Source organism: Pogonomyrmex barbatus, unplaced genomic scaffold, assembly GCF_055798465.1.
Source record: "Pogonomyrmex barbatus isolate J1 unplaced genomic scaffold, ASM5579846v1 scaffold1, whole genome shotgun sequence".
NCBI classification, from domain to species: Eukaryota; Metazoa; Arthropoda; class Insecta; order Hymenoptera; family Formicidae; genus Pogonomyrmex; species Pogonomyrmex barbatus.
Window position 1 is genome coordinate 8,962,478 of NW_028297098.1, and position 72,089 is coordinate 9,034,566.

The following is a 72,089-nucleotide window of genomic DNA, read 5'->3' on the forward strand; positions in this document are numbered from 1 at the left end:
TTTAGTCGTTGATGTAGAGTTTGTAAATAGTCGTTAGACCATTTTCGCCAAAAGACGGATTGCAATCGCTGAATCAATTGCCATCGAGATAGGAGTCTTCTCATCAAGAAGCATTGGAGACGGTGCCGATCAGAAAATGAATAGGCGTTAAAGCAGAATAATCTTGATAATTGTCCGAAAACAGAGCAAGAGGACGCGAATTTAAGCAGGTTTCTATTTTGCAAAGCAACGTGGTCATTTCTTCGAAAGTGAGCGTGTAATTTCCTACAATCCGTTTTAAATGAAATTTGACGCTACGCACTCCAGCTTCCCATAGTCCTCCGAAAGGAGGAGCTGACGGGGGAATAAACTTCCATTGTATCAAAAGCTAATTTGTTAAGTACGCAAGGATCGGATTGAGTGGCCTTCCACATGCTCCGAAGTTCCTGATCGACTCCTCGAAAATTTTTCGCATTATCTGAATATAGGCATGACGGAATGCCTCGGCGAGCGCAGAATCGACTATATGCGGCTAAGAACGTATCTGTAGAATATCGCTGACGAGTTCTAAATGAATAGCTCGGACAGTTATACATATAAACAGCGCAATGTTCGATTTTCGGGCTTTATATCCTTGTCCCGCGGAGGGACGAACGAGAATGAATCTGGCATAATCCACTCCGCAATGCAGGAATGTACGAGCACTCTTCCGACCGCGCATATCGAGCAGATTTCCCATGAGTTCATGCGACTTATCTATCCTCTCGCGCGCACATCTTACGCACCCGTGTATGATAGATTTAACCGTTTGACGAGCGCGGAGAATCCAAAATTCATCGCGAAGTACGCGGAGAGTGATTTGCGTACCTGCATGAAGAGTTCGGAGATGAATGAGAAGTGAGAATAGAGAATGTTGCCCGAGAATAATTGAATGTTTCGCCTCATCCGGGAGCTTTGAGTGACGAAGTCATCCTCCTCCGAATCAAACCGTCTTGGTCGAGAAAGAGATTAAAATTTAACAGCTTATTAGCGACTCGACCTTTCGCCTTTAGTTCTTGGAAATAGATAAGCAAAGGGGCAAGACCTAATCTCCACGGGGCGGAAAGGGTGGTGAGGGGGGAGGGGAGTCGTAGAATCCCCAGGGAGTTCGTATCCGGAGGAGTATCCTCCTGGATCGGTAAGGATGGTTTTCTTTTCCCAGGGAGTTTGTAACCGGGGGGGGAGGAGAAAGTAGATCCCTCTGACGGTCGTCGGGGTAGGCTTATCCTCCTCGGTCGGTAAGGCGGTCGCGGGATTTCCCCAGGTCGGTTTCCCCTAGGCGTTGTCTACGGGAGGGGATGCGACATGTGTGTCCTCCCCGTCTTCGACGTCTTCGACGCCGCCCTAGCGTTTTCCGCGGAGTCTAGCGCCTCCCGCGTAACCCCGGGCGCATTTTCGACGCTGCCTTAGCGTTCGTTTTCGATGCCGCCCTAGTGTTTTCCGCGGGGTCTAGCGCGTCCTGTTTTGCAGGATGCTGCGGTTTGTTACGTCGCCTTAGCGTTTTTCGCGGGGTCTAGCGCTTCCCGCATCTGGGCGTTTTCCGCGAAGTCTAGCGCGTCCTGTTTTGCAGGATGCTGCGGTTTGTTACGTCGCCTTAGGCGTGTTCTGTGTCTAAGCGTTTTCCGCGGGGTTTAGCGCGTCTTGTTTTCACGTCGACGGGAAGGCGCGCGTTCTGATTATGTAGAATACCGCGCATTTTGTCATTTCAGTATGTCGCGGTTGTCGCGATTTGACGCGTTTTCGACACTGCCTCGGAGCATATATCTAGTCGTGAGAGGCATTTTTTTTCCATTTTTAAGAACATGGTATATGGAAAAAATCGCGCTTAACGGCAGCTCGTCTTCGAGTGAGAGCGACGATCCGCTTTTATGCGCATTCGATCGTAATGTGACGCATCGCGATCTCGATGACGATCGTTGCGAGTTGATTATCGAGAGTGACGATAGTTTAGAGTGTCACGAGACTGGCAACGATGAGGAGTGGATCGTGGTGAGAGAAGACTCTGGAACGTGGCCACGTATCACTTGCGACGAGAAATCGATACAGAGAGCCCGCGAGAGAAACTGTGAATCGAAACGTTGCTCGCTCTGAGCGGTGATCTACGAGAGAACAGCGAGAGAGAAAAAATTGTGAAACGTTAAATTTGTCGTTCCTACGGACGGTTGGTTAACACTGTGTGGGAAGTTGCGACATGGAGAAGAGTCGCGATTTTCTCGAACGCGCGGCGGGAGTTGAAGGGGTGTGCGCCTATCGTATTTGGGAACAGGAGTGTATCGAGTGTCTCGAAGTCTTGAGAGAAAGATGTGAGAATAGAGTCGATCCTACGGTTACCGGAACGATAAATTCTTTAATCGAATAGCGCAGTTGGAGAGTGCGAAATTCGCTTTGAGTCGACGTTTTAGTTACTTGGGTGCAGGATACGGTTCGAAGGGATTCGAATGGGTGGATATCGAGACGGCTTTCGCGAATTGCGTACGAACGGGTGCTGTGGTAAACATCGAACCTCGACGGTTTCTTGAGGACACGAGAGCCACGGTGCTCGAGCGAGTGCGAGTCGATCTTGATATGCACGCGTGTTTAAAGGTCAACACCGTGTTTCATGGGGAGTTCGTCGCGAATAATAAGAGCGCTGTTAAGAGCATTCTCACGAGGAATCGTCAGCTATTCGTTATGTCTGATCTATGAGAATGGTACGACGGAGATGAATGTTGTTCTGACGTCGCTGGAAGAATTTCAGGAACGTGACAGCGGTTGGGCGTTACTTCGGATATCAAATTTGATGATCAATGTGAACAAGTGTAATCCTATGCACGCTGGATGTTGGATGGCACTTCCTCTGAAGATAAGATATAAGAGAGAGAGAGTGATTACGTACGTTCATTAATGTACGTTCAAACGACAACGCGTGTTTCGCGTGGGGCGGTAATGGTCGCTCTATATCCCTTTGATCTATACTCGGACAGACCGTCCTCATTATTCGTTGGTGCTGAATTTCGATGGTATCGACTTTCCTATGACGCTACGAAACATCGTTAGGCTCGAACATCTTAACGATGTGTCTATCAACGTATTTGCCATTTGAGAGAAAAGGGAGAGAAACGGTATCATGATCGTTTCCTTGTTGCTCACGGGGAACAAGAAGTCTACGCACGTAAATTTGCTCTACCTGTCAAACGAGCGGCGCGATGATAACGTCGGTCACTTCATATGGATAAAGCACCTGTCTCGACTGTTAACGTCGCAAATAAACAAGCATAAAGAAAAAAAATACATATGTAACCGGTAAGCGTAAGAGAGAGACTATGCTCGTCGCGAGATAAATTTTGTATTAATTATAAATTATGTATTTTTCAGATGTCTACATTATTTTTACTCGAACGAGAAATTGGTCGCGCATAGTGTCGAGTGTGGAAGAGCGATTGCGCCGTTATTCTTCCAAACGAGGACGACAAGTTGCTCTCCTTTCACAATCACGACAAAAAGAAGAAACTACGATTCGTCGTGTATGATGATCTGGAGTGCGTTTTAGAAAAGGGAGATCAACGGTTCACTGGGAATCTCGATGATAGATTCGCCTATCAACACTACAAAGCGTTCAGCGTGGGATATTATTTGCGTAGCACTGTTGTACCCCGGATGGGCTACAACGTTAATATTAGGGATAGTCGGGTTCGTTAAGCCTAAGGAGTTGGGACTCCGAGCAGGATCAAAAGAATGTAGGGATCTTCTTGAACTTATTTACACACACTTTCTTTATTTTAATTGATTTATTCTCACAAGTGCACAGATGCTTGATATATTAACGATTATATTTTACACACGGTTAAACGTCGTCGAGTGACTCGGTGCGTATCGCGTTACTCTGGCAGCCGACGAGCGAATATGTCACCTGAGATGCTGATAGTACGGCTCGCGGGAACTTCGCTACGAAATTCGGTAATATCTCGTGCGATTATTATAAGTCCGATTCCGGACGACACGTAGTATTTCTCTTTTCTCTCTCGACTCTGCCTTATATGATCGATTATATAGACTGGTCGATGCCCGATCAGCATTCTGATCGGTTGCGTCGATTGATCGCGTGATATTGCTTGCTCAATATCACGCCCGGTTCGATCAGCAAATTGAGGAATTTGCTGATAGACTTTTCGCAATATTCTCGCGCGATGCATTTCTGCGGTCTTTCGAAAGATTGATCGCAATTTTGGCAATCACGCATTTGTGTCGTCTTACGAAAGACTTTTTCCGAATTTCATGCGGACTAATTTTGTTGCCATGCGGACTACTTTTATTATTAGTTGTAGATCTGACTACAACAGCACATACAACGGAATCATATCCGCGTATAGATCTCGCCGAGGCGATGACTGCGTCTGGTGGTTCGTCGAGAAGCTGCGCGCTCTCGCGTGTCGCGTGAGGAAGGTTCTGTGTGCGAGCGTACCGATGTCGGAGCTCACCCCGAACAAACGGAGCGCTTTTCAAAAGGCGACAAATTGTTACGTGTGCGAAAGGAGTTTTAGGTCATACGATATTCGCGTGCGCGATCACCGTCATCTTACCGGATGGTACAGAGGACCCGCGCACGCGAGCTGCAATTTGAACTATTAGAACGCGTTCATTATTCCCGTTTTTTTCATAATCTATCCGGTTACGACGCGCATTTCATTATCAAAGATGTAGCGAACGCTTTCGAGGGTAGAGTCGATCTGTTACCATTAACTAAGGAGAATTACATCGCGTTTTCGAAAATCGTCAACGATTCGGCATACGGAAAATAGAAAAATTGTGTTAAGCTACGTTTCGTGGATTCGTTTAAGTTTCTCAATACCAGTTTAGAAAAAGTAACTTCTATCTAGATCGAGAAAAATTGAGGATCACGCGATTCGAATTTTCCGATCTCGTTGCGGAGAATTTCGAGTTTACGCTCACGCGTAAGGGCGTATTTCTGTACAAGTACATCGATAGCATTGATAAACATTTAGAGACTGAGTTACCGCCGATTGAAGCCTATTACAGTTTTTTAACTGGCGAAACTGTGAGCGTTAGCGATTACGAATACGCGCGAAGAGTATAGGAGTGTTTTTCGCGTGAGAACTCTCGGCGAGTACAGCGATTTATATTTGAAAACGGTTGTGCTTCTCTTGGTAGATATTTTCGAAAATTTTCGGGATACCTGTATGGAAATTACGATTTGGATCCAGCATTATTTCACATTACCGGGATACACGTGGGACGCTATGTTGAAATACACGAACGTTCGATTCGATTTGCTTATCGATATCGATATGGTGATGTTCCTAGAGCGCGATATACGCGGCAGTTTGAGCCAATGCTCGAACAGATACGCGCGAGCTAACAACTAATATGAATCGTCATACGACTCATCTCAACCGTCGTTATATCTCATGTACGATGTGAACTACGATGTGAACAATCTCTACTGCTGGGCCATGTGCGAACTCTTACCGTATGCAGAATTTCGATGAGTCGAGGATGTCGAGAGTTTTGATATTATGTCCGTGCCACCTGACTCCGATATCGGTTATATTCTAGAAATCGATCTCGAGTATTCGCGATATTTTCACGACGACCACGCGGATCTTTCGTTCTGCCCGACGCGCAAGAGATCGCCGGAAAATCGAAACAAAAAACTACTCGCCACGCTCTACAACAAGTCGCGTTACGTGACGCACTATCGCAATCTTTAGCAGTGCGTGCGACAGCGGTTTACGCGTGACGAAGGTCTATCGCGCGTTGTGGTTCGCGCAATCTTTTTGGCTACACGTGTACATCGAGCTCAATACGGAACGGAGAACTCGCACGAGCAACGAGTTCGAGAGGAATCTGTATAAGCTGATGAACAACGCGGTTTTCGGCAAGACAATGGAGAACGTGCGCGATTACGTAGACGTAAGGCTCGTGACGTGTTGGGACGGAAGATATGGCACGGAGGCGCTGATCGCGAAACCGAATTTTCACAGTAGTAGCGTTTTCGACGAGAATCTCATGGCTGTCGAGTTGCGCAAACTCGAGGTTCAATTTAACACCAATTTACGTTGGTATGTTCATTTCAGAGATATCCAAGATGCGATTGTATGATTTTCATTATGATTATATGCCGCTTTATCGCTCTAAATGCAAAATCACGCGCGTATCTGTTCGAGCATTGGCTCAAACCGCCGCGTATATCGCGCTCTAGGAACATCACCATATCGATATCGATAAGCAAATCGAATCGAACGTTCGTGTATTTCAACATAGCGTCCCACGTGTATCCCGGTAATGTGAAATAATGCTGGATCCAAATCGTAATTTCCATACAGGTATCCCGAAAATTTTCGAAAATATCTACCAAGAGAAGCACAACCGTTTTCAAATATAAATCATGTACACGGACACCGATAGCTTGATATATTTTCTGGAATGCCGGAACGTTTACGAGAATATGAAGCGAGATTCGACATCAATGATTATTCCGACGACAATACGTATGATATACCGCGCGCGAACAAGAAGGTTTTCGGTTTGATAAAAGACGAGAACAACGGAGCGGTCATGATGAAATTTATAGGACTCAGGGCGAAGATGTACGCTCTGAGAATTTTGGGAAAGAGCGATACAAAGAGAATAAAGGGCGTCAAGAGGAGTACCGTCGCGAAAACGATAACGTTCGAGGATTTCGCGCATAGCTTGAACGAATCATCGCAGCATCGAGACGTCAGGCGTGCGTACGCTCGATGCTACACGAGGTTTACACCGTGTCCGAACTAAAGCTAGCTTTGAGTCCTCACGATGACAAGCGATACTTAATACCTTCCACCGATACATTGCCATGCAATCATTATAAGATACTGTTATTAGATACTAATGTAGTATAAAACTTTTACCAATGTAGAATAAGTAATTGTACACTCTTTATTCATTACAATACAGCCGTTTTATGAATCCAAGAGTTGTGTGTATTGTCGATTCCTAACCATTTGACGAAAACTCTAACGTTCTTTCTAGCACTTTCTCTACGAGATAGATATCGGAATTGGAAACTCGCGTTTGTAAAATCCTCCAGCTATTGGCTCTTTACGATAATCTTTCAGCAGATACGTAGGGGATTCATGCGTTGCACCTTAGCGATTCGAAAAATCTCGGTCGTCTAGTTAGGCGTATATCCCTTCTCGAAAATCGTTTTGAACTTGCTGATGCCAGATCGTTCACCTTGAATCTTGTGGGGGCTGCGATCTTCAAGTGACTGTATACCGTGGAGAGGAGTCTCTTGGCAATGGCGGGAGTTACGTCCGCCGGTCGCATTCCGGTTTCGATGCGCGCGGTTGTTATACTCCGAGATTAAACGCGGTAGAGCGTCGAGCCATCTGTACGATCCCTTTAGCGTTTAAGAGTTTCCACATGTTGTTCTTGAGCGTGCGATTAAATCGCTCCACAACCGCTTTCATCACCGAGTCGAGTAGTGACGTATATCGTACTATCAGTAACCGCTTTTACAAAAGCGTTGTAGAACTTCTTGCCCTTGTCCGTTTGTAGATTTTGCGGATGTCAAGCGTCGTCGCGAAATATCTTGGACAACGCTACTTCGCTTCCGCTCTTGCTCTTCAGCGGCACAGCCCACGCGTATTTGCTCAACACGTCGATGACCGTCATCACGTAATTGTAGCCTTTGTTTTGTCGCGCGTACGGACGCATCTCGGCCTGCCACAGATCGTCATAACCGCGCACCATGACTCGATGACGCGGAAAGTTTCTTCGGGGCGTGAAGCTCCTCGACGAGTCTTCTCTTCTCGACGCTCATCGCTGATTTACGAGGAGGCGCGATTGGTTTTATTTGTGCTCGTCGCTTCGCGCATTCGCTCCTGTTCCTCGTTCCAAACGTTAATCGCGTGTTTCATGGTATTTGGAAATCCATTTTTAGTGCGACTAGTAATTCGTTTATCGTTTCTCTAATCACTATTTTATCCAAAGGCCAACATTTTGCCCAGCGTCTCTCTCGTTATCGCTTTGTCCGTTAGTTCTCTTGTGATCTTCTGTCACGCTACGTGCGAGATTCTCCACGTCGATATTCTCTCACGGCTCGTCGACGACGCGTCGAGCTCGTTTTACAGGGATTTCTCTAGATTTCGCAGTGATTCCTCTAGGATCTGCGTTTGTTTCTCTTGAGCGTCGCCGAGCGTCTTTCGGATCTCGCTCGAATCTCTAGCTCGCAGTTTGTCCTATTTTTCCCCCGTTTGTCCTAGCGCACGTTGAAACATAGACAGATCTTTAATTCTAATAATAGTTGGTTGTTTAACGAGTTTGTTCCGTTTCCCTTATTTGTTTATCGAGATCGACGAGCGAGACCTCCCTCCTCTCCTCGATCTGTCGCAGTGATTCCTCTAGATTTCGCGTTCGTTTCTCCTAAGCGTCATCGAGCGTCTCGATGACCCTTCGAATCTCGCTCAGATCTTTCTCTCGCGATTCGTCCCGTTTCTCGAACTCTTGTTCCATCTCTCATCTCCTCTATTCGTTTGTCGTGATCGACAAGCGAGGCCTCTCTCTTCTTCTCAAAGTATCGCAGAACGTCCACTTCGATTTTTACGTCGTAATACTGTAGGAGAATATTCCGAATTCGCTTGTTCATATCTTCCAGCTGTTTTTGTAACTCGTTCGTTAGAACTTTCAACTCCTCGTTCCTTACGTGAAGCGCGTCGTCGACATAACCCTTGGTCGTCGCGTCGGCATCGTCGATCGGCGTATCCAAATGGCATATCTTGCGTCTGTTGACGTCGTAGTCGTCCGGATTCAGGCAGAGCGCACTGCGACGCCCACAGGGATGCGATCAAATGATCGTCAATGCCGCGCTGCCTCTCTAGAGACTTTCCGAATTTGTTCGCAGACATCATGCCCTCGTGGTTGACGAATCTGCTTGTAATCTTGGCGATCTGCGTATCGTATTTGAGAAACAATCTGGTTATGCGCGCCATAGATTCCTCCAATTCGCCGATCTGACCGCTCTCGTTCATCTCCGACAGCAACGTTCGAGTGCTCGTCGAGAGTTCGCTCGTCTCTTTGATTCTCGTTTCCGCGTCTCGAAACGCGCTGTCCACGTAGCTTTTCTTCGGTATCAGTTCTAGGTGCGGCTAAACGCCGTATGGTTCTGTCTCTCGCGTCGTAGTAATCGTCACTTAGACAGAGCGCGTTGTTACGCACATACGCAGGGAATCGATCGACAGTCGCGAGCGTGCCCTGTCGCTTCCGCCGAACGACTCCAATGGTCTTCCGAACTTGTTCACCAACATAACGGGAATACCTCGGGCCGCGAGCGCGCGTGTTTTATTCAATCGCGTCGATCTCGCGAAGCTCCTCGAGTATCGATACAATCTCGTTGTCATTGTGAGCGTCGCCAGCTCGTCGAGAGGCATCGAGCAATCGAAGACGATCGACTAGCTCGTTGGGATCGTCCCAGTAAACGTACTCGATTCCTTTATCTCTCACCCGCATAACGGATGGAACAGAATCGATCCCTTTTTTTCTCGCTTTACCAGTACCAGCGCCACTTTTGTCTCTATCGAGCTCGATATGCTCAATATGCTTGTATTTGTAACCTTTGTTTCCTAGACTGGGCAGTAAGCGCGTTGTGACCGATGGGCATTCGTAGTCAGCACTATACTCTTGTACGTTTGCTTGTCGCTTTCCGTGTATACGGCGTCGTCGGGAAGTCTCTTGAAGATCAATTCGTATAAGCCCGAGGTACCCGGATATCGCGTGTCGCTCACGATCACGCTGTCGTTGGCGGCCACGTCGAATCGCCTGTCGCTAAGCATCGAGCCATCCAAGTCGAAGTACACCTCGTAAACGTGATCGATCTCACTCTGTCCCCGCTTAGAAGCGCGCCCATATATTTGCGACCTAACGGTCCCCATTGCGCGTTCGAGATCAATTCCTCCAATTCGTTTCTATAAAAATTCTCGTATGACATATCCATATTCACGTGCTCGTTGTAAACATGCTATAGGTTAGTGCCATCCTGCTTAAACAGAATCAAGAGATTCGCGTTGTCGCGTATCAGGTGTTTCGGAATTTTAGCATATGTCTAACAAAGAACATAGAAATAATCGATGTTCGAGTGTCGACCCATGGCGAAATATTCCCTAATCGCGTTCTGCTTGTCACAGGCCACATCGTCGAACACGAATATCGAGTTGGGAAGCGCCTCGCTCGGTGGCACGACGTCGCTATTGTTTAAGAACGCGCGATAGCCGATCTCGTCTATCGACTCGAGCAGCTCCACCAGGTATCGATACTTCGGTTGTTGCAGGGATTTTGAGTAAACGTACACGTTCTCGAAGCGCGCGCCGTGCGGACTTTCGAGCATGCTTATCAACACGTTCGTTTTACCGCAGTTGGAGGGGCCGCAAATGATGCAACGTATCGTGTTCGGTAGTAGAGGGCCGTGTCTGCGCACCCTCCCGACCGCGTCCCTCGAGATTCGTCGAGTCTTACGGTCGAGATTGGGCACTCCTATAGCCGGCGACCGTCGAACAAATCGCATTTACGCGCGCTCGTTTCGAGGAGACGCGACCGATAATCGCTTCACTTATACTCGACGGCGATTCGATCGCGCACAATGATCGATATGTTTCTCCTATTGACGGATAACGAGATATTCTCACTCTATCCGTCGAACAGTTGCGACTTGTCCCGGAGATCGTTCTCGTGCGCAATTTCGACAGATACGTGGAACAGACTACCCAATCATCTGAGAGCGAATCCCGAGGAGCAACGTTGTTGCATGTGTCTGGAGCATTATAATCGTCTGTGGCAACGATCAATCGCATATAGACGGTCCTGCGTCTCTTATCAAGAATTGTAACGAATGCTTAGCGGCGCAGAATTACTCGATACGGCGATAAACATGCTTCCCTTCGAACTACATATTTCTGAGTATCAATTTTGCGGGCCCGGCACCCATCTCGCGAAGCGATTGGCGCGCGACGATCGAGGCGTAAACCCGTGGGACGCGGCGTTCCGCGAGCACGACATCGCCTATTCGCGAAATAAGAAACTCGCCGATCGCCACGACGCTGACTGAGCTCTCGCCGAGAAGGCGCGCGAACGTATAACGGCCAGAGATTCCACTTTCGGCGAGAGAGCCGCCGCGACCGTATGAATTATTATGAAAGCAAAAACAAAGCTAGGCATGGATTTGAGAAAGAAGAAGAGGAAGACGAGGAGGAGGATACTTCCAATGATGAAACGCAGAGGCTTACCCATTTTTCCGATATTAGGCGCGCTCGGTTCTTTGATCGGTGGCGCGGCGGGCGTCGCGAAAGCGGTGAACGCCGGTAAAACCGCACGGCGTCAACTGGAGGAATTGCAACGTCACAATCGGGCGATGGAAGGTCACGGATTGTACCTAGCGCCTTACAAACGTGGCAGCGATGTGACGAGAAAAACGAAAAAAAAAATTGTGGAAGGAAACGTTAGGATCGCTCGAGTTACCGCTCTCCGGCATTACGACAAACGAACAGCTGAACCGCTCGGCGTGTCGTCTGCGAGTGCTCTTTTTCAGAGGAGTGTTTATGTGTGACGCATTACCATCGAAGGCGCGACGCAACGAGAGCAGCCGTGAATCTCGACGACTCGATGGGTTCGGATAGTCATTGGGTCGCCTATGTGAAGAGGGGAAACAACGCAATTTACTTCGTCGGTTTCGGCAATCTTCGACCGCCGAAGGAACTCGAGAGATGTCTCGGCGGCGGCGTAAATATAACGTACAATCGCAGATCGTATCAGACATCGAGCGTCTGCAGTCAGTTGTGTCTGCAATTTCTTTCGAGGATCGGTCGCGATGTCACTGAGCCTTTCGTTCACCAGTAAAAGTAGCGTCCTCACGGCATACTATTTTCCTGCCTTAGATTTGAGCGACGACGATTACGAGTTAGGTCTCACGAATTTCGAGACGTAAAACGCTATACCGAATTCCGCAAATAATAAGTTCTATTACAACGACAAAACGATCGTGATTCCCGAGGGTTTGTACGAATTGAGCGCGATAGACAGATATCCGAACGCTATCTCTAAAAAGCGAAGGATCGACGAAAGCAAGAGGACGAGCGACGATGACGAGAGCGACGACATCGTCTACGACGAGAGCGACGAGGGCGAGAGGGGCGCGCGGTCTCTGATCATTCGCACCAACGAGAACACCATGAGAAGATCAAGTGCGAGCATCAAATCGATTTCGCGAAACCGAACAACATCGGTTCGCTCCTGGGATTCTCGTCGTCGCGTGTGCTACGACCGAACAAATGGCACACGTCCGACGGATCCGTGAATATTATGGGCGTGAATATCATTCGGGTGGAGTGCAATATCACCGCGGGCGCGTACAGCAACAACGAGCCGGTTCACACGATACACGAGTTTTCGCTGAACGTTCCTCCGGAGTATAAACTGTCGAACGCTCCGACATCGATTATTTACTTTCCGATCATCACGCGAAACGTTACCGATATCACGCTTCGAGTCGTGGATCAAGACGGGCGACCGATCGATTTTCGCGGAGAGGAGATAACGACGCGACTTCATGTGCGACGACGAAGGCATTAGAGAGAAATGCGCAAGAACGAAAGATGCTCGTTCTGAACGAATGGTACACAAAAGGAGGAGACGCAAATGCTACATCCGCGATCCTACCGCAAAACGACGCGACGAGGAAGGCACGCGAGGGAAGAGCGAACGAGCTGAACGCCGCGAACGTTGCGTTCTTAAGATCTTTTTTCATCGTAAAAAATCGACATGGCGAGCGACATTTTAAGTATCAGAAGTACCCCGATCTTTGACGATCGTATTGTGAGAATAGAAACCCACACTTACAATCCGTATGCTAACACCACGTTCGGATACAGCGACGAGATACGAATACCTATACAGCAACAAAATCTGTATACGTTGCCGTGCGAAAGTTTTCTATATATCGAGGGAAAATTCGCGACGAGAGAGAGCGCGAAGGAAGGCACAGCGAAGGTAGTTACGAGAGCGAAACTAGTCAACAACTGCGTCGCGTTTATGTTCGATACGAGATTCGATACGAGCTCAATGGCGTGGAGATAAGAGCAGAAACGTCAGCATAACGACCTTGATGAAAAACTACGCATCGTTGAGTTACGAGAGAGATAGAGCTTTATAAAACACCGGATGGGAAATACCGCCTATAGTGTTGGACGATTTCAACTTTTGCGTGCCTCTCAACGTACTTCTCGGTTTCTGCGAGGATTATAAACGCATAGTGATAAACGCGCGACACGAATTCATTCTGATACGCGCTCGCAACGATAACAATTGCGTCGTGGCGCATTCAGATCAGAGACCGAAGATCACCTTGTTAAGAATACAGTGGCGAATGCCACACGTGATACTTAATAACGTTAACAAACTGTCACTTCTGCGAACGTTGGACAGTGAACGATATCTGAGCATGGGCTTTTGTTCGTGGGATCTGTACGAATTTCCATTGTTGCAAAGTATGACCAAGCATTTCTGGGCGGTAAAAGCGGCGACGCAATTGGAGAAACCGCGATACGTGATCTTCGCGCTATAAACCGGAAGGAAAAACATACCGTCGGAAGACGTTTCTAAATTCGACGATTGCAAAGCTGACTAATGTAAAACTCTATTTAAATTCCGAGTTCTATCCCTACGACGATATAAATCTAGATTTCGAGCATAACAAGTTCGCAGTGCTGTACGATATGTATCTGAAATTTCGAAAAACGTATTACGGGTGCGAGACCTACGAACCGTTCATGACTGTCACTAGATTTCTGCAATACGGTCCGCTAGTGGTCATCGATTGCTCCCACCAGAACGAATCGATCAAGAGCGCCACCGTCGACGTTCGCGTAGAATTCGAATGCAAAGAGAACGTTCCGGCTAACACAACGGCTTATTGTCTCATCATTCACGATAGAGTTGTAGAGTATAACCCACTGACGAACGTCGTACGTAAACTCACGTAAAAAAACAGGAAATCGCGGTTTTCCTTATGATTCCCGATAGCGATAACGAACGTATAAAGAAGAGCGAAACGCAAAGATATCGAATTCTCGTGACGATGTCGAACGTACCGATCTTCGTCGATCTGCAAGGTTTTATCGTTCGGGAGAAATTTATGATTAAAGAAGTGGCGATATTAAAAAATAGAAAAGAGCTGACTCATCGAATATTTCGAGAAGCGATTCCCTGGAATTTTCTTACAAAGACGGAAAAATCTAAAGCGTGCTAGATAACCTCCAATCATTACGGCCTGCAATGGAGCGATGGCGACGTCGCATACAGATTCTCGAAGCACGTGATTCGAAGCGGCGTTTGCGATCAATCGCGAGACGCGCCTAAACGAATGTATGTCAAATGCTTGGAGAAAAAGAAGGTTAGAGGAGATTCTCGGCTGCGACGCGGATCACGACGTGATCGTCGAGATTATCGACGTGGATTTCGAGGATATAGGGCGCCTAAGCACCCTGGATGATGTCTAAACATTCCACTGCGAGCGTCACGCGAAGCATTGCGCTATGGAGAACGTGTGCAAACTGTACGATTGGTGGTCGAAACGACAGGAATGTATCACCGAACCGTAATATCGCGTTAACGTATCATTATTAACTTATCATATATCAGATTGTTTTTAATTATTGTGTCATATATTAGATTGTTTTACACTATTATATATCAGATTTATTGCTTATATATTATAATCAGATTCATTGCTTATACTATAATCGGATTCTTTTATCACTCACTACACTTATATATGCTTGGGGAAATACAAATAACAAAAAAAAACATTTTTTTACACTATATATCTCACTTTATTTCATCTTAATCTTACATCCCAAAGTATAGAGCAACGAGTTCGCAATCGATAATATTACAATCGAAGGCATCGCTATCGCGTATGACTCTCGAGATTCTCCGTATCCTTAGCGATGAACGCGATATCCTTGAAACGCGCCAATTTCGCATCGATTTTTCCTAATATCTTGGTCAACGAGATAACAAGTCGGCTGATGCAATGCTCGAGCTCGAACATGTTATTCACTGTTTCCTTCGACATGGCCAAGCGAGCCGCGGAAGTTTCCAGGCATAATATCGTCAAGTTATTGATTTTTCCGAAACGCACGATCATATTTCCAATATGCGACGAGGCTGGAAAGGATTCTCCGTACTCTGCAGATACTTCGAGAGAATGTGTCGTTGCTCAACAAGCTGCCTCCACGTATCGGGCGACATCGAGACCTCCTTGCCATGACTATCTATCTCCCAGGATAATATTCACGCGAGAAGAATGTTCAAGAGTGACACATACATTGAGAAACTTGTATCCCGTCTTAGTCAAGGAATATTTTCGTTCTAGAATTCTAACAGGATTATTCGTACAACCAGCGTTGTTATGACTCGACGCAATCGGCTTGTCATCGTCGAGCGTCTTCTTCCTCCTCCTCGCGTCGTCGCTCTCGTCGACTCGACGCGTCTCGAAATCCTGCGAGTATTCGATATTGTACATCTTTACAATCGGAGAGATCGCGCGATACTGTTCGTAAACGTTTCATATCCTTCGCTCTATAGACTATACGACAACTTCCGTGCCTCTTCCTCCTCCCTCTCCTCTTCTAAATCGTCCTCGCTCGAAAATACGTTCCTCATCTGAGCGAGTCTTTTCAAAAGAGCGCGCAATTGTTCTAACAGTCCGTTCCTTGGACACACGATATCAAAAATCTCCGGATCGAATTTACCAGCCATAGTTACACTTCTGGTAAATTCGTTGTACTTGAAGAACTGTCATTTAACGAGACAGTACAGATTACCGTCGATGTATCGAACGACGGACGTTACAGCGGGTGGACTCCCCGGAAATATCGCGTGCAATGAGTTATGTCTGACGGCTATCATCGAGCAGTCGTCGATCTTGGCCACGATCTCGTCATTATAAATCGCGTTGTAAACGTTCGTCCCGCGTTAGTATTAACTACAGCGTTGATTTTTGCGTTAGGAGAAAGATTCATATCCTTCAGTTTCCTCGGCCAACCCGGTACTAACTCGAAACTCGGAAATTCTACTATGTAAACCGTATCGTCTACGAACAATACGAGTTGGCCCGAGGGTCGTCGATACGCGCCCGTTAAACGTAAAATTATTGTAAAATTATTGTAAAATTATTAGGAAGGAAACGCAGATAGTCCGTCAGTAACAACGATCTATCATAAGATTTTCCGTTTAGGTCGACCGACCATAAGTGGCGTCGATACATTCTATTTTCTAACACCAACATCCTATCGACGCGTCGCGACGCGCACAGATTCGCGGAATCCCCCATGTTGCGCGTCGCGATTGTGGTCGTCGCTACGGTCGTCGTCGCTGGTCTCAAGACTTCGCTCTTATTTCTTAAACTGTATAAATTCTGAATGGCGAGAAAATCCGCCTCGCTCAATCGCACGGGAAAGGATAGAAGTCTTAGAAGGGATACATTATCGCATTTTTCTGAGGACTGTGATGTAATCCTAACGCGTGGCCGATCTCGTGCGTCAACGTATGTAGCAGATGAATCGTATCGTCAGGCTTAGCGGTCAGCTCGATGTGCACCTCCGACACTCGGACGGACATATTCGGCTACCTTGATGTCGAGGATCTACGAACGTGTGAAAACCCTTCCGAAACGATAGCACGATATCGGGATTCATCAAATCGTGCTCGAACGTCAGTGACGAATTCACCGCCCACATCTCGAACGCGACCTCGGTGACTCGTAAAACGCTCTCGCTCGCCAAGTGAAAATTCCAAGCGAGATGCGTCTTCGCCCAATTCTTCAGAGACTTATTCAAGTCACTCGATATATCTTTGACGCCGCATCGCGGTTTACGCATCTGTTCCAATATAGCTTTGTTAAGAACGCCATCACCAGGTATACGGTAATACTCCTGAAAAACCGCAATCGCGTGTTTCAAAGCCAACGTCGCGTTATCTGATATCGTTTGCACGTTATCGCCGTCCAGGTATTCGTAGGTTTGTAAAAACCGAATCACTTCCTCGTCGCTATCGGCGGAGTCGCGAATCGCCGCGATAACGGCTATCGCGCATGCGATCACGACGATCCCGCGCGCGGGCGTCATCGCGCGAGACGGGAATCGAATCGACTGCGCATCGCTGACCGAAATACGCGCGAACACTCGATCGATGTTACCATCGGTCGCGAGAGGGCGGGGACCAACGCAATGAATCGATCTGAGTCGCGATTCGGAAATTTCAACCGCTTAATTTCTATTCTCTATTGTGCGATAGCGAGATTATTCTCGTCGAACGAGCCCAAATATAAGCTTTCTCGTAGCGCGATTACACGCCAACGAATGACGATCTCGCTAAAGATCTCATACGCAATACCATTAAAAAACATAATAGAGAACAAAAAGTAAAAACATAACAACGATAAAATAGCGATAGAATAGAAACAAGTAGAACGATGAAATAAACGATAGACAAATCTTTTATCGCCGTTGCAGACTTCCTGTAGTCAGACTTCCTGTAGTCACGCGTAACGAGCGCGAAAATGATGCATCGCACAATCATCTAGATATCCTTTTTTTCTCATCACTTTTTACTTCTCTTTTTACATTCCAATAAAATATTCTCTCGTTATTATTAACACTCCTACGACGATTCCTCCTCGCGTGACTCCCACCTCTCGCCTCTCTCATACGTTCCCGATAACCGTCACCCGCGGTAACGCAAATTGAAGACTTCCGACGCGTCGCCGATCCACCTCTCGTTTCCGCGATGTGCAAACGAACGAGGAAAAAAAAATTCCATCTCTCGCGGTTAGTTTTAATCTCATACATATTCATATATACAATCCATAGTTATATTACGATTATAGTACATAATTATATGCACGCACACTTAGTTGTGCTAATTGATGCCAACGCGCTCTCTTCTTTTTCTCTCCTCCTCGTACGCGGCTGACGAAATGGTACCGCTTTTCCTCCAATACTTGCGATGAGCGCAAAAAGACATTTCGTCGTCATCGTTATCGTTAAATACGTCGTAATAGCTGCTTTCATAAAAGTTCATCATGTACTCCTGTCGTCTGCTAATCTCGATCGGTTTCTTCTTTTCGTAGAGTACCTCCAGTAAAAGATTATTATATGCCATCCCTCAATAGTGATGACATATACACGCCTCTATTACCTTTTTGGTGAAATCTCACGCTGAGGCAGAAATTGACAACTGCGTCTCTTTAACTTATTAAAAATCGGAGTGTATTGTCCTCTCACGACGTACTCAGTCACATTGACCGATGGATACGCCGTTACGTTTCGCAATGAGGAGAAGATGTTAGATCATCCAGCGAATAGCACCAACACATCTTATTGTCATCGATCATTCGTGTCTCGTACAGCTGATACCGATTCGCTACTTTGACGGTTCTCGCCATCGTAAACACGACGACAAGTATCACTCAAAAGAATCACTTCGACGACGCGTCAAACCGCAACGTTCTACAAAACAGGACGAGCGGCACGCATTATATCCTCATAGACTACGCCTAGACACAGAACATCGCCTAAAGCGACGTAACAAAAACAGGACACGTTAGACCGCGCGGAAAACGCTAGGGCGGCGTCGAAGACGGGGAGGACACACACGTCGCATCCCCGTAGACAACGCCTAGGAGAAATCGACCCGAGGAAACCCCGCGACTGCCTTACCGACTGAGGAGGATAAACCTACCCTGACGACCGCCAGAGGGATCCACCTTTTCCCTCCCGGTTACGAACCCTCTGGGGAAAGAAAACCATCCTTACCGACCTAAGAGGATACTCCTCCGGATACAAACCCTCTCCTCCCTCACCCCCCCTTTCCGTGGAGGTTAGGACCCCCCTTGCTTATCTACTCTTGGATGTCGCGAGGAAATGTGCGAGATTGCATGTATCGACACCAAAAACGTTTGGCGTTAGTCACTTCGGATTGATCTAATACTGTTGGAGTCGGAGTGATAGTAGATCCGGAGAAGAGACGGAATGCTTAATCCTTATCTTAAGCATGTTGACAAAACGAAAAATATACTATGTGACGCGAATTAATTTTGGCCACGATGAGAATCGTTGAGCGAGATCCCATCTTGAGTGTCAATTCCAAGACTGATAACATGAGACTTGGCTTCGAGTGAAGAGTTCAAAAGAAGAGTAACATCAGTTTGAGGCCATTGAGCACTTGGTAATTTAAGCCATTCTGTACCCTTCCACCAGTCGGGCTTATTGAGCAGACTTTGTACGGGAATTCCTCGCGACGCGCAGTCAACTGGATTCTCTTGAGTTGGCACGTAATGCCATTGAGAGTTCGGAATCTTAGATTGTATTTCGTCGACTTGATTCGCTACGAATATTTTCCATTTGGATAGATCTTATCCAAGCTAGAGCGACAGTGGAATCTGTCCAACAATGACATGGAATGTCGATTAAGTCAAGAGATTCTCAAACATAAAAAATCATACAAGCCAAGAGAACGGCAGCCATTAATTCCAACCGAGGGATACTCAGATTTTTCAAGGGAGCGACTCGAAATTTCGCCATTAATAAAGAAACTTGGTGATCACCTAGAGACGAGTCAACCTTGAAATAGATCACGGCTGCACAAGCAGATGTGGAGGCGTCCGAAAAACCGTTCACAGTGTTGTGTGTCATGACCTGTTCCGGTCCAGCGAGGAATTTCGAGCGAATTGAGAAGTTCGAGAGAACAATAATATGCAGTCTAGTCATGAAGGATATTAGGAGAAATTGCACCATCCCAAAGAACCTTTGCATGTCATAAGCGCTGCATTAGAATCTTTGCCATGATTATGATGGGAGTAAGCCATTGGATCAAATAATTTCGAGATAGCTGAGAGAATTGTGCGTTTGGTTGATGGCAGCGAGTTAGACAAGATTACATTGAATTGAAAGACATCATGCGGTGGATGCCACTTGAGTTTTAAGACTTGGAACTGATCGTCGGACTCCAAAGATTTACTTTGAGATAGGCCATGGTCATGCGGATCGATATCTTGGAGAAGATCGAGATGGATGCTTACACGCGGTACTTGAATGAAGAGATCGAAATGATTCGTCGCCAGTCATGTATAAGATCCAAGTTACACCAAGTATATATGGTGTCTGAGTCGAAAATTGCTCTGAGTCCGACAACCGATACATGAAAAATGATACATCGTACCGGATTCGATGGAAACGTTACCGTGGAGACATTGGCGAATACCTTTGTAATATACATGTATATATTTTTTTATATATAATTTTATATATATGTACGTATGCACGTATTTCTTGTAGTTTATACGTATATATAAATACATATGTACGTATGCACGTATATACGTATGTACATACATATGTATATATGTATATATGCATATACGAGAGTAGTCTGAAAAGTTTTAAGCCTTAACATGAAGATAACGTTACTCGTCAAAACCATTCTAGTACAATAGTATATGCTTTGAAAGACTTTTGTGAAAATTGCAGCCATTTTGGATGCTCAGTTATTGTTTGACAATCATTTATGTCAGTCGATGTCAGTGTTTTTGTAAAAATGGAAAAAATTAAATATCGTGCTGTGAATAAATTCTTACATTTGAAAGGCAATACGCCTGCGCAAATTAAAATCGAGTTGAACACTGTTTATGGGGACTCTGCCCCATCATTTGTCACCGTAAAAAGATGGGCAGCTGAATTTAAACGTGATCGTACCAGCTTGGCTGATGATGAGCGTTCGGGACGGTCAAAAACTGCGACCACCGCTGATAACATCGAAAATATTCACCAAATGGTACTGAACGACGAATCAAGGTTAGAGAGATAGCAGAGGCTGGGCATCTCGAAAGAATGCGTTTGTCATATATTGACTGAAGAATTGGATATGCGCAAGCTATCCGCGCGTTGGGTGCCGCGCTTGCTCACTTTGGACCAAAAACGAATTCGAATGAACATTTCCAAGGCCCTGTTGGAACGATTCAAGCGAGTCAGATTTTTTGTGTCGATTCATAACTGTAGATGAAACTTGGATCCACCACTACACTCCAGAGACAAAAGAATAGTCAAAACAGTGGACTGCAAAGAGAGTGAACCTGCTCCGAAAAAGATGAAGACGGTTCCATCAGCTGGGAAGATAATGGCGACTGTTTTTTGAGATAGTGACGGAATTGTGTGTATTGACTATCTTGAAAAAAGTAAAACAATAACGGGAGCGTATTACGCATCATTACTTGATAAGCTGAAGGCAGAAATTGCAAAAAAAATGGCCGCATTTGAAGAAGAAGAAAGTGCTGTTCCATCAAGACAACGCACCTGCTCACATTTCGACGGTCGCCATGGTCAAAATTCACGAACTGCACTTCGAATTGGTTGACTACCCACCGTATTCACCAGATCTGGCCTCCAGCGACTTTGTCCTATTTCCTAAGCTTAAAGTTTCGCTTGGAGGACAAAGATTTTCATCTAACGAGGAGGTCATCACATACATAAACGCCTATTTTGCGGAGCAAGACGCCAACTACTATTTGGAGGGGTTAAAGAGGTTAGAGTATCGATGGGAAAAGTGTATCGACTTAAAAGCAGATTATGTTGAAAAATAAAATTATATTTGACCGAAAAAATACTTGTTTCTATGTTAGGCTCAAAACTTTTCAGACTACCCTCGTATATTTGTACGTATGTATATACATGTATATACGTATGTATATATTTCTTATAATTTATTGTTTATGTACTGTAGTATACTTGTAGTTTATATACATGTATGTACATATGTACATATTTCCCGTAGTTTTATACATTTAATATATTATCATCCTTAAGTTTCATCATATTATCATCATGTATAGTTTCTTTACGAAGATATAATGGAAGAAAAAAATAAGACTTATTGTATATATTGTATATATTTTTTTATAAATTTTAAATATTTTTTTATTTATTTTTACATGAATTTAAAATTTTTGTATATATTTATATAAATATTTTTATATTTGTTTACAATAAATGAATTAAATCACATTGTGTTTGTGTATCCAAGAATTATGTGACTCATCGAATTCCAGCCACTTGACGTACCTTGTCTCGTTTCCTACGCAATACTTTCGCCATGAGATACACGTCCGGATGAGTCGCGCGATGCAACTCGTGCTCGTAGAACGTTCCAGCGACGAATTCTCCGCGATAGTCTTCGACTAGATAGGTTACGGGATTAGTACGCTGTACTTTAATGATCTTAAATCCTGGGTGGACCAATTTGGCGTGTAACCTTTTTCGAAAGCTGTCTTATATTTGCTCACGCGTACCGAATCACCTACTTTAAATTTTGCCGGACCTGCGATCTTTATTGCGCTGTACACCGTGCTCAAAACTTTTTTAACGATCGCGGGAGTTACGTCAATGGGTCGCATACCAATAGTGCGATGTTTGTGCGCGTTGTAATCTGACACGAGACACGGTAGCCCGTTGACCCATTTGTAAGTACCATTAGTAGTTAGGAAGTGTAAACATCTTCCACATGTCGTTTTAAGTGCGATTGAGTCGTTTTTAAGTGCGATTGAATTTCAACGATGCCTTCAATATCGAATACGTGGAATAATGATTAACGCTATGTTTTTTCAAGAGTTTCTGCACATCGGCGTTGTAAACTCCTTCTCCATATCCGTTTGCAAGTTTTTCGGGCATCTTCCGTTCTCTCGAATTCTCGATAGCGTTAGCCATTTCGCTTCCGATCTTGCTCTTGAGCGATACGGCCCAGGCATACTTGCTCAACGCATCGATGACGGTGAGTATGTAGTGATGATCTCTGTTGAAACTCGAATATGGGTGCATCTCGATGATATCAGCTTGCCACAGATCGTCGTATTCCCGAATTATGACACGTCTTCGTGGAAAATTTTTTCTGGCTGAAGCGTACAATTCCTCGACAAGTCGTAGCCTTACGAAGTTAATTTTTTTCACGTCCATCTGATTTTGATGATCTCATGTTTTGACGATGTTTGATATTAATGTGTGTATATAAACTATATTACAATTAAAGTTTTTTTCCTCACTGACGTCAATCGATTGACTCGTTTCGTCGACACGCGATTTAATTTATAATAATGCCGGCTTCACGAAATTCCTCGATGATCGACAGCATCTTGTTATCGTGAGGGTGACCAGCTCAGTGCGAAGCGTCGAGCAGTCGGAGTCGATCTACTACTTCGTTGGGATCGTCCCAATGCACGTAATCAATCTTGTTGTCATTTAATTTCATAGTGGATAGTATATTATCATGCCTGCACTCTTTTTATTGTTTCTTTTATATGTAAATACGAGCGGAGCGATGATGTTAATGTATTTGTATCTCTTGTTGCCCATGATGAGACTATAGGCACTGTGATCACATCTGTGAGCATTCGTTGTTAACAGTATACTTTTATACGTTTGTTTGTCATCTTCGGTAAATATAGCCTCATCGGGAAATCTTTTGAAGATCAATTCTTATAATCCTGGTGTACCATTGTATCTCACATTGTCTATGATCATTTTTGTTAACGTCGAACTTTTTGTCACCGAACATTGTACCACTTTTGTCGAAATAAATACCGTACACATTATCGATTACTTTATCTATGTCGTCACCGAGAAAAAGGCCCACATATTTTCGTCCCAATGATCCTGACCCAATGATCCTGACCATGAAGCTGACCATGAAGCGTCTCATGACTTCCATGCGTTTGCAGACTCTGTTTGATGGTTGTTTCGAGTGACAGTTCACTAATGTCTTTTGTTTCAATAATATTTTTATTTTGCACGAATAACGGTATTCTCGGTGGTTCTTTAAATAGTTTTTGCAGTAGTTCTTTCGATAGTTCTATCGATGTAGAATCGAACGTAAATAAATCTGATGCAGTATTCAATTGTTTTGTACGCTTTTTAGGTTGCAGCGATAATTTCAATCATCCAACACCCGTCTAATACGAATCCCTGTTAGTAGTAATAGTATCGTCATCGTCATCGTCATCATCACTGTTTTCACGTATCTTTTTTTTCTTAATACTGATATCCTTTGCAACATTGGCTTCTTTTTTAATTGGATGTGTTTCCTCGACAATCTGTTTTACAGATTTGACGATGGGTTTGAAGCGTCTCTCCAACGCTACATCTTCATCTATTTTACTAGTTTTCAAAGCGCGATATTTTTTGCGAATCGAATTGCTCGTTTTCGCAATCTGTTTTGCTATTTTCTCGCGATCTTTGATGTTATTCATGTTGCCTAATTGACGTATCGACATCGACTAACCACATTATGGTATCGCGAACGTGTTAAATTTTTCTGTACCGCCCGTTGACAAGCGGACTGTCTTTGTCTATCACTAGGAATCCGTACTCGCGTCACCAACAATCGCGATATAACGCATAGAATTCATCATACGACATGTCAGTATTCACATGATCGTTGTAAACATGTTTGAAGTTGGTACCATCCTGTTTAAATACAATCAGCAAGTTCGCATTGTTGCAGGTATTTAGGTTTGTATCAGGTATTTAGATATCTTCGCATACGTCTGATAGAGATAGAAGCAATCGACATTTAGTAGCGACCCATTGAGAAATACTCTCTCATCACATCTTGCTTATCACATGCAATGTCGTCGAAGACGAAGATCGAATTGGGATGTGCCTCGCTCGGTGGAATGACGTCACTGTTGTTGGAAAACATAAAATAGCCGATTTCGTCGATCGATGCTAACAAAGTTTCGAGATATCGATATTTTGGTTGTTGCAACGACTTCGAATACATGTACACGTTCTCGAAACGTACACCGTGCGGACTCTCGAGCAAACTTATGAGAACGTTAGTTTTACCGCAATTCGATGGACCGCAAATAATCGCACGTATAATACTCGATAGTATTTCATTATGCTTGCGCTTCTTCGCGATGTCTCCCATCATTTGCACTTTCTCGTCATAGTTCATGACGTGTATCGTCTGCGGGTGCCACACGAATTTCATGTTCACATTGCGTTATCTAGGCTTCGATTAAACGCATATTTATAGGCACGCGAAACCGCGATTCGCTCAGTAGCAAAATATATCTCGCGCTATCGTATCTATTTGATATTTGGGATTTGCGCGCTGAACAGTTGCAATATATACCGAAGATTATATTGTTACGCATGTGTGGCGATTATATCGACCACGTGTGGGACAAGCTTCCGGAGCATATAAAAGCGGATTTGGAGGTTCAAATCTATCGTCGTTGCGTCGAGCATTATAACCAATCGTAGCAACGCACGCATATAGACGGTCCCGCATCGAAGATAAAGTAACATATGTCAGCAGCAACGAACAAAGGTTGCGTTGGAAGTCTGCTCAATCGAACGATAATCGCGCTTCCTTTTGAGTTACATATTCCCGGCTATTAGTTTTGCGGTCCGGGTACTCGACTGAAAAAGCGACTAGTCAGAGGTGAAACGGGCATATATCCATCGGACGCGGCGTAGCGTGAACACGACATTGCGTATTCTCGGAGCAACGATCTCACGATAGACACGCGGCAGATAAGATATTCGCCGAAAAAGCCCTAGGACGCGTCATTGCGAGAGATTCGAATTTGGGCGAAAAAGCTGCCGTTACAGCTGTTTGGGCAGCAATGAAAGCCAAGACCAAGATCAGCATGAGTATGAAAGCGAAGACAAGGAAAAAAACCAACAAAAAAAAAACGAATACTTTCGACGGCGAAACGAGGCGGCATATTACCGATTCTGCCAATGTTGGGCGTGCTCGGTTGGCGGAACGGCGAAAGTGGTAAACGACAAGAAAGCCATGCAACGTCAGCTCGAAGAACTACGTCACAATCGCGCAATGGAAACGTGCGGACAGGGACTGTATTTCGCTTCGTACAAATACGGACGAGGACTATATCTCGCTCCGTACAAAGACGAACAAAGTGTAACAGCGAAAAAAGAAAAAAAGAAAAAAAACGTCAAAGAGACAATAAAAATACCTACGAGTGTAACTACTAACGTACAATTTGATCAGCTGGCGAAGCATATGCCATATCTTACCATACTTTAGAGGCGTTTTCATGCGTGACGCATTACCGATTAGCAGCACGCGTCGAAAAGAAAGCGGTATCGTAAATCTGGATGACACGATGGGTTCCGGCACTCATTGAATAGCGTACGCAAAGAGAAACGATCGTGTCATATATTTCGACAGTTTCGGTAATCTTCGATCGCCCAGGAACTGGTACGATATTTCGGAGACAGTATTATGATAGAGTACAATCGAATGTCCTATCAGACGTACGATCAGAGCGTCTGCGAACAGCTGTGTCTGTGGTTTCTTCAAACAGTCGACGCGCGTGAATTTATAAAGTCCGACAAAATGCCGCAAATGATGTCTCAATATTTATTGAACGCTTTTTCCATCATGTCACTGACGCTTACGCTAAGCGGGAAGAGCAAACTATTTTCTAGCTATAGATTTGAACAAATGACTACGAACTTGGTCTAACAATTTTGGAGACTTATCACACGATACCAAATGTAAACGTTTCGAACAACAAATTTTATTTTGACAAAGACGACACAGAAATTACGATTCCCGAGGGGTCATATGAACTGCAAGCCATAAATGAATTTTTGAAACGTGAGATTTTATGGAAATGTCCGCGACGCGACACGTCCGATGGTAACGCCGATAACACCGCGCACGGCGATGACGAGATTGGGGAATACCCGATAGTGCTCCGCGCAAATTACAACACGATGAGGTGTGAGATTAAATATGACTACAGAATAAACTTTAACAAGCCCAATACCATTGGATCGCCGCTTGGTTTCTCGTCGAAACATATTGCAACCGCGAAGGTGGCATAAATTGGACATGTCAATCAACATAATGAACATAAACATTATCCGTATAGAGTGCAACGTAACCGCAAGCGCGTACAGTAACGACAAAAGTGTGCACACGATACATGAATTTTCGCCGATCGTGCCGCCAGGATAAAATATCAGAAAGGCCGATGCAAATCATTTACTTGCCAGTTATCGTACGGAGCATTACGGAGCTAACGATACGCATTGTTGATCAGAACGGATGATTACGATTTCAGAGGAGAAAAGATTACTGTCAGATTGCACGTACGACAGCGGCAGCGATAACGCGAGCGCGACATTTGGATGCTCGTGAACGAAGCGAAGCACGCGCAAAGAGATATCGCATTTTTTTGTAAAGAAAACACCGATCGATACTTACTCATCCGGCTGCATCAAGAAGAAGAAGAAACTCAACGCGTTATTTAACTCGAACGTTAAATTTTTATAAGCTTTAGGATTCGCGGTGCGCAACTTGTGAGATGACTGACACCCTAAACATCGAAGACGAGCTAATCTTCGACGATCGCATACATACAACGAGACTTATATGTACAATCCGTTCGTCAATACAACGTTCGGATACAGCGATGAGATAAGAATATCCATACAGCAACAGGATTTGTATACATTGCCGTACGAAAGCTTTCTATATGTCGAGGGAAAACTGAATGAAGAACAAAGTTGTCGAAGGATCTGATGTGGTGTTGGGAAATAATTTTGTCGCGTTCATATTCGATGAGATTCGATACGAGCTCGATGCTGGAGATTGATCGTAACAGAAATGTGGGCATAAGCGCGCTCAAATACTACATAACGATGTCATTCGAGAGAAGCGTGATTCTAAGGAATGCTGGCTGGGAGGCGCGTACTAACGCGGATGGATGTTTTAACTTTTGTGTACCTTTCTACGCACTGTTGGAATTCTGCGAGTATTACAGACGTGATAATCAACGCTCGTCACGAATTAATCTTAATACGATGTGTAACGACAACAATTGCTTTGGGAAATTCGGCGTTGCATCCTGTGATCGACTTATTCAAGATACAATGGCGAATGCCGCACGTGTTATTGAACAAGATAACAAAACTATCGATGCTGCGCACTTTGGAGAGCGGACGATACTTGAGCATGGCTTTTCGCTCGTGGGATCTGTACCAGTTTCGCTGTTACAGCGTACAACCAAGCATTCGTGGGCCATCATGACCGCCACTCAGCTAGAGAAGCCATGATATGTCATCTTCGCTTTGCAACAGGTCGAAAGAATGTCATGGCCGAAGACACGAACCAATTCGATGACTGCAATTTGATCAACATGAAACTTTATCTGAACTCAGAATGTTATCCGTACGACGATATGAATTTCGACAAAAACAGATGGTCTGTGTTGTACGAAACATACGTACGTTTCTGCATGGACTACTACGGATACGAGTATCTCGAGCCAAGTCTTACCCTCACATCTTTTCTACGTAACGGTCCATTCGTAATCATCGATTTCTCGACAAACGAATCGGTCAAGAGTGCAATCGTGGAGATTGGACGTGAGATTGGAATTTGAGACTAAAAAGAACGTACCGATGAATATCACCGCGTATTATCTCGTTATACATGATCGCGTGATTCAGTACAACCCGTTGACCAATGTTGTACGCAAGATCATCTAAGAGCATCGCTGGTATATGAGATAGAGAAATAATAAAATCTACGATAATACATCGAAATTGACTGCAGTCTTCTTCTCGACAACAGTCATGTTTGTGCCAACGTTCATAGATCTGCAAGATTTCCTCGTTGAAGAATAGTTTGTCGTAAAAGAGTTTGCTACTCTCAAAGAATGGACCGTTCTCTCTCATTACATTTTCGCAAACCCTATACCGTGGCATTTCCTGGCAAGTGCCGATGTTACATCCCGAGTGGCGGTTAATGTTTGAGTTTGAGAAAAGGAACTCTGGCGAGTTCCTACTTTTATGGTAAATACTAAATATGGTTATATTTGGATTAGAGTTCGCGAAATTACAATTTAAGGTTATTTGGTTCGCAATAAAGATAATTTCCTAGATCAATGTAAACATAAACAAAAATATCAATAAAGAGTTATGTAAAAACAATATTAACAAAGTGGTAATAATAATAATAATAATAATAATAATAATAATAATAATAATAATAATAATAATAATAATGTCAATGGAAAATATATTATGACTCATAATGGTGAATAAACAACATTGTGATATAGACCTAATTATATGCGGTGTAGAAAAACAAATCAGACAATATCAAATAAGAATGGGAATGATGGCTAGAAAACATAGTATAAGAGTTTTAAAGGTATATAACAAAAATTATTATTATTATGTATAAATGGATAAAAATATGCACTGTATATAATTTGACTTAGGTTTAATACTAATACGTAGGTTTAATACTAATAATATATTAATTAATCAATAAAAAGGAGATGTCAAATAGTAATAATAATAATAACAATAATATAATGTAAATTAAAAATATAATATAATATTTAAGTGTCACTATAAAGAGCTACACAAAAAGGTGATATAAATTTAACGTGATATGAATTTAATTTATAAAGAAACCAACCAATCAAATAATAGTAATAATAATAGTAATAATAATAATCTAAATAATAATAATAATAGAAATAATTACCTTAAGTGGTTCAAAGTAAATGGTTAAAAGTTTAAAATTCTAGCAAATTCTCTTTCTTTTCTTTTTTTTTCCTTAATAGTTAAGATAGTTTTCGTCCTTAATAGTAAAAGATTCGGTGATTTGATTCAGTGGAATGAATGTGACGACTACACTCTCTGGAGGTTAATGACTGCCGTAACGTCTGCATCCAAGCCGTATCTCTAGGGCCCGATGCAAAGGGGAGGGGCAAACAAAGCACTCCTCGACTGAGCATTTTATTTCGTGCTATGGTTATTTACGCGAAAATAGGAAAAGATAAATGGAAAAGAAAGAAAGAAAAATGAAGCTAAGACCTAATATTTTTTTGGAGATATCGTTAATGCTTAATAATAAATCTTATTATTGCAAAACGAGAATTTATTTAATTCGTTTTCGTCAGTTAAATTTTCGTTGCGCAACGAAAGACTCTCCGAGTAGCCTTTCGTTGGAAAGTTTATATTAGGAATATTTTGAGTGCGATAAGCCTCCCCTTTAGTATAAACTAAGATCGTCGAACACTCCTTTGTCTCTTCTACAGTTGCAGCATCGAGAACCGAAGAAGAGGTGAGTCGAGAAAAAGAAAATTACGTTATAAAATTATATTTCCCAAACGAAAACAATAATAGTAATAAAATACAATTATATCTTATCGCGAGACGAAAGAAAATGAGTTTTCGCTTTATTATTAATTATCTTAATAATAAAAGTTATATATAAAAGAAAGAATATATATATATAAAATGATAAAACTGTAAAATGATAAAAGTTATATGTCTTAATATTTAAAATCGCGCATGTGTTAACCTAAGGTACCGCTCGACTGCATTATTTCAGATGAACATCCGCAAGTTTTAATTTTCTGCAAACGTTACACCGAGAAGTCTCACGCGTTGGGTGATACGTCATCACTATAGACGATGGAGCGACGGAACGATTCTGTACAGCGAAACTAAAAATTTGATTACGAAAGCTGTACATAATAAATAATTACGAGTTTTCACGACTGGTTCGTGGTCGGACCCCGCCGTGACGCACACTCTCCCTTCTTATTTGTGCATGGTACGAAAGAAGATGACGATGACGACAACGATGACGAGGCTGTCATATATGTCAAGGGACACGAAAAACGAAAATGGTTGCGGAACTTATTTCTGGACGATGAAGAGCGCGTGTACATCGAGGATGCGGATTACGAAGATGTAGATTCTTTGAACAATCTAGACGCTGATAATTCTATACGATGTAGATATGTCATTATACTAATTGCAGAATGTATTTAAATTGTTTAATTGGTGGGCAGGTAACCTTAAATAAACATATATAACATATATATAATATATTTTCTTTTATTCCTTTTCCCCGCTATTACATTGATGATTACTTAATATTTGAACGATTCTCATTTTTTTCAATGTAATGTTCGATCGATTTATCGATGACAAAGAAATTGCGTTATGATTTAAGGGTGAAACTTTTTATTCACATTTTTTTTGGCACTTTACATATTTTTTATAGGTGATTAGATGAAAATCTGATTAGGTTTTTTCTTGAAATAAAAATTTTACAATTAATTGATAATGACGCAATCCTTTGTTTTTTTTCTGTTTATGATCATTATAACAAAAAAACTCGTTCTCGATATGCTATCTGCAATTGTATGATCCTTTGTCTTTTTCTTGGCCACTATAACACGCCTGTTCACAAAATACTATCATAATAGAGTATTGCCGTTCAGCGGGTTCAGGCGTTGGATTTTTTGTCCACTCCATCTTTCAAAAGAGGGGAGAATTAACTCTGTGTCAAAATTTACACGGGTGTGATCAGTCCTCCATCATTCATTTGTACGAACGATCCACACGCAATATACTCCGCCAAAGGAAACAGCGCACTATACAATGGTGAAACGAAGAAGGAACGTAAGTTCGACATTTTTTTTTTATCTTTTTACAACATTACGCAATATTATGTATTTAATTTCTGTTACACAGCATTTCAATGGAGCCTCGCGCGGTACGCTTACTGAACAAATGTTACACACTGACGGCTACGGGCTTCAAGTTTCTGGAAATTGAAATCAATGTCGGTCCACCGAGCTACGTGGAGATCGCCCTAGGAGATCATCGAGGACAGGAGCTGATACTGTCTCTCAAAATATGAAAAGGACTCCATGAGCAGCAATAGAATATTTACAAATTGTTACGAAATAATTACAAAGACAATTTTATAAGCGTCGGCCCGTTAACAGTTCCGAGTTTACATGATGAACGATGTTACACTCGTACGTTTTGAATCTTCAAACGTACGCATTATGATGGTCGAATCGATGCTACGCCATATGTTTAATCTCGCCGAATGTATTGATGTAACGTTCAATCAACTAGACAGACTCGTCGATACGATCGATGAAAAGTATATACGATTCTCCAACATTGCGTCTATTATAACAAATCCCGAGGAGATACGACACGTGATACGCAATAGCGATATCTTCGATAAGCATCAACTCGTCGATTGCGAACTGTTAGCTTTAATTTTTAATATGAAAAAAAGACGATGTAACAAAAATGTGAATAAAAACGTTTTCACGCTTAAAAATATAATTTCAATCAAAACAAATTTATTTCCTATCTTAATAAAATAATATTCCGGTATAGGATATTATTTATTGATATAATATCAATAAAAAAAAGGGTAATATCTCTTTCTTTTCTTATTGAATTCATTTAATTTTCTATAGTTCATTTTTCATAGTTTTCCATTTTCCACGTCGCCGCCAAAATTTATTGCTTTCTACGTGAGAACTTGGATTTGGCCAAATAGAAATGAGCACATTTCAATATTTATTAAAAAAACAAGAAAAAAAATTACGAGAGGAGAAGTGACCATTTACCGACTAATACATTATTTTATTGAATAACGGATTTTTCGAGATTGTTCGAAATTATCATGTTGCGACACGTACATTTGTTTATTGCAGCCGGAGTATCGGCGCTTCTCTTACCATGCTGTGACACGTACAGTCGTCAATGCTATTTTTTCTAAATTGGGACATCATTATAAATCTTCCGAATCGCAATTTGTTTAGGTACATTATTTTCATCGAATAATGGATTTTTCGAAATTGTTCGAAATTAACACGTTGCGACACGTACATTTGTTTATTGCAGCCGGAGTATCGGCGCTTTTTTTTTTCTTTTCTTTTCCTACATCAATTTCTACAAAAAATATCTTTTCTAGCAGCTCTTCCTAGACAAAAAAAGACCCCCTCCCTTTCCCCTCAAAAGTACAAGTTCCAAAGGACCATCGACAAAGCATTTCCCCTTCCCCCCCCGTGCCTACCAGTTATCTCCTCTCCTTTACTCCCGCGTCACCGAGTTACCCCGCACACCCGCATCCCGTTCGGAGCCCCTGGGTTAGAATCGGCCTAGTATATTTACTAACATATGGCATTATTTAAATATTTGTGGCCGAATGAGTGGTCGGCGGATTAAATAACTGACGCCACGAAAGCGGCTATTCCAGTACGCAGCCTCCCATAAAGGAAAACTGATTCCTACTCTGACGATTTATGATTTTCCGTCGTCGCCAGTGCATTAAGGGTTTCTTTGCATTCGACATATAGTATCAAGTGTTATTTTAGCTTAGTTGCAATTCAATCGGATTTTATAATTTATTTGTTAGTTCGAAAAGCGAGCCTTCAACAGTCTGAGGTTTATGTGTTCGGCAGATTAGCGTCCACGGAGCTAGAACTCGTAAAAATTATCTTAGTTTACAGGATGATTTTTTTGTGCTGTATCGGAGTTCGCCCATTCGTTCCAAAAAGAGAGAAGAATCGTGAAATCCGCCGAACGTACCAGAAGTAACAATTAGATAAAAGATCTGTGTCACTTTGCTTATTTAGGCCATGAGATTGTTTTTTAATATGAATCATTTCCGAAACTATTTTTTTCCAGGACGGTTCTTTATCCAAAATTTTAACATTATCCCAATTAAACTCATGAAGCGATTCTCTTCTATGCATTGAAATGACCGAAGGAGAACTGTTGCTTTTGTTAATATCTCGGAAATGCTCATTAATTCTTGTTTTAAGTAGTCTTTTAGGCCAATATAAGTCGCATCGCAATCTTTGCAACTAATTTCATATACCACTTCAGAGCATGCCATCGAATCTAGTGTGTCTTTGTCTGTTTTGATAAATGTGCTGAGGAAATTAGTTATTGAATAAGCTAATTTAAGATTGAATCTATTGGTTATTGTTGAAAATTTCTCAGATACGTTTTTGACGTAAGGAATTGAGAAAAATGGTTTGCGAGGAGTGTAATTTTCGAAACTGTCAATGGTATCTGCACCGGAATCAACGTTTGAACTTTGCAATTTTCTATGTGATAAATGTTTAATTCGATTGTTTATCGTTGTGAAAATAAATTGCAGAAGGTAAGAGTTGTTCAGAAGAATATTAATGGAATTTACCAGATTCTTGGTGTGGAATTCAAAATGGGAAAAAAAACTGTTCTATCGACCATTCCGAAAACAACACCTCTTTTGTGAGCTAGCGGGTGGTGAGAGTGAAAATTGAGGTATCTACCTGAATTGGTTGGTTTTTTTGTACTTTTTTGTACTTTTACAAGTAGAAAATAATCTTTCCATCTTTAATTATTAGCAAGGTATCAAGGAAACTGATACGGCCATCATTCCCGATCTCCATAGTGAATTGTAATCTGTTACGATACGAATTAAAATTGTGTAAAATATCCTCAAGAAGGTTAGGCGAGGCTAATAGAATGTCGTCAACATATCTGATGTAGAACGGGAGATCAATAGGAATTTTGGCAATCGCAGCCTCCTCAATCTTGCATTACAATATCCGCAATCATAGGTGATAAAGGCGAGCTATGGAACTATCAAAGATCTGTTTGTAAAACAAATTGTTGAATGTAAAAAAAGTTGAATCTAAAATAAGGGAGACAACACGAAGAAATTCATGTGATAAATGTTTAATTCGAAATTCATTTTGTGGGATATTGGTATGATTAGATATGTAATTCCATCTCTTCTTAATGCTTTGTAACGCAAGGTCTGTTGGGATGTTGATAAAAAACGAAATCACATCCAGTTCGATTTTTTAATTGTGACATCACATGATGTTCAAGCATGGTATCTTTACTTGGAAATTCGGCACGATACACTCACATATATGCTCCAACGCAGTATCGATTTCAACAACTTATTGGACCGTGAGGTAAAGATTTGTTTCTGACTTTTCACCATTGATGATTCCGCCATATGCTGCGTAACTTTTGTCTTTATACAATTTTAACATACCATGTTTCTCAACTTCTTTTTATATAATTTTTACTTATGGAATATTATTTAGTTAGATAATTGATGTGTGAAGCTTTTTCCCCCTTTTTTTTACGCGTATCGTTAGGATTATTATGATTTTAAGTTTTGTTTTTCGACCAATTTCAATTTTTATCACACTGAGGATGACTTAATATAAGGTCGAAACGACGTTTGTTCATTAAATTCGTTTATTAACGTTGTTTATTAGATTTTTATTTAACTTATGTATTTATTTTCATTAATTATATACGAATGTTTTGACACATATTGATTTTCGTTTCTATGCTCCTGATCTTTTATTTATTAAAAGTTTATCTTGGTAATCAGCGCGATAATAAACAAGTTGAAAATTATGTATATAAATTATGTATATAAAGAAATATATGCATGATTTCTTTTTTCTAAATTTTTAGGTAAAGAAGAAAATATATTTTGATGTATATAAAATTATATGAAAAAAACAAAAAATACGATGTCAGAGAAGAAATGGCGCGCGCGAAGCGCGCGCTTTGTATTATCCTAGTATATATAAATACTGAATTAATTATATGATTATAAAAACAGTTACAGAGAAAGCCAAGTTGAAACACTTATGTAAAATGATAATATTAATATTCTTTGTTATTCAATTAATATTTATAAATTTTTATAAAAATCATGGAATAAGTACTAAAATTAGTTAATTAGTTGAAAAAAATTTGAAGTTGAAGAAAATTTGAAGAAATTGAAATGTTCATGTAATAAAATATTAACGTTTATATATTTTTATACTGATATATATTATAATAAAATATATAATAATTAGCAATCCTGTTGCATCTAAATAGATAAGCACAGGGGGTCCTAAGCCTCCCGGAGACAGTGGGGGGGTGAGGGGAGGAAGGGGGTCATAGAATCCCCAGGGAGTTCGTATCCAATCCTCCTAAGTTGGTAAGAATGGTTTTCTTTCCTCAGGGGATTCGTATCCGGGGAGAGAAGGTGGATCCCTCTGGCGGTTGTCGAGACAGGTTTATTCTTCTCGGTCAGTAAGGCGGTCGCGGGGTTTCCCCTGGTCGGTTTCTCCCGTCCTCGACGCCGCCCTAGCGTTTTCCGCGGGGGATCTAGCGCGTCCTGTTTCGCGGGATGCCGCGATTTGTTACGTCGCCTTAGCGTCTTCCACGGGGTGTGGCGCGTCCTGTTTCAGGGGATGCCGCGGTTTGTTACGTCGCCTTAGGCGTGTCCGTGTCTAGACGTTGTTTGCATATTGCGGTTTGTTACCGCAACCGTTTATCGCCTTAGGCATGTCTGTTTTCATAATGTCGCGATTTGGCGCGTCGTCGAGGCGATTCGCGTTTGAGCGTTTTCCGCGGGGTCTAGCGCGTCCGGTTTGTGGTTTGATGTGTTTTTTTACGCCGCTTTAGAGAGTATTTAACTAGGAGTATCGATGATATATTATTAGTTTGCGAGATGGAGAGTCAGTTTAATGTTCTGGAGAGTCAATTGAAGGATCCGGAGATAATATCGCTCTTAGACGATTCGCTCGAGCTCTCGAGAGAGATGGAACGCGAGAGAGTGGAACGGGCGATGACGATGGAACGTGAGAAACGGCCTACGATCGAGCGGGAAGAGGAAGACGAAATATCGGCGGAAGTCGAGAGCGACGCGGTCGACTCGCTCGAGTTGATGCGCGCGATGTGGATGTCTATACATTCGACAGCGTGTAATTTGCGGCTGATGATGGCGTTTCTGTCTAAACATCTGGCGCTTCATCGAGGAACGGAGCCGATCGCGCGTATACGCGAGGCCGAGCGTATGAGGAACGCTATACGTATCGTCACTGATGGAATCGATCTGGAATCGAAAGGGTCCGTGGAACTCGTACTGTTCTAGGGACAGTATGGTTCGCTTGGTCGAGAGTTCCGCGACGCCGGACGAGCGTGCGTCGCTTATGGAGATCGAGATAACGAGGGAAGCTTCCTCGAGTTGGATACGAGATTACTGGGAGTATCTGGCGCGTTTGAAAATGACGAAGAAGAATCTCGACGATGAGTACGAGAAGCATCTTGCGCGTCTGAGTACTACGAGAGCGACGAGAGTTATGGCAGTGGTTTAGACGCGTTGTTCGCGTCTCTATCTGGAGACAAGGAGGAGGCTGATCGATTCGTTCAGTACGTGACGAAGTTGAAAGGTGGACGACAGCTCGAGGCGAGATCTCCGGGCGAGAAAGGGACCGATTGCGAATTGGTTCGAATGTACGTGTATAACATCAAGGATATAATTAAGAAGAAGAGATGCAACTGGTAGAAATACGCGAAATTGAGAGTTCAATTTTTGAACTCCGTGTCGGATCGGAAAAAGGAGTTGATGCGACAGTTAATCGAGTCGCCGATGATCTGGGGAGAGTGCTCGGAGTGCGCGGGGAAGCGAGAAGCGTTGAGTGCGACAGCGAGTAGGGATGTATCGCTGACGTTCGCGCGAATTATCGTCAGGGGTATCGATTGTGGCGAAGAGCGCAAATTTGCGCGAGTATATGTCTATGTAAAAGAGAATGTACTAATATATCTATGTAAAAGAGTATATACTAATATATATACTAATTACTAATATGAATATATGTATAAGAGTGTGTGTACAAATATGATGCCGAGTAATAAAAACAACGAATATATGTACGAGATATGTTGAAATAAAGAAAAAAAAAAACAATGCGAATCGTCATTAATACGCATCGTTGTTGCGACGATTAACCGACCGCGAGAGATAGAGTTTTTTTTCCTCGTTCAGGGAACTTATGAGAGAGAGAGAGACAAGAGTGGGAGTCGCGCGAGAAGGAAATTGTCGTAGGAGTATTAATAACGAGGGAATATTTCATTAGGAATGTAAATGTTGTGCGATGCGTCATTTTCGCGTTCGCTACGCGTGACTACAGGAAGTCTGACCGCAACGGCGATAGAAGATTAGTCTATCGTTTATTTCGTCGTTCTTTATTTTATTTCTATTCTATCGCTATTCTATTGTTGTCATGCTTTTACTTTTGTTCTCTATTATACTTTAATGTACTTTTTAATGATATTGCGTATGAGATCTTTAGCGAGATCGTCATTCGTTGGCGTGTACTCGCGCTACGTATATTTGGGCTCGTTCGACGAGAATAATCTCGCGCGATAGAAAATAGAAATTAAAGCGGTTGAAATTTCCGATTCGCGACTCGGATCGATTCATCGCGTCGGTTTCCACCCTCTCGCGACCGATGGTAACATTGATCGAGCGGTTCGCGCGTTTCGGTCGGCGACGCGCAGTGTCGATTCGACTCCCGTCTCGCGCGATGACGCCCGCGCGCGGGATGTCGTGATCGCGTGCGCGATAGCTGTTATCGCGGCGGCTCGCGACTCCGCCGCCGATAGCGACTCCGCCGCCGACAGCGACGAGGAGGCGATTCGGTTTTTGCAAACCTACGGATACTTGGACGGCGATAACGTGCAAACGATATCAGATAACGCGACGTTGGCTCTGAGACACGCGATTGTGCTTTTCCAGGAGTATTACCGTATACCTGGTGATGGTGTTCTTAATAAAGCTACATTGGAACAGATGCGTAAACCGCGATGCGCGTCAAAGATATATCGAGTGACTTGGACAAGTCTCCGAGAAAATGGGCGAAGACGCATCTCACTTGGAACTTTCACCTGGCGAGCGAAAGCGTTCTACGAGTCACCGAAGTCGCGTTCGAGATGTGGACTGCGAATTCGTCGCTGACGTTCGAGCGCGATTCGATGAATCTCGATATCGTTTCAGAAAGGTTTTCACACGTTCGTAGATCCTCGACATCGAGGTAGCCGAATATGTCCGTCGTTGCTGGACGGACCAGGAAACGTGCTAGCTCATGCTTTTTTACCATCATCCGAAGTGTCGAAGGTGCACGTGGATAACGCGGAGAAGTGGCACATCGAGCTGACCGCTGATCCTGACGATATGATTCATCTGCTGCATACGTTAACGCACGAGATCGGTCACGCATTAGGATACATCACAGTCCTCTGAAAAATGTGATAATGTACACTTTTGTTTCCTCTAAGACCTTTCCCGTGCGATTGAGCGAGGCGGATTTTCTCGCCATTCAGAATTTATACGGTTTAAGAAATAAGAGCGAAATTGCGAGACCAGTTACGACGACCGTAGCGACGACCACGATCGCGACGCGCTACACGGGGGATTCCGCGGATCTGTGCGCGTTGCGACGCGTCGATGCGGTGTTGGTGTTAGAAAATAGAATGTACGTGGCGTATCGACGCCACTTATGGTCGGTCGACCTAAACGGTCGGAAAATCTTATGATAAGTCGTTGTTACTGACGGACTATTTGCGTTTTCTTCCCGATAATTTTACGCGTTTGGTGGGCGCGTATCGATGATCCTCGGGCCAACTCGTATTGTTTGTTGACGATACGATTTACATGATAGAATATCCGAATTTCGAGCTAGTATCGGATTGGCCGAGGAAATTAAGGGATATGAATCTTCCTCCCTGCGAAAATCAACGCTGTGGTTAATACTAACGCGGGGCGAACGTTCGCGATTTACAACGACGAGATCGTGGCCGAGATCGATGATTGCTCGATGATAGCCGTCAGACATAATTCGTTGCACGCGATATTTCCGGGGATTCCACCCGCTGTAACGTCCGCCGTTCGATACATCGACGATAATCTGTACTTTCTCGTTAAACGACAGTTTTTCAAGTACAACGAATTTACCAGAAGTGTAACTATGGCCGGTAAATTTGATTCAGAGATTTTTGGTATCGTGTGTCCAATGGACGGACTGTTAGAGCAACTGCGCGCTCTTTTGAAAAGACTCGCTCAGATGAGGAACGTATTTTCGAGCGAGGACAATTTAGAAGAAGAGAGGGAGGAGGAAGAGGCACGGAAGTTTTCGTATAGTGTATAGAGCGAAGGATACGAAACGTTTACGAACAGTATCGCGCGATCTCTTCGATTGTAAAGATGTACGATATCGAGCACTCGCAGGATTCCGAGACGCGCCGAGTCGACGAGAACGACGACGCGAGAAGGAGGAAGAGGACGCTCGACGATGACAGGCCGATCGCGTCGAGTCAACGCCGGTTGTACGAATCCAATTAGAATTCTAAGAACGAAAATATTCTTTGACTAAGAGAGGATACAAGTTTTTTAATGTATGTGTCACTCTTGAACGCTCCTCGCGCGTGAATATTATTCTGGGAGATAGTCATGGCAAAGAGTTCTCGATGTCGCCCGATACGTAGAGGCAGCTTGTCGAGCAACGACACGTTCTCTCGAAATATCTGCAGAGTACCAACGGAGAACCGTCCTTTCCAGCCCCGTCGCATATTGGAAATATGACCGTGCGTTTCGGAAAAATCAATAACTTGACGATATTACGCCTGGAAACATTCGCGGCTCGCTTGGCCATGTCGAAGGAAACAGTGAATAATATGTTCGAGCTTGAGCATTGCGTCAGCCGACTCATTATCTCGTTATCTCGTCGACCAAGATATTAGGAAAAATCAATGAAATTGGCGCGTTTCAAGGATATCGCGTTCACCGCTAAGGATACGGAAAATATCTCGAGAGTCATACGCGATAGAGATGCCTTCGATCGTAACGACATTATCGATTGCGAACTCGTTGCTGTGTACTTTGGGATGTAAGATTGAGATGAAATAAAGTGAGATATATTGTGTGACGCGGTCACCTTGCTCGACGCTCGGATCGGCTCGTCGGTGTCCGAGTTCGAGAGGAGGGGAGATTCAAGCATACGTGAATACAAGTGGCGGCGAAAAGATCACTTATTGGTGGAAAGGTAGATATAGAGTAGTGCAGAGCCGGATGATGTCGCAGTGTCGCTGGTAGCAAAGCGGAGACGCAACCAGTTGGCGTAAGGCGATGAGATGCGCAGGACGGGTGCGGCGTGCGGTCGACAACGGTCTATTTACACGGCGCGGTTACCACTAGAGATCTTAGGATTACTGACTTATAACTAGCAGCCTTAATCTCTATCGCATGCACTTACGAGCTAATGTCAGGCGGGACGGTTAGGTATTGCGGGCAGGGCTCGAGTGCCACGTCGAGCCCTGCCTTCGCAACGGAAACCGGCGAAACCCGGTAGAGCTGAGCGAAACCTCAGTCCGAGGAGCGGTGACAGGAGTCGGCGAAACCTGACAGAGCTGAGTGAAACCTCAGCCCGTGGAGCGGTGACAGGAGTCGGCGAAACCCGACAGAGCTGAGTGAAACCTCAGCCCGTGGAGCGGTGACAGGAGTCGACGAAACCCGACAGAGCTGAGTGAAACCTCAGCCCGTGGAGCGGTGGCAGGAGTCGGCGAAACCCGACAGAGCTGAGTGAAACCTCAGCCCGTAGGTAGAGAAAGCCGGTGAAACCCGGCAGAGCCAAGTGAAACCTTGGCCCCGAGAGGTAGTAGGTACTGGTTAGGTCGGTATCGGGAGTCGGATCGCAGGATAGGATCTGGTCTCGATGTCTCGGCCGGCCGGCTTATATACAAGGCCAGCGTTCCCCACTGCGCGCCGTCGGTCCGGTGGCAGGGAGTCGGTATCGCACCACGAGCGAGATAGCGTGAGCGAGATGGCGCGTGCGACCTATAGGCAAGCGAGCGACTGCGATAGCGCAAGTGGAGTACGTGCAAGCGGAATGGATAGTGCAGGGTAGTAAGCTAAGCGTTTCTATATATGTATATATTTATGTATATGTATGGATATATATATATATATGTATGTAGGTTCCCTGCCGTTACAATTGTAAAAAATATTTTTGTATTTCCTCAAGCATGTATATAAGTATAGCGATAAAAGAATTCGATTATAGTATAAGCAATGAATCTAATTATAATATATAAGCACTTAATCTAATATATGATACAATAATTGAAAACCAATCTGACATATGATATAAGTCGTTAACGCGATATTATAATTCGGTGATACATTCCCGTCGTTTCGACCACCATTCGTATAGTTTGCACACGTTCTCCATAGCGCAATGTTTCGCGTGACGCTCGCAGTGAAATGCTCGAACGTCGTCCAGAGTGTTTAGGCGCCCTATATCCTCGAAATCCGCGTCGATAGTCTCGATGATCACGTCATGGTCCGCGATGACATCGCAGCCGAGAATCTCCTCTAACCACTTCTTTTTCTCCAAGCCTTTGATGTACACTCGTTTAGGCGCATCTCGCGATTGATCGCACACGCCGTTTCGAATCACGTGCTTCGAGAGTCTGTACGCGACGTCGCTCCACTGCAGGCCATGATGATTGGAGGTTATCCACCACGCTTTAGATTTTTTCGTCTTTGTAAGAAGATTCCAGGGTATCGCTTCTCGAAATATTCGATGAGTCAGCTCTATTCCATTTTTTAATATCGCCACCTCTTTAACCATAAATTTCTCTCGAACGGTAAAACCTTGCAGATCAACGAAGATCGATACGTTCTCGTAGGAAAACCGTGATTACGTGAGTTTACGTACGACGTTCGTCAGTGGGTTATACTCTATAACTCTATCGTGAATGATGAGACAATAAGCCGTTGTGTAAGTCGAAACGTTCTCTTTGCATTCGAATTCTACGCGAACGTCGACGGTGGCGCTCCTGATCTCTTCGTTTTGGCGGGAGTAATCGATGACCACTAGCGGACCGTATTGCAGAAATCTAGTGACAGTCATGAACGGTTCGCAGGTCTCGCATCCGTAATACGTCTTTCGAAATTTCACATACATATCGTACAGCACTGTGAACTTGTTACGCTCGAAATCTAGATTCATATCGTCGTAGGGATAGAACTCGGAATTCAAATAAAGTTTTACATTAGTCAGCTTGTAATCGTCGAATTTAGAAACGTCTTTCAACGGTACGTTTTTCTTTCCGGTCTGTAACGCGAAGATCACGTATCGTGGTTTCTCCAATTGCGTCGACGCTTTTACCGCCCAGGAATGCTTGGTCGTACTTTGCAACAGCGGAAATTCGTACAGATCCCACGAACGAAAGCTCAGATATCGTCCACTGTCCAACGTTCGCAGAAGCGACAGTTTGTTAATGTCATTGAGTATCACATGTGGCATTCGCCACTGTATTCTCAACAAGGTGATCTTCGGCCTCTGATCTGAATGCGCCACGACGCAATTGTTATCGTAGCGAGCGCGTATCAAAATGAGTTCGTGTCGCGCGTTTATCACTATGCGTTTTTAATCCTCGCAGAAACCGAGGAGTACGTTGAGAGGCACGCAAAAGTTGAAACCGTCCAACGCTATAGGCGGTATTTCCCATCTGGTGTTCTGTAAAGCTCTATCTCTCTCGTAGCTCAATGATGTGTAGTTTTTTATCAAGGTCGTTATGCCGACGTTTCTGCTCTTATCGATCTCCACGCCATTGAGCTCGTATCAAATCTCGTCGAACATAAACGTGACGCAGTTGTTGACTAGCTGCGCTCTCGTAACTTCCTTCGCCGTGAGTAGGATAACAAAGGGGGTCTGATGGCCCACAGGTGTGTGGGGGGTGAGGGAGAGAGGGGGGTCGTAGAATCCTCAGAGACCATCGGACTCCCCTTGAGTCGGTAAAATGATTTTCTTTCCTCAGAGGTTCATATCCGGGGAGAGAGAAGGTGGATCCCTCTGGCGGTCGTCGAGACAGGTTTATCCCTCTCGGTCGGTAAGGCGGTCGCGGGGTTTCCCCGAGTCGGTTCCCCCGTTCTCGACGCCGCCCTAGCGTTTTTTTTTCGGGCGCGTTCTCAACGCCGTCCTAGCGTTTTTTTCGGGCGCGTCCTAGCGTTTCCCGCTAGGTAACCCTGAGCACGTCATCGACGCCGCCCTAGCGTTTTCCGCGCGGTCTAGCGCTTTTCGTGTAGCTTTGGGCGCTTATCGACGCCGCCCTAGCGTTTTCCGCGCGGTCTAGCGCTTTTCGCGTAGCCTTAGGCGCGAACGTTGTGATTAGTCGCGTCGTCGAGACGACTCGCGTTGTTGACAGGATGTTGCGGTTTGTCGCGTCGCCTTAGTCGTGTCTGTTTTCCATAACGTCGCGATTAGGCGCGTTTCGCACGTCGCGATTAGGCGCTCGCTTCCGAGCGTTTTCCGCGTGGCCTAGCGCGTCCTGTTTCGCGGGATGTCGCGGTTTGTTACATCGCCTTAGGCGTATTTCATGTCTAGATGACTATGAGGATATAGCGCATGCCGCTTGTCCTGTTTTGTAGAACGTTGTGGTTTGACGCGTCGTCGAGGCGATTTTTGAGCGATACTTGTCGCCGTTGTGTTTACGATGACGAGAACCGTTAAATTGGCGAATCGGCTAGATATGTGAGACACGAATGATCGACGACGATGAGATGTGTTGGTGCTATTCGCTGGATGATCTAACATCCTCTCCATTGCGAAATGTGACGGCGTATCCATCGGTCAATGTGACGGAATATGTCGTGAGAGGACAATACGCACCGATTTCCAATCAATTAAAGAGGCGCGGTTGTCGAGTTCCGCCTCAGTGTGAGATTTCGCCTAAAAAGATAATAGAGGCGTGCGTATGTCATCATTATCGAGGGATGGCATATAATCTTTTATTGGAGGTACTCTACGAAAAGAAGAAGCCGATCGAGATTAGCAGGCAACAGGAGTACATGGTGAATTTTCACGAAAGTGGTCATTACGATATATTTAATGATAACGATGACGACGAGATGTTTTTTTGCGCTCATCGCAAGTATTGGAGGAAAAGCGGTGTCGTTTCGTCAGCCGCGTACGAGGAGGAGAGAAAAAGAAGAGAGCGCGTTGGCAACAATTGGCGCAACTAAGTGTGCGCGCATGTAAGCATGTATTATAATCGTAATATAACTATGGATTGTACATATGAATATGTATGAGAGAATAAAATTAACCGCGAGAGAGAAACGGAGTTCTTCCTCGTTCGTTTGCGGCGCATCGCGGGGACGAGAGGCGGATGCGTCGGGAATCTTCAATTAGTGATACCGAGGATGACGTTATATTATTGGGAACGTATGAGTAACGAGAAGTGGAGACCACGCGAGGGGGAAATCGTCGCACAAGTGTTAATAATGAGAGATTTAATGTGGAATATCAAGGACAAGGTATTGGGAATGTATGAGAGATGGAGGTCGTGCGAGGAGGGGGAATTGTCATAGGAGTATTGATGATGAGAGAATTTTATTACCCTATTGTTATTATTTTATTACTCTATTGTTATTATTTTATTAATCTATTGTTATTATTTTATTACTCTATTGTTGTATTATTTTATCAGGCATATAAAAACAGGAAAGAGCTATTTGTAGGATGTTGCGGTTAGGCGCGTTCTGTGTCTAGACGGTTTCCGCGGGGATCTAGCGCATCCTGTTTTCGTTGCAACGGGAAGACGCGCGTTTTGATTATGTAAGATGTCACGTGTTTTGTCATTTCGGAATGTCGCGATTGTCGCGTTTTCGACGCTGTCTCGGGGTATATATCTAGTTGTGAGAGGCATTTTCTCTCATTATTAGGAACGTATATGGAAACAGTCGCGCCTAACGATGGTTCGTCTTCGAGCGAGAGCGACGATTCGTTTTTACGCGCGTCCGATCGTAATGTGACGTATCGCGATCTCGACGACGATCGTTGCGAGTTGCTTATTGAGAATGACGATAGTTTAGAGTGTCACGAGACTATTGCGCCCGGTAACGACAAGGAGTGGATCGTGACGAGAGAAAATGTTCGCTGGAATGTGGCCACGTATTACTTGCGGGGGATCGGTACGGAGAGTCCGCGAGAAAAACTGTGGATCGAAACGTTGCTCACTCTGAGCGATAGAGCGGTAATTTACGAGAGAACAGCGAGAGAGAAAAAAGTTCGAGACGTTAAATTCGTCGTTCCTACGGACAATTGGGGTAACATAGTGTGGAAAATTGCGACATGGAGAAGAGTCGCGATCTTCTCGAACGCGCGGCGGGAGTTGAAGGGGTGTGCGCCTATCGTATTTGGAAACAGGAGTGTATCGAGTGTCTCGAAGTCTTGAGAGAAAGATGTGAGAATAGAGTCGATCCTACGGTTATCGGAACGATAAATTCTTTAATCGAATAGCGCAGTTGGAGGGTGCGAGATTCGCTTTGAGTCGACGTTTTAGTTACTTGGGTGCAGGATACGGTTCGAAGGGATTCGAATGGGTGGATATCGAGACGGTTTTCGCGAATCGCGTACGAACAGGTGCTGTGGTAAACATCGAACCTCGACGGTTTCTTGAGGACGCGAGGGCCACGGTGCTTGAGCGAGTGCGAGTCGATCTTGATATGCACGCGTGTTTAAAGGTCAACACCGTGTTTCACGGGGAGTTCGTCGCGAATGATAAAAGCGCCGTTAAGAGCATTCGCACGAAGAATTGTCAGCTATTCGGTATGTCCGATCTACGAGAATGGTACGACGGGAACGTTATGAATGTTATTCTGACGTCGCTGGAGGAATTTCAGGAACGCGATAGCGGTTGGCCGTTATTTCGGATGTTAAATTTAATAATTAATGTAAATAAGTGTAATCCTATGCACGCTGGATGTTGGATGTTACTTTCTCCGAAGATAAGATATAAGAGAGCCGTGATTAATGTACGTTCACACGACAATGCGTGTTTCGCGTGGGCGGTAATGGCCGCTCTATATCCCGTTGATATACACTCGGATAGATCGTCGTCGTATCCTCACTATTCGTTGGTGCTGAATTTCGATAGTATTGATTTTCCTATGACACTACGAAACATCGCTAGATTCGAACGTCTCAATGATTTGTCTATTAACGTATTTGCTATTCGAGAGAAAACGGGGAGAAACGATATCATGATCGTTTCTTTGTCGCTTACGGGAAACAAAAAGTCTACGCACGTAAATTTGCTCTATCTGTCGAACGAACGGCGTGGCAATAATGTCGGTCATTTCGTGTGGATAAAGCACTTATCTCGACTGTTAACGTCGCAAATAAATAAGCATAAGGAAAAAAAATACATATGCGATCGGTAAGCGTAAGAGCGATTATTCTCGTTGCGAGATAAATTTTGTATTAATTATAAATTGTATTTTTCAGATGTCTACATTATTTTTATTCAAATGAGAAATTGGTCGCGCATAGCGTCGAGTGCGGAAGAGCGAACGACTGCGTTGTTATTCTTCCGAGCGAGGATGACAAGTTGCTCTCTTTTCACAATCACGACAGAAAGGAGAGACTACGATTCGTCGTGTATCTGGAGTGTGTCTTAGAAAAGGGAAATCAACGATTCAGTGGGAGTCTCGACAATAGATTCGCCTATCAACATCACAAGGCGTTTAGCGTAGGATATTATTTGCATAACACGTACGACGAAATCGTATCCGCGTATAGATTTCGCCCTCCAACTGCACTATTCGATTAAAGAATTTATCGTTCCGGTAACCGTAGGATCGACTCTATTCTCACATCTTTCTCTCAAGACTTCGAGACACTCGATACACTCCTGTTCCCAAATACGATAGGCGCACATCCCTTCAACTCCCGCCGCGCGTTCGAGAAGATCGCGACTCTTCTCCATGTCGCAACTTCCCACACTATGTTACCCCAATTATCCGTAGGAACAACGAATTTAACGTCTCGAACTTTTTTCTCTCTCGCTGTTCTCTCGTAGATTACCGCTCTATCGCTCAGAGTGAGCAACGTTTCGATCCACAGTTTTTCTCGCGGACTCTCCGTACCGATCCCCCGCAAGTAATACGTGGCCACATTCCAGCGAACATTTTCTCTCGTCACGATCCACTCCTTGTCGTTACCGGGCGCAATAGTCTCGTGACACTCTAAACTATCGTCATTCTCAATAAACAACTCGCAACGATCGTCGTCGAGATCGCGATACGTCACATTACGATCGGACGCGCGTAAAAACGAATCGTCGCTCTCGCTCGAAGACGAACCATCGTTAGGCGCGACTGTTTCCATATACGTTCCTAACAATGAGAGAAAATGCCTCTCACAACTAGATATATACCCCGAGACAGCGTCGAAAACGCGACAATCGCGACATTCCGAAATGACAAAACACGTGACATCTTACATAATCAAAACGCGCGTCTTCCCGTTGCAACGAAAACAGGATGCGCTAGATCCCCGCGGAAACCGTCTAGACACAGAACGCGCCTAACCGCAACATCCTACAAATAGCTCTTTCCTGTTTTTATATGCCTGATAAAATAATACAACAATAGAGTAATAAAATAATAACAATAGATTAATAAAATAATAACAATAGAGTAATAAAATAATAACAATAGGGTAATAAAATTCTCTCATCATCAATACTCCTATGACAATTCCCCCTCCTCGCACGACCTCCATCTCTCATACATTCCCAATACCTTGTCCTTGATATTCCACATTAAATCTCTCATTATTAACACTTGTGCGACGATTTCCCCCTCGCGTGGTCTCCACTTCTCGTTACTCATACGTTCCCAATAATATAACGTCATCCTCGGTATCACTAATTGAAGATTCCCGACGCATCCGCCTCTCGTCCCCGCGATGCGCCGCAAACGAACGAGGAAGAACTCCGTTTCTCTCTCGCGGTTAATCTTATTCTCTCATACATATTCATATGTACAATCCATAGTTATATTACGATTATAATATATGCTTACATGCGCGCACACTTAGTTGCGCCAGTTGTTGCCAACGCGCTCTCTTCTTTTTCTCTCCTCCTCGTACGCGGCTGACGAAACGACACCGCTTTTCCTCCAATACTTGCGATGAGCGCAAAAAAACATCTCGTCGTCATCGTTATCATTAAATATATCGTAATGACCGCTTTCGTGAAAATTCACCATGTACTCCTGTCGCCTGCTAATCTCGATCGGCTTCTTCTTTTCGTAGAGTACCTCCAATAAAAGATTATATGCCATCCCTCGATAATGATGACATATGCACGCCTCTATTATCTTTTTAGGCGAAATCTCACGCTGAGGCGGATCTCGACAACCGCGCCTCTTTAATTGATTGGAAATCGGTGCGTATTGTCCTCTCACGACATATTCCGTCACATTGACCGATGGATACGCCGTCACATTTCGCAATGGAGAGGATGTTAGATCATCCAGCGAATAGCACCAACACATCTCATCGTCGTCGATCATTCGTGTCTCACATATCTAGCCGATTCGCCAATTTAACGGTTCTCGTCATCGTAAACACACGGCGAGTATCGCTCAAAAATCGCCTCGACGACGCGTCAAACCACAACGTTCTACAAAACAGGACAAGCGGCATGCGCTATATCCTCATAGTCATCTAGACATGAAATACGCCTAAGGCGATGTAACAAACCGCGATATCCCGCGAAACAGGACGCGCTAGGCCACGCGGAAAACGCTCGGACGCGAGACGCGCCTAATCGCGACGTGCGAAACGCGCCTAATCGCGACGTTATGGAAAACAGACACGACTAAGGCGACGCGACAAACCGCAACATCCTTTAAACAAGTAAACGCGAGTCGCCTCGACGACGCGCCTAATCGCGACGTCATGAAAAACAGACACGCCTAAGGCGACGCGACAAACCGCAACATCCTGTCAACAACGCGAGTCGTCTCGACGACGCGACTAATCGCGACGTTCGCGCCCAAGACGTTTCGCTACGCGAAAAGCGCTAGACCGCGCGGAAAACGCTAGGGCGGCGTCGATGACGCGCCCGAAAAAAAAAACGCTAGGGCAGCGTCGAGAACGCGCCCGAAAAAAATGCTAGGGCGGCGTCGAGAACGGGGGAACCGACTCGGGGAAACCCTGCGACCGCCTTACCGACCGAGAGGGATAAACCTGTCTCGACGACCGCCAGAGGGATCCACCTTCTCTCTCCCCGGATATGAACCCTCTGAGAAAAGAAAATCATCTTACCGACTCAAGGGGGGTCCAATGGTCTCTGGGGATTCTACGACCCCCCTCTCTCCCTCACCCCCCACACACCTGGGGGCCATCGGACCCCCTTTGTTATCCTACTGCCGTGCCTTCCTTTGCCGTGCCTTCCTTCGCGCTCTCTCTCGTCGCGAATTTTCCCTCGATGTATAGAAAATTTTCGCACGGCAACGTATACAGATCCTGTTGCTGTATAGGTATTTGTATCTCGTCGCTGTATAGGTATTTGTATCTCGTCGCTGTATCGTATCCGAACGTGATGTTAGCATACGGATTGTAAGTGTGGGTTTCTATTCTCACGATACGATCGTCACAGATCGGGGCATCTCCGATACTTAAAATGTCGCTCGCCATGTCGATTCTTCATGACGAAACCTAAAGATCTTAAGAACGCAACGTTTGCGGCGTTCAGCTCTTTCGCTCTTCCCTCGCGTGCCCTCCTCATCGCGTCGGTTTGTAGTAGGATCGCGGATGTAGCGTTTGCGTCTCCTCCTCCTCTCGCGTACCACTCGTTCAGAACGAGCATCTTTCGCTCTCGCGCATTTCTCTCTAATGCCTTCGTCGTCGCACATGAAGTCGCGCCGTTATCTCCTCTCTGAAAATCGATCGGTCGCCCGTCTTGATCTATGACTCGAAGCGTGATATCGGTAACGTTTCGCGCGATGATCGGAAAGGAAATGGTCGATGTCGGAGCGTTCGACAGTTTATATCCCGGAGGAACGTTCGGGGAAAACTCGTGTATCGTGTGAACCGATTCGTTGTTGCTGTACGCAGGTGATATTGCACGGTAATATTGTACTCCACTCGAATGATATTCACGCCCATGATATTCACGGGTCCGTCGTACGTGTGCCATTCGTTCGATCGTAGCACGCGCGACGACGAGAATCCCAGGAGCGAACCGATGTTGTTCGGTTTCACGAAATCGATTTGATGCTCGCACCTGATCTCGCTTCTCATAGTATTCTCATTGGCTCGAATGATCAGAGACCGCGCGCCTCTCTCGCCCTCGTCGTTCTCGTCGTAGACGATGTCGTCGCTCTCGTCATCGTCGCTCGTTCTCTTGCTTTCGTCGATCTTTCGCTTTTTAGAGATAGTGGCGTTAAATATCTGTCTATCGCGCTCAATTCGTACGAACCCTCGGGAATCACGATCGTTTTGTCGTCGTAATAGAACTTATTATTCATGGAATCGACGTTCGGTATAGTGTTGTACATCTCGAAATTCGTGAGACTTAACTCGTAATCGTCGTCGCTCAGATCTAAAGCGGGAAAATAGCACGCTGTGAGAACGCTACTCTTACTGGTGAACGAAAGGCTCAGCCACATCGCGACCGATTCTCGAGAGAAATCGCAGGCACAACTGATCGCAAATGCTCTGATCGTACATCTGATATGATCCGCGATTGTACGTTATATTTACGCCACCGAGATATCTCTCGAGTTCCCTCGGCGGTCGAAGATTGCCGAAACCGTCGAAGTAAATCGCGTCGTTTCCCCTCTTCGCATAGGCGACCCAGTGAGTACCCGAGCCCATCGAGTCGTCGAGATTCATGATGCCGCTCTCGTTACGTCGCGCCTTCGATGGTAATGCGTCACGCATAAACACTCCTCTGAAGAAGGGTACTCGTAGACGACGCGCCGAGCGGTTCAGCTGTTCGTTCGTCGTAATGCCAGAGAGCGGTAACTCAAGCGATCCTAACGTTTCCTTCCATGATTTTTTTTTCGTTCTTCTCGTCACACCGCTGCCACGTTTGTAAGGCGCTAAATGCAATTCGTGACCCTCCATCGCTCGATTATGACGTTGCAACTCCTCCAGTTGACGCCGTGTGGTTTTACTAGCGTTCATCGCCTTCGCGACACCCGCCGCGCCACCGATCAAAGAACCGAGCGCGCCTAATATCGGAAAAATGGGTAAGCCTCTGCGTTTCATTATTGGAAGTATCCTCCTCCTCGTCTTCCTCTTCTTCTTTCTCAAACCCATGCCTAGCTTTGTCTTTGCTTTCATAGTAGCCCATATACGGTGATCGCGGCGGCTCTTTCGCCGAAGGTGGAATCTCCGGCCGTTATACATTCGCACGCCTTCTCGGCGAGAGCTCGGTCGGCGTCGTGGCGATCGGCGAGTTTCTTATTTCGCGAATAGGCGATGTCGTGCTCGCGGCAAGCCGCGTCCAACGGATTTACGCCTCGATCGCCACGCGCCAATCGCTTCGCGAAATGGGTGTCGGGCCCGCAAAATTGATACCCGAGAATATGTAGTTCAAAGGGAAGCGCGTTTATCGCCGTATCGAGTAGTCTCGCGCCGCTAAGCATTCGTTACAATTCTTGATAAGAGGCGCAGGACCGTCTATATGCGATTGTTGCCACGGACGATTATAATGCTCCAGACACACGCGACAACGTTGTACCTCGGGGTTCGCTCTCAGAGTGATCGGGTAGTCTGTTCCACAGTAGCTCCACGTATCTGTCGAAATCGCGCACGAGAACGAACTTCGGAATAAGTCGCAACTGTTGGATGGATAGATTGAGAATATCGCGTTTGTCCGTCAATAGGGGAAACATACCGATCACTGTGCGCAATCGAATCGCCATCGAGTATAAGTGGAGCGATTATCGGTCGCGTCTCCTCGAAGCGAGCGCGCGTAAATGCGATTCGTTCGACGGTCGCCGGCTATAGGAGTGCTCAATCTCGACCGTAAGGCTCGACGAATCTCGGACGACGCGGTCGGGAGGGTGCGCAGACAAGGCCCTCTACTACCGAACACAATATGTTGCAATTGCGGTAAAACGAATGTGTTGAGCATGCTCGAAAGTCTGCATGGCGCGCGCTTTGAGAACGTGTATGTCTACTCGAAATCCCTGCAACAACTAATGTATCGATATCTGGCGGAACTGCTCGAGTCGATGGACGAGATCGGCCATCGCGCGTTCTCGCACAATAGCGACGTCGTGCCACCGAGCGAGGCGCTTCCCGATTCGATATTCGTGTTCGACGACGTGGCCTGTGACAAGCAGAACGCGATCAGGGAATATTTTGCCATGGGTCGACACTCGAACATCGATTGTTTCTATCTTTGTCAGACATACGCTAAAATTCCAAAACACCTGATACGCGACAACGCGAATCTCTTGATTCTGTTTAAGCAGGATGGCACTAACCTAAAACACGTTTACAACAAGCATGTGAACACGGATATGTCGTATGAGAATTTTTACGCCTTGTGTCGCGCGTGTTGGAAACGCAAATATGGTTTTGTAGTCATCGATAAAGACAGCGCGTTAAGGAATGGTAGATACAGACGAGGATTTAACGATTTCGCCGTGGTATAAAGCAATCAGTTGTGCTACGAGGATGGACGTTGACGCTGCTGCGAGTATGAATGTTGACGCTGCGGCTGTTACGGACGTCGCTCGGCAGGAAAAAACGGCACGAGAGATCGCGAAGACTCAGAACTCTATACGTAAAAAGTACAGAGAGTTAAAGACTGGTGAGATAGAAGAGGAGATCGCGCTGGAGAGGCAACTCAAGCCGTTGAAACGAATTGCCGAGAACACCGCGCGAGACGAGTCGACCGAGGGAATCGACCCGATCGCGTTCGTCGGCGCTAATAGGAAACGCGAGACCGATGACGACGACAAGCCACCGTCTAGATCGACGAAGAGACACCTTTCGACGAGATCGCCCTTGATCGCGACGATGAGTCCTGCGACTAGAAACAATTCGGAAGAATCGATCTCGAACGCGCAATGGGGACCGTTAGGTCGCAAATATATGGGCGCGCTTCTAAGCGGGGACAGACAGAGCGAGATCGATCACGTTTACGGGGTGTACTTCGACTTGGCTCGATGCTTGGCGACAGGCGATTCGACGTGACCGCCGACGACAGCGTGATCGTGGGCGACACGCGATATCCGGGTACCCCGGGCTTATACGAGTTGATCTTCAAGAGACTTTCCGACGACGCCGTGTACACGGAGAACGACAAGCAAACGTACAAGAGTATACTGTTAACTACGAACGCCCATCGGCGTGGTCGCAACGCGCTTATGCCCATTCTAGGAAACAAAGGTTTCAAGTACAAGCATATCATCGCGCCGCTATTGCTCGATAGAGACAAAAGTGGTGCTGGTACTGGTAAAGCGAGAAAAAAAGGGATCGACTCTGTTCCATCCGCTATGCGGGTGAGAGACAAAGGAATCGAATACGTTCATTGGGACGATCCCAACGAACTGGTGGATCGACTCCGATTGCTCGACGCTTCGCACCGAGCTGGTAACAACGCTCATGACAACGAGATACTCGATCATCGAGAAACTTCGCGAAGCCGGCATTATTATAAATTAATCGCGTATCGACGAAACGAGCCAGTCGATTAATGTCAGTGAGGAAAAAAACAATTTTAAATTGTATATCTTATTTACTATTAAATATCGTCGAAACATACGATCCGAGGGACGTGAAAAAAATGTTAGCTTCGAGAGGCGACGACTCGTTGAGGAATTGCATGCTCTGGCGAGGAGAAATTTTCCGTGAAGACGTGTCATAATTCGGGGATACGACGATCTATGACAGGCTGACATAATCGAGATGCGTCCGTACTCGAGTTTCAACAGAAGTCATCACTACATACTCACCGTCATCGATGCGTTAAGCAAGTACGCCTGGGCCGTACCGTTCAAGAACAAGGTCGGAAGCAAAACGGCTAACGCTATCGCTAAGATAATGCGAGAGAGCGGAAGATGCCCGAGAAACTTGCAAATGGATATGGGAAAGGAATTTTACAACGCCGATGTGCAAAAACTCTTAAAAAAACACAACGTTAATCATTATTCCACGAATATACGGTGTTGAAGTCATCGATCGTCGAACGATTCAATCGCACGCTTAAGAATGACATGTGGAAGATGTTTACGCTCAATGGCACTTACAAGTGGATCGACGTGCTATCGCGTCTCATGTCAGATTACAACGCGCGCAAGCATCGCACTATCGGCATGCGACCCGCTGACGTAACTTCCGCGATCGCCAAAAGACTCTTGGATACGGTATACAGAGCGATAAAGATCGCAGGTCCAGTAAAATTCAAAGTAGGCGAATCGGTACGCGTGAGCAAGTACAAGACAGTTTTCGAAAAAGACAGTTTACACGCCAAATTGGACCACCGAGGTGTTTAAAATCGTTAAAGTGCAGCGTACTAATCCCGTAACTTATCTGCTAAAGAACTATCGCGGAAAATCGATCGCGGGCGCGTTCTACGAGCACGAATTGCATTGCGCGACTCATCTGGACGTGTATCTCGTAGAGAAAGTACTACGCAGGAAGGGAGACAAGGTTTATGTCAAGTGGTTGGGATTCGATAGATCGCATAACTCATGGATAAACAAAAACAGTGTGATTTAATTCATTTTTTTTATTTTACAATGTATTAAAAAAATAAATATACACTGTATACATGTATACAAAGAGTTTTTATTATTTTTATCTTCCATTACATTTTTTTAATTATACATGTATGCAACTTACGAGATGTAAAATTACATGTATTATAAACAATATATGTATTAAGCCGAGTATACATTAAATAAATCGAAGAAAAAATTAAAGCTAATTCCTCAGCAAGCAGGATCTTGATTGCTATTATAAATTTTACATATTATATAAAATAAAATTTGAACAGCTAAATTTTATTGTAAAACTACATATAAAAACTACAAAAAATACATATATCTATACTACATATATAACAGTATCGTATATAAAGCTACAAAAATACATACGTTCATAGATATATACGTACATAGATATATGATACATACCAGGTGTATGCATAAGTTTTTTCCGGTTTTTTAGTAAAAAAAGACACGTAATTTTTCAGGGAAATTAATTTTTTTTTATTCAAAATATTGGCCATCGGCTTCTACACATTTCGTCCATCTTTCAGGTAATTTATGAATACCATGCCAGAAAAACTGCTTGTCTTTTGCGGCAAACCATTCGTCGAGCCATTTTCCTCGAAATTGCTGAAGTGCTGCTCTGCGAGCGCGTGCCCCATTGATGCGAAGAGGTGATAGTCAGATGGCGCCAGGTCTGGGGAGTACGGCGGGTACGGAAGGATGTCCCATCCAAGCGATTTCAAGGTGTCTTTCACTGGTTTTGCTGTGTGAGACGGCGCATTGTCGTGTAACCAAATCACTTTGCCATGTCTTCTGGCCCATTCCAGTCGTCTTTCGATTAATGCGTGGTTTAAATTAATCATTTGTTGGCGATAGCGTTGTGTATTAACGGTTTCGCCGGGCTTCAAGAGTTCATAATACACAATACCGCTCTGGTCCCACCAGACACAGAGCATGGACTTCTTGCCGAAGCCATTTGGCCTTGGTGTTAATGGACGGCTTCGCCAGGTGAAAACCACGATTTTTTCCGCTTCGGGTTTTCAAAATAAATCCATTTTCCGTCACCCGTCACAATTCGATACAAAAATAATTTCCTTTCGTGGCATTGAAGCAGCATTTCACAAGACTTTGCGATTTTTTATTTGACGTTCATTCAAATCGTGTGGGACCCATTTACCGAGTTTATTGATCTTTCCCATTGTTCGTAAACATCTGCTGATTGTTTCTTGTGATACATGTAATGCTTCTGCTAATTGCCGTTGAGTTTGAGTTGGGTCATCATCCAATAACTCCTGCAATTGCTCGTCTTCGCATTTTTGTGGTCTACCAGAGCGCTCACTGTCTTTCACATTGAAATCACCACTTTTAAATTGTCGCAACCATGTCTCACATGTTCTAATCGATGGAGCGTGTTCACCATATGTTTTTACCAGCAAACGATGACTTTCAACAGCCTTTTTCTTTTGATTAAATAAAAAAAGCAATGCGTGCCGCAAATGTTCTTTTTCAGGCACAAAACTCGACATGATCACTGAACGATAAAACAAAGACGCTAGTTTTTGGCGGACTCAACTTGTGTGTGTTTGTAGTTTTAAATGTCAGACGAACAAAATGATGTATGTGTCAAATTAATATGCTGCGTACTTTTCGCTGGCGACATCTCTTAGTTAAACCGGAAAAAACTTATGCATACATCTGATACATACATACGTGCATATATGCATACATATAAACTACATATACAAATATATAAAATATATGTACATTGTATAAACATGTATATTACAATGGAATCCGCCAATGTCCCCACGGTAATGTCTTCGTCGAGTCCGGTACGATGTATCGTTTGTCATCGTGCGGACTCAGAACGATTTTCGACGGACACTGTATATATTTGATGTAGCTTGGATCTTATACATGACTGGCGACGAGTCATTTCGATCTCTTCATTCAAGCACCGCGTGTAATCATCGAACATTATTGTTCGCGCTACGACGTTATTTTTTACATCTTTCGCCTTTTTAATGTCTTTTCTGCCGTCCACCCTCACCGCGTACATCTTCGCTCTGAGTCCGACGAATTCTGTCATTATCGCACCGTTATTCTCATCCTTCATTAAACCGGGTATTTTTTTATTCACGAGAGGCATCCCGTACGCGTTGTCCGGTGGATAATCGCTCGTATCGAATCTAGCGATATCACATTTCATCGTCTCGTACACATCATCACATTCGGTGTGATATACAAGACTACTGTCTGTGTCGGTGTACATGATCTTACATTTCTCACGATACAGCAGTGACATGTATTCGTGGTGAAATTTGTACAAGCAGATTTTCGATATGTCAAGTATACACATACCCACGTAAATCGGCTTGTTGAATTTCACTTCGAGTTTATGCAGTTCGACGGCGATTAAGTTTTCCGCAAAGATGCTGCGGCTGTGGAAATTTGGTTTCGCGATCATTGTTTCCGCGTCATATCATCCACCCCATTTGGTCAAAAGTTTAATGTCGACGTGATTGCGCACATTTTCCATTGTTTTACCGAATATCGCGTTGTTCATTAATTTGTATAAATTTTTTTCGAAATTGTTTTTTGCGCACGTTCTAAAGTGTGTATTGAGTTCGATGTAACCGCGGAGCCAGGCGGATTGAGCAAATTGTAGTACGCGATGTATCTTTGCGATACGAAGACCATGGCACGTACATTGCTGCAGGTTGCGATAATGGATGACGTACCGTTTCTTATCATATAATGTCGCGAGAAGTTTATCCTGCCGCGTGCCAAGTGGTTTATCGCGCGTCGGACAAAAAGGTAGGTCAATGTGTCGATCGTGCAAATGATGCGGATACTCGAGATCGACCTCGAGAATATAACCTGTAGGCGAATCCGGAGCGATCGCGCTTGCGTCAAAATTCTCAACGTCTTTAACCCATCGAAATTCGGCATAAGGCAGCGGTTGACACATCGCCCATCCGTACAGATTGTTCACGTCATAGTACATCAAATATGACGACGATTTCGATGGGTCGTACGAACGCATGTACTTGTTATTGGCCTGCGCGTATCTGCCGGAACATTGACTGAGACCGCCGCGTATACCACGTTCGATAAACATAACCATATCGATGTCGGTGAGCAACATTCGAAAAAATACATGTATATGTGTATATTGTAATATATATATATATATGTATATGTATCATTGTATTGTTGACGTGTTATTCTAAATACGTTATTTGCGATAAATATCATCACATGCCTCGGTAGTCGAAAGGATAAGATGCCTGCCCAGTAAGCAGGAGATCCAGGTTCGATTCCTGGCTGAGGTGGTATTTTTTCGCAAAATAATTGCGAGTTTTCACGACTGGTTCGTGGTCGGGCCCCGCTGTGACGCACACCCTCCCTTCTTATCTCAAATTTTACACACGTATGTTTCAGCATGGTGTCTCACGTGAAACCTGGCAATGTGTAGTAATGAGCGGGATCGAGTCTATAACTCGCGACGCAATTTTTGCGGAAATTTTCAAAGACATCGGTCTTGAGATATAAATCATTGTATTCACCGAGTGTTCGGATGGAGAACCGCTGCCAGACGTTCGCGGCGTATGCGTAATCATTCTCCGACACCGTATCACCGGTCGACGAGTTATAGAATGATTCGCGTAATGGTAAACGCGTGTCCTGCAACTTGTCCGCGCGATCTATGTATTCGTAGAGAAAGACACCTTTACGCGTCAACAAGTCAAAATCTTCGTTTGATACTGTGGAAAATTCGGAACGTAAAATTTTCAATTTTTCTTTTGTTAGAAAAGATGCCAATTTATCGAGGCGGGTATTTAAAAATTTGTACGAATCTATGAACCACAGGCGTACGCAATTTCGTAAATCTGATCTCTCGGTGATATCTTGAATATGTTTTGTAAACGAAATATATGTTTCTTTTGTTATCGGCAGCACGTCGATTCTGCCTTCGAATGCCGTAGTTATTTCCGTGATGATAAAATGCGCGTCATAACCGGATAAGTTGTGAAATACTATGGGAATGCAATATGAATCTTTATAATTTAGATTACAATTTGAGTGCGCGGGATCACGGTAACGACCGATAAGATGGTAATGATCGCGTATCCGCGTGTCCGATGCAAATAGTTTTTCACAAATATGACAACGCGTCGCGCTACGATATGCCTTCCACTGCTCTCTCGACAACGTTTTCATGGGGACATCCGCGAATAACAGAATTTTTATTTGATGCGCCAAATCTTCGAATTGTCGAACGAACCACGCAACGCAGTTTTCGCCGCGACGAAATCGATATACCGATAACGCGTCGTCGTACGAATATCGCACGTAGTATCCAATGCTAAATACCTCATGCTGCTGATAAGTGTACGATGCGTCTTCCTTCTCTGCCGGTTCCGTTCGCCGTAATACGCACTCCAAGTCCGCGTAAATGATGAATGGAAGTCGTTCCTTATTCGTGTGGTTCTTGAATTCGAGCCACTTGTCCTCGCTCGGCAGTCGGATGGCGTTTATGGCAATTGTTTATTTTTTCGCAGTCCGTTGTATGTGACTACAATTTTTCAGACGAACTGAAGTAATGTAGACATCTGCAAACGGAAAATATGATTTTTTAATAAACAATTTTATAAGAGAAATAATAAAATTTGTTAAAATACATACCGGTCGCAAAAGTATTTCTTGTGTTCTTTTTTACTCAGTTGCGAGCTCACAAGACGGGACAGATCTTTGATGTACGCGAAGTATCCCGCGTTGTCATCGCACGGATCCTACACGTACAATAGATTTGCGTGTTTCTCCATCTTCTTATCTGTTAACCGTATCGGGAGAATCTCCTTTCCTCCCTCGAAGCCGTTGATTGAGATGTCATTGATTCGTTCAAACTTCTTTATTTGATCTAACGTCATCGGAAACGTAATGTCTTGGAGATTTAACACTGTCGTATAATGCGGGTACGACAATTTCCGATCCGTATGCCTTTCGACCGGATGCAGAATCGCGCCATCGACCACGCGAAACACGTATTGTCCTTGGATCATACGTTGATTACCGCTCGCTTTAACATAATTTCCCGCGGCAATTTGATGTAACATCCCGCATGCATTGGATTATATTTGTTCACGTTTACAGTCAAATTTAGAATTTGCGACAACTGTCGCGTTCTTGGAATTTTTCGATCGACGCCAATGTGGGTTCGATAACGTAGTGGTACTGCTCGTACCACTCGTTCAAATTTGACACTCGAAAGAGTTCACTATTTTTATGTTTATACTTTTGTTCGCGCGTTTATTGCCCGTCACAAACTCGCCATTAAATGCAGTGTTCACTTTCACACTATCGTGTCTTTGTACAATGTCTCGCACTCGCTCGAGCATTACACTACCAGCGTCTTCTAAAAATCGCAGCTCGATGTAGTCCACATTGATCACCGCACCAGTCAATATACGGCTTTCAAATGCCGTATCGATTTCTCGCCAAACGAGAGATCCAGTGTCTCTACTCGCGTACTCACCACCAACGTGCACGAAACGTCTTTCTAATTGTACTTTTGCACCCGCGAGTCGCGCGATCCTCGCCACCACAGATTGTCTATTTGCAACGGTGAGTCGAGGACGGCTAAGTTACACGGCTAAGTTCCTCGAGTTGTTCGACGCACTCGTCACATCGTGGCAACCACGCGAAACACTCCACCAAGGTAGCGACTTAGCTGCACTGCTCCAGCAGCTCGCGTTCCACTCGCTCTAGGTGTTCCATATTGCGAAATCTTGATTCTTTTAAATTGTTGTACTGTCTCATCAAAACAATTTTACATTTTTTTACTTTCTTTTTTCTTTTTTTCTTTTCTCTATAGCTGCTTTAACTTGAAGCCAGTATATAAAGCGTTATATTTCCGACATGTCCGGAGATTGATGGGAATAGAACAACCATATATGATTATCCTCGCTTCTTGGAATTATCTCTGCTACTTTTTGCCGCGAGAAGGGTAGTAATATATTGTATGCATGTTCTTTATAATGATAATATGTGCACGTCTCCAGAATTATTTCCGCTCTCTCAGAAGGAGCGAAAAAGCAGAGAGTCGAATTGTAGCGTCCCTTAACTCTTGGACGAGGAATCGGGAAATGGAGAGTTGGGATATAGCATCTTTTTATAAAATACACTGCCACGTTTACTTGTAGATGAGAAATTGAATCCCATAACGGAGAACTTGTTAATTCTTCCAATGTCCTTTCCATATTGTTTTTTTTATATCACATCACACTCTTCCACGGAGCACTTGCATATGACTCGTTCACAATGTTGTCTTTTTTCAATTTGTGCAAATTGGGCACATGTTGCATTATCGGACACAGACGGACTGTTGGCAATTGGAGCAAAATCGGCTGTTTAGCGCATTGAGAGTATCTCGTGCTTCTTAACGGCATACAATACTCCAATGTCAATGTCCGCCAGACGAACTATGCATTCGGCACATAGAGTTAGTGCACCACCTGTTGAATAATAAAATTATATTGAACAATATTTTTTTTTATTATTATTCAACGCAAGGAATTCCGAACGGGTAACAATTTTTTCTGCGTAATCCGTAAGGTCATCACTTTGATCACTTACGTAATTGCTATCGTCAGACAATGTGTGGTCTTCGTCTTCAATATCAATGTCAATATTGTCAATATTGTCAATCTCCATTTCTTCTTCATTTCTAAACACTTCGTCCACTATATTCACAAAGTCTTCCTCATCCATATTAAACACATTTTCTATATTTAACACATTATCCATTTTCACCGTCAACTATTTTTTTCTCTCACATTAGACTTCCATCTACTGTGATCCTGCACACCCCATGACCCATTATATATCATTGACAATTTCTTTGTCCCTTTGTCGGAGCATCATCATAGGTCTCCCCGATTTGTTTATAGCAGCCGTATCGGCGCTTCTCTTGACACGCCGCGACACGTACGCCGATTTCCACGAAAAAAAGCCATTATAGGTCTCCCCGATTTGTTTATAGCAGCCGGAGTATCGGCGCTTCTCTTGACACGCCGCGACACGTACGTCGATTTCTACGAAGAGCTATTTTTTCGCGGGTTCTTTCTAGAAAAAAATTTGAACGTCATCGCGCTCCTTTGCGAACATGTCGCTACATATTTGATTGCAACAATGAAATTCCTAGAAAAAAGGGGTGAGGGAAGGGAGGGGAGGTTAACGGTTTGCCATGTCAAAAATTTACGCGATCAGTCCTCCATCGAACGATCTGCACGACAAAAAAGGTACTCCGCTCCTCCATCAGTCGAACAACACGTATTCCGCCAAAGGAAGCAGCGCACCGTATAATGGCGAAAAACAAAAGAAGGAATGTAACGCGTAAGTTTCAACTGCATTTTTTTTAATTTTTTTTTTCCAATATTGTGCGGTATTATATATTTAATTTCCACAATATTTCGGTGGAGCGTCGCGCGGTGCGCTTACTGAGCAGACGTTACACTCTGACGGCTACGGGTTACAAATTTCTGGAAATTGGAATCAACGTTGGTCCACCGAGCTACGTGGAGATCGCTCTGGAAGATCATCGGGGACAGGAATTGATATTGTCTCTCGAAACGTGGAAGAGACTGTACGAGCAGCGATGGAATAACTACAAATTGCTGTGAAACAATTACAAAAATAATTTTATAAGCGTCGGACCGTTAACCGTCAGAGTTTACCAGATGAACGACATACACTCGTACGTCTTGAATCTTTGAACGTACGCGTAACGATGATCGAATCGACCCTGCGCCGTATGTTTGATCTGGATAAATGTATCGATGTGACATTCGATCGACTCGTCAGATTCGTCGATACGATCGATACCAAGTATACGCGATTCTCCAACATCGCGTCTGTTGTAACAGATCCTGAGGAAGTGCCGAACGCGATACGCGATTGCGATACATTCGATAGATGTCAACTCGTCGATTGCGAGCTGTTAGCTTTAGTTTTTAGTGTATAAGAAAAATGTGAATAAAAAAAATTTCACACTTAAATATATTCAATTTGTTTAAAAATATAAACATATATAATATGCAAAAAATGTATTTTTTTCATTTCTTTCTTCCCCACCATAAAATAATTAGAAAAATAACATTCGCCATAAGAGAGAGAGAACCGCAACGGAAGAGATAATAGGTATACGAGAGAGATATTTATTTTTTACTCGGCGGGCGCGGCAGTGGCGGCGGGCGCGGCGGTAGCGGCGGCGGTAGCGGCGGCCCCCCCCCCCCTGACATCATGTCACGCGCCCTGTTCACGCGCAATTTTTTTATATCATCTTCGCCGCCCGTTTTGTTTATATCGCCTTGCTATCTTATCCTATTTATTTATCTCACCTCGTTTTGTCTTTCTTCACTCCCCCTCCCGTGACATCATGTCCTTCGAGTCGCAATTTTCAATTTTGTTTATCTATGTATTTATCTTCTTGTTTATTTATTTGTTTATCTACTTTTTTATTCACTTATTTATATCCCCTTCACCTAATCCTACTATCTTATCTCCTCTCCCACGGCTCAGCTCAAAGGATCGCCGCTTCTGACTTTCCCTTCCCCTCTTCTCCACGCCCTCCGTTCCCCCCCGCACACCCGCACCTTCCTCGGAGGATCTGGGTTAGAATCGGCCTAGTATACCTACTAAAATGCATTGATGACTTTATTGCTTCGAAGCCGGTGGAGCTTCTATCGTCAAGGAATTCGCAAACTACCCGAAAGATAGCAAAAAGTCGTTGATGCAAACGAGGAATATTTCGTTGATTAATATTTTTTGTTTGTTTTTGAATAAAGATTGAATTTTACAAAAAAAAGCTCAGAACTTTTTTGTACACCTAATAATATATGCATTCTTCTTAATCTTATCCTTTGCTGTTCAATTAATCCTAATTAATGAATTTTAGCATTTTTTTCCCCACTACAGTTAGATAAAGCTAATTATTTTACATTATACAAATATGAATATGTATATGATCTAAATTGAAGTGTTCATGTAATAAAATAGTAATTTATATACATATTTCTATACTCATCTAAAACTATATTTTAACTTCATTCTTAATTTATAAGATTTTATTCACTCATACATATCAGGTCCTTTAGAGTATCGTTTATGTCTTTTAAACATTGTTTTCTTGTACACATATATTAGATCCTTTTAAGTTATTATTTAACATCTCTTTTGAACATTGATATATTTTTATGTAACTTTCATTTAAACTTGCAACAGGAAGAAATATCTTTTTTTCATAAAAATTTATCAATTTATTATATAATTATGTAACATTATACAATTACGTAAAATTATAAAACAGCATGATTCCTCTAATAATTAGAGGAGATTCAACGTTTTATTTATTTATAAAAATAATTTAGCAAACAGATATCTAAATGACAATTTGGGACGAAAGGTGTACGGCATGTTTCTCATACGGCGATGCTCCTAAGGCACAGCCGTTCGGCGGCTCGGCCGCTAAGACTCGAGCGGTGGTGAGAGAACTGTAGGCGTCACCTTCGAAATCGGTTCGAAATATGCAACTAATTGCGAGCGCTGATGTAAAATGGTAATATTAATAACATTTCAACTTAGCTTCCTATTCTTTTAAACTTTATTCTTTGTCGTTCAATTAATAATTAATTAAATTTAGGATTTTTTCCCAACCATAATTAGATAAAGCTAGTTATTTTATATTACCAGGTGTATGCATAAGTTTTTTCCGGTTTTTTAGTAAAAAAAGACACGTAATTTTCAAGGGAAATTAATTTTTTTTTTATTCAAAATATTGGCCATCGGCTTCTACATTTCGCCCATCTTTCAGGTAATTTATGAATACCATGCCAGAAAAACTGCTTGTCTTTTGCGGCAAACAATTCGTCGAGCCATTTTCCAACTTCCTCGAAATTGCTGAAGTGCTGCTCTGCGAGCGCGTGTCCCATTGATGCGAAGAGGTGGTAGTCAGATGGCGCCAGGTCTGGGGAGTACGGCGGGTGCGGAAGGACGTCCCATCCAAGCGATTTCAAGGTGTCTTTTACTGGTTTTGCTGTGTGAGACGGCGCATTGTCGTGTAACAAAATCACTTTGCCATGTCTTCTGGCCCATTCCGGTCGTCTTTCGATTCATGTGTGGTTTAAATTAATCATTTGTTGGCGATAGCATTGTGTATTAACGGTTTCGCCGGGCTTCAAAAGTTCATAATACACAATACCGCTCTGGTCCCACCAGACACAGAGCATGGTCTTCTTGCCGAAGCGATTTGGCCTTGGTGTTGATGGACCGGCTTCGCCAGGTGAAAGCCACGATTTTTTCCGCTTCGGGTTTTCAAAATAAATCCATTTTCCGTCACAATTCGATACAAAAATGATTTCCTTTCGTGGCGTTGAAGCAGCATTTCACAAGTGACTTTGCGATTTTCCATTTGACGTTCATTCAAATCGTGTGGGACCCATTTATCGAGTTTATTGATCTTTCCCATTGCTCGTAAACGTTTGCTGATTGTTTCTTGTGATACATGTAATGCTTCTGCTAATTGCCGTTGAGTTTGAGTTGGGTCATCATCCAATAACTCCTGCAATTGCTCGTCTTCGCATTTTTGTGGTCTACCAGAGCGCTCACATTGAAATCACCACTTTTAAATTGTCGAAACCATGTCTCACATGTTCTAATCAATGGAGCGTGTTCACCATATGTTTCTACCAGCAAACGATGACTTTCAACAGCCTTTTTCTTTTGATTAAATAAAAAAAGCAATGCGTGCCGCAAATGTTCTTTTTCAGGCACAAAACTCGACATGATCACTGAACGATAAAACAAAGACGCTAGTTTTTGGCGGACTCAACTTGTGTGTTTGTAGTTTTAAATGTCAGACGAACAAAATGATGTATGTGTCAAATTAATACGCTGCGTACTTTTCGCTGGCGACATCTCTTAGTTAAACCGGAACACCTGGTATATAGATATGTATATAAATATGAATCTAGATAACATCAAATTGAAATGTTCATATAACAAAATAATAATAACATTTATATGTATTTTTATACTTATCTAAAGCCATATTTTAAAAGATATTTTTATACTCACCTAATTTTAAGAAATATAAACGATATTTTAAAACAGAGGTCGATAAAACGCTGAAATTGGGCACGAGCGCCCGCGGGCGCCTGCGAATGCCCGCCTGTTATGCACATCTCAGGAGCGTATCTAATATTTTTTGTACCTTAAGATAAAGTTTTGCATTTCATATTTACAAAAATAGCGTTGCATGTATATATGAAATGGTGTAATCTTAAATTATTAGTACTCGAATCTTTGTAATATCATAAAATTTTTTTATAACAGTTTAGTTAAACCGTTTAAAGATGAAATATGCAAAAATATGTTGTAATATATAAGATTTAAAATGCATAAGTTCTGAACTTATATTTAATTAATTTTTTTATTAGTCAAATAAAGAAATGTGCCCTAACATGTTTTGCTTGTCCTAATAATAAGCATTCATTATAGGAAAATTTTAATTAAAATGCTTACCTCTATTTTTAAATATTTTTTAAATTGTCAAAATTTGTGTTTTAGCATATAATTTATTAAAAATTGTGTAATATAATTATTACATTTAAATGTGTTTAACGATTTAAATATGTTTTACAAAAATTTAAATATAACAAAGAAATAAAACAATAATATAAACAATAATAATGTATTAAAATATAAACTTATAATACAATCATTAAAAAAAATTATGAATACATATATCATGAATTTAACAGAAATTAGCGCTTTAAAATTATATTTTTAAATCCAGAAAAATAGTTCTTTTTCCGGGAAGAAAACTTCCAACAGTTTCAAAATAAACATCTGCTAAACATCAATCTGTTAAACACTCAAAACAAAAGAAAAAGTAGCAGTAACTAAGCAATGGTATAATTAAATTTTGCTTTGTTTAGAACAGTCACAAACACATTTGCGATCTTGTAATTTAACGTTTGTGATGAATAATCAAAGTAATAATAATAAGTATAATGAGTATGTATAATGAGTATATTTGGTTCTACATATTCACATGAACAACTACATATTCACATGAACAACTATTTTCTATTATGAAATTAAATAATCGCGATTACGCGAACAGTTAACAGATTCATATTTGAATGCAATAATTCGTTTAAGTTGTGCAAAAACAATAACACCTGATATATCGTATATAATATCGAAAAACTATGAATCAAATACTAATTAAATGTTATAAAAATTATTTATTTAATATTGTTGTAAGAAATGTTTATTTAAAATTGTGACGCGGTCACCTCGCTCGACGCTCGGATCGGCTCGTCGGTGTCCGAGTTCGAGAGGAGGGGAGACTCAAGCGTACGCGAACACAAGTGGCGGCGAAAAGATCGCTTATTGGTGGAAGGTAGATATAGAGTAGTGCAGAGCCGGGTGATGTCGCAGTGTCACTGGTAGCAAAGCGGAAACGCAACCAGTTGGCGTAAGGCGATGAGATGCGCAGGACGAGTGCGGCGTGCGGTCGACAACGGTCTATTTACACGGCGCGGTTACCAGTAGGGATCTTAGGATTACTGACTTGTAACTAGCGGCCTTAATCTCTATCGCATGCACTTACGAGCTAATGTCAGGCGGGACGGTTAGATATTGCGAGTAGGGTCGAGTGCCACGTCGAGCCTTGCCTTCGCAACGGAAACCGGCGAAACCCGGTGGAGCTGAGTAAAACCTCAGCCCGTGGAGCGGTGACAGGAGTCGGCGAAACCCGACAGAGTTGAGTGAAACCTCAGCCCGTGGAGCGGTGACAGGAGTCGGCAAAACCCGACAGAGCTGAGTGAAACCTCAGCCCGTAGATAGAGAAAGCCGGTGAAACCCGGCAGAGCCAAGTGAAACCTTGGCCCCGAGAGGTAGTAGGTACTGGTTAGGTCGGTATCGGGAGTCGGATCGCAGGATAGGATCTGGTCCCGATGTCTCGGCCGGCCGGGCTTATATACCCGGCCGGCGTTTCCCACTGCGCGCCGTTGGTCCGGTGGCGGGGAGTCGGTATCGCGTGGGGGCACCGCGAGCGAGATAGCGTGAGCGAAACGACGCGTGCGATCTATAGGCAAGTGACTGCGATAGCGTAAGCGGTGTACGTGCAAGCGGGATGGGTAGTGCAGGGTAGTAAGCCAAGCGTTTCTCTATATGTATTTATATATATATATGTATGTATGTTCGTAACGGCCCTGCCGTTACAAAATATAGATAATTAATATTTTATGCTAATTCTGGGTCTGAATTTGTGCGATACAATATCTTTTGACTCCATGAACAACACGTTCAACGAACAGACGTTCCTACTATCCTCTCTCCTTCCTTTATTGAGCCTAGCGGCCTAACCCTAGCGCGCTCAACTGTTGCCCACGGGCATTGAGCACCCGCGAGCAGTGCTTACTTGCCGACCCTGCTCTAAAAGGACCTGATATGTATGGATGAATAAAATCTCCTAAATTAAGGGCAAAATTAAAATATGGCTTTAGATGAGTATAAAAATATTAATGTTACTATTTTATTATATGTGTAACGATGCGCATCCCTCCGCTCCGTTCTTTCTCCGACTTTCCCCCGACCGATAATCCGTCGGGGACCGCCGACCATCAGGCGGAGTGCAGCAGTGGTCGCAAGAGGCATTTATGCCTCCTTTTTTAATCTTCTTGAACTCGCGAACTCCGAAGCGTCGGAACATAACAAAGGAATACCGGGTAAAATACGCTTGTTGGCAGCGAGTTGGCAACGTTGAACCGAGTCTAGTGAACACGACTGTGTTCGTATTTCCCCCGCGCCGCACCACGCATCGTGCCAACAAGCGCTAGCACGCCCCGCACTACACCACGCGCCATACCAGCGAGCGCTAATGCGCCCCGCATCGTACCGATACCGTGCCACGATCACGTCTATAAGCGCGTAACCAACCCCGCGCCGTACTGTTACCTTACCGCCGAATTCCTTTTTCTATTCTTCCACATTCTCGCTCCGATTCCTTATCATCCCAAAAAACCAATTATCCCAAAATCCGATCCTTTTTCTCCGCTCCTATGGAGAAGGATGCTACCCCCGAGATCGACCAATCCGACCGATCCGACCGAAAAATACCGAGGTCGATGTCGGGTATAAAAACATTGCTCTCCACAGAAAATCATCCTGTTCCGCGCTCGCGCTCGTCTCCTTCTGAGAACACGTCGAGGAAAGCGAGTATCCGAACCGAGTCTAGTGAAAAGCCTGAGTTCTGTTGGAGTTCTCCCCAGCGTGCTAAGTTCGTTTGGCCTGGCCGAAAACACATCCGCAACCTCTCACGGCAAGCCGAGAGCTGCTGGGGTCTCCCCAGCGTATCGAGTCTGCTCGATCCGACTCCGCCATCTTCGAATTCCGCGCAGTGATACCAGTATCGCGTCGACCGCCGAAGCGATACCTTATCCGCGTAAAAATCGTAAACACGCGCCGATCGTCGTCTCGCCCGTTCATGGCCAATTTTATTCGCGAATATTTGTGTATTCCATCGCACTACATATTGTTATTCTTTTTATTTGAATAAACTGCTGTTAGGCTGAAATATAATTTCGTCTAACAGCTGACTCGAATTTATAAACCAAATTTCTGTCTCCTCGCTTCCCCCATCTCGCAACCGACTGATCCGCGCGGGAAAGCGAGACCGTTTTGTAGCGAATTATTGCTCTGCCAGTAAGGCTATGCAGGTGCTGCCTTGCCGAGGAAGGCAGGCTCGAGTCCGTAAGAGGTCTGATAGACAGGAGTAGACAGGATAACTGAATTCACGCCACGATTTTATTATCCGACCGTCAGCAACGTCTCGCGAAGTTCTGACTCGGTCACGTTTATTCTTGAGTCACAATCGTTAATTCTAGAACGTATCAAAGTCGCAGGGTTAACAGAACAAAGATGCGATATTTACAACGCTTAAAAACTAATAACACAGAACAAAGAGATCGAAGACGTACAACGCCAGCAGGGGCATCGCGAACACGAGAACAGCGCATGACAATGTTATTTTCACGTAATGTACAATGCCAGCAAGGGCACCACAGACACGGAGGAACGTTCGAGAACTAAACACTAGAAACGAGAAAACGCAAAGAATGAAGAAAAGAAAGAACGCACTCGAAATGTTTATCGCTCGCAAAAGAAAGGCGAAGCGCACGCTTGCGAAGTGCACGCAAAACGCTCGGAAAAACGCGGACTAGAAAGAGACGCGACGGAAAACGAGACGACACACGGGCGCTAGCGAAACGGAACGCGGGCGCGGGTAAAACGGAGTGCACACGGAAATTGATGACGGCACAGTTGTAAGCGCGAATAAAAACAACGGAACTAGGCGATGCGGGAAAAACGCAGGACGCGGATGAGACGCATGCAAAAACGCGAGTAAAGACGTCACTCGCGAGCGAGAGAGAAACACTTGGTTGATCGCTCACGAGCGAGAGAGCGACGGAACACAGCAAGCAAAAGAGAGAGAGACACTTCTCACTCGTGAAAGAGAGCGAGATAACAGCCGATCACGCGCGAGCGAGAGAGAGAGAGAGCACGAGTGCACTCGCGTCTCGCGCGCAAACAAGAGAGGTGGAGGCGCACGCAGTGTGAGAGAGGCGGCGAGCACTTAGCGCAACAGGTGCGGCGCGCCGTGGTCGCATAGAGCCGGCGAGACAGAACTTTCGACACTCCACAGACTTCGTCGCGTACACGACACTTTACACTGCACAGGCGCTGTCACGTACCGGTCACGACACAGTAACACGTTGACGATGATGATGCCGGAGTCTCTCTCTTCCTTCTCTCTATCAGACATGTGGCTGCTGCGTGTCCGATGATTGACACGTAATGGCCGTTTGACACAATGCGCGTGGTAATGGCCGACGGGGAAGAAAGCGGAAGTCACCACTCTAGTCGTGGCACCAACGTCTGCTTCCTCGGTGGACGGTGGCGCTCGGTGGCGAGCGCGCGAGGCAGCGGAGCAGTGACCGGGGGCAAAGGCGCCACAGTTTTATATGAATATTTCAATTGATCTAGATTCATATTTATATATATATCTATATAATATAAAATAATTAGCTTTGTTTAACCATGATTGGAAAAAAATCCTAAAATAAATTAAAGGTCTCTTCATTCTTAATTTATAAGATTTCATTCATCCATACATATCAGGTCCTTTTATAGTATCGTTTATGTTTTAAAAATTGTTTTTTGTACACACATATTAGATCCTTTTAAGATATTATTTATAACATCTCTTTTGAACATTGATGCTTTTTATGTAATTTTCATTTAAACCTGCAACAGGAAGAAACAGGAAGAAACATTACAATAAATAAATATTTTTTTTTTATAAAAAAAAATAAAATAATCACACAACTTACAGAAACAATTAGAAAGAATTGAAAGCCAAATTGAAACATTTATGTAAAATGTTTCAATTTGACTTTCGATTCTTTCTAATTTTCCTCTGAACTTTATTCTTTGTCATTCAATTAATAATTAAATAATTTTAGCATTTTTTCCCAACCATACTTAGATAAAATTAGTTATTTTATATTATATAGATATGTATATAAATATATCTAGATAAGAGTGTTTCAAGTTAATGTCTATCTTATCTAGACAGATAAGATAGACATTAACTTGAAACATTCATATAATAAAATGATAACATTTATATATATTTTTATACCTATCTAAAGCCATAT

General features: G+C 43.7%; 4 protein-coding genes, 1 non-coding gene and 1 pseudogene across 5 annotated transcripts; 4 read left to right on the plus strand and 2 right to left on the minus strand.

Moving 5' to 3' along the window:
• The first annotated feature begins 5,423 nt into the window (after positions 1-5,423).
• LOC105433082 (uncharacterized) lies at positions 5,424-6,789 on the plus strand. The gene is made up of 3 exons (XM_089082789.1): positions 5,424-5,485; positions 5,727-6,111; positions 6,424-6,789. The coding sequence occupies exons 1-3, from the start codon at positions 5,424-5,426 to the stop codon at positions 6,787-6,789; spliced, it is 813 nt and encodes a 270-aa protein (XP_088938915.1).
• Positions 6,790-12,804: 6,015 nt separating this feature from the next.
• Positions 12,805-13,606, plus strand: LOC148938031 (uncharacterized). Its single transcript, XM_089082801.1, has 2 exons — positions 12,805-12,970; positions 13,224-13,606. Exons 1-2 carry the CDS (start codon positions 12,805-12,807, stop codon positions 13,604-13,606), a joined length of 549 nt encoding a protein of 182 aa, XP_088938927.1.
• A 3,022-nt stretch (positions 13,607-16,628) lies between these two features.
• LOC148938032 (matrix metalloproteinase-24-like) lies at positions 16,629-17,171 on the minus strand. The gene has a single exon (XM_089082805.1). The coding sequence runs from the start codon at positions 17,169-17,171 to the stop codon at positions 16,629-16,631; it is 543 nt and encodes a 180-aa protein (XP_088938931.1).
• A 1,964-nt stretch (positions 17,172-19,135) lies between these two features.
• On the minus strand, positions 19,136-19,739 carry LOC148938033 (uncharacterized). Its single transcript, XM_089082817.1, has 2 exons — positions 19,550-19,739; positions 19,136-19,431 (listed from the first exon to the last, which is right to left on the minus strand). The coding sequence occupies exons 1-2, from the start codon at positions 19,737-19,739 to the stop codon at positions 19,136-19,138; spliced, it is 486 nt and encodes a 161-aa protein (XP_088938943.1).
• An 11,816-nt stretch (positions 19,740-31,555) lies between these two features.
• On the plus strand, positions 31,556-36,861 carry LOC148938034 (uncharacterized; annotated as a pseudogene).
• A 21,701-nt stretch (positions 36,862-58,562) lies between these two features.
• Positions 58,563-58,634, plus strand: TRNAT-AGU (transfer RNA threonine (anticodon AGU)). Its single transcript has one exon. It is a non-coding gene; the product is annotated as a tRNA-Thr (tRNA).
• Positions 58,635-72,089: the final 13,455 nt, after the last annotated feature.

Bases quoted from the DNA above. Each gene is read 5' to 3' on its own strand.
- LOC148938031 (XM_089082801.1), top strand. From the start codon at position 12,805: ATGGCGAGCGACATTTTAAGTATCAGAAGTACCCCGATCTTTGACGAT. The intron at 12,971-13,223 runs GTTTTCTATATA...TACCGCCTATAG, and splicing joins GTATACGTTGCCGTGCGAAA to TGTTGGACGATTTCAACTTT.
- LOC105433082 (XM_089082789.1), top strand. From the start codon at position 5,424: ATGTACGATGTGAACTACGATGTGAACAATCTCTACTGCTGGGCCATG. The intron at 5,486-5,726 runs GTATGCAGAATT...CGCAATCTTTAG, and splicing joins GCCATGTGCGAACTCTTACC to CAGTGCGTGCGACAGCGGTT. The intron at 6,112-6,423 runs GTATGATTTTCA...GGACACCGATAG, and splicing joins GAGATATCCAAGATGCGATT to CTTGATATATTTTCTGGAAT.
- LOC148938032 (XM_089082805.1), bottom strand. From the start codon at position 17,171: ATGACGCCCGCGCGCGGGATCGTCGTGATCGCATGCGCGATAGCCGTT.
- LOC148938033 (XM_089082817.1), bottom strand. From the start codon at position 19,739: ATGACACACAACACTGTGAACGGTTTTTCGGACGCCTCCACATCTGCT. The intron at 19,432-19,549 runs GTATGATTTTTT...AAATATTCGTAG, and splicing joins GGCTGCCGTTCTCTTGGCTT to CGAATCAAGTCGACGAAATA.